At 48.8% G+C, this 68,225-nt stretch overlaps 2 protein-coding genes across 10 annotated transcripts; both read right to left on the bottom strand.

Moving 5' to 3' along the window:
• Positions 1-10,357: 10,357 nt before the first annotated feature.
• Sema7a (semaphorin 7A (JohnMiltonHagen blood group)) lies at positions 10,358-32,968 on the bottom strand. The gene is made up of 14 exons (XM_076925566.1): positions 32,750-32,968; positions 19,441-19,583; positions 18,921-18,962; positions 18,510-18,602; positions 18,216-18,303; positions 17,976-18,086; positions 17,268-17,407; positions 16,633-16,817; positions 15,849-15,957; positions 15,560-15,758; positions 12,867-12,994; positions 12,531-12,685; positions 12,326-12,387; positions 10,358-12,013 (listed from the first exon to the last, which is right to left on the bottom strand). The coding sequence occupies exons 1-14, from the start codon at positions 32,925-32,927 to the stop codon at positions 11,652-11,654; spliced, it is 1,995 nt and encodes a 664-aa protein (XP_076781681.1). The 5' UTR covers positions 32,928-32,968; the 3' UTR covers positions 10,358-11,651.
• A 9,909-nt stretch (positions 32,969-42,877) lies between these two features.
• Ubl7 (ubiquitin like 7) lies at positions 42,878-60,019 on the bottom strand. Of its 9 annotated transcripts, none has more exons than XM_076925569.1 (12): positions 59,851-59,889; positions 59,049-59,158; positions 58,013-58,225; positions 56,469-56,588; positions 52,723-52,805; positions 51,851-51,935; positions 51,422-51,479; positions 50,365-50,498; positions 50,099-50,148; positions 49,719-49,886; positions 49,088-49,210; positions 42,878-43,132 (listed from the first exon to the last, which is right to left on the bottom strand). In XM_076925569.1, exons 3-12 carry the CDS (start codon positions 58,194-58,196, stop codon positions 42,995-42,997), a joined length of 1,143 nt encoding a protein of 380 aa, XP_076781684.1. In that variant the 5' UTR covers positions 58,197-58,225; positions 59,049-59,158; positions 59,851-59,889; the 3' UTR covers positions 42,878-42,994. The 9 variants fall into 9 exon arrangements, with proteins under 9 accessions (XP_076781684.1, XP_076781685.1, XP_076781688.1 ...); XM_076925570.1 differs by lacking the exon at positions 59,851-59,889 and adding an exon at positions 59,743-59,817; XM_076925573.1 differs by lacking the exon at positions 59,851-59,889 and adding an exon at positions 59,590-59,800.
• Positions 60,020-68,225: the final 8,206 nt, after the last annotated feature.

A 68,225-nucleotide genomic window follows, 5' to 3' on the forward strand; every position in this document is an offset into this window, starting at 1 on the left:
TGATTAGTGGTAAGTATCACACAGTACTGGGAATACATGAGAACCAGAGATTGCTCACTTGAAACTGATGAGGGTTTTTTTTTTTGTAATGTGGATTTCCTCTCAATGAAGAATGTGTGAAGGGCAACAGTCTTACCAGGAACAAGCAAGCGTGAGTGGACAAAGCTGGCTGGCTGGTTTGCCTTTCTATTTGTGTCCGTCTGCAAAGCTGTTGCACTAATTAGTCTCTGCCCCGAGAAGCCCCCATACCTCACCGATGTCCCTGCGGGAAGGTGGGAAAAGCCAGCCCCAGAGAGGCTGGGGGCCATCCAGCGGAATGCTCCCTTTGTCCAAAGCTTCAAGCAAATGTCACACCAGAAAAGAGCTCCAAAGCCAGCTTCAGTCCCTGCTTTGTCCAGATCCTGTTGTGACTGCAGTTTCCCATCTGTCAGTACCTCCTAGGGTCTTTCTGAGGAAGGATGTGGCCTGACAGAGCCCCAGGATGAGTGTTCCCTCCCAACAGTGCCTTTCTGGCATGCATTGCTGGCTGTGTGTGGACTGGTCTGACCACAGTATCCCACTGGAGAAAGCCGTGGGTAGAGGTTTCCACTAAGTCAGTTCTAATTCAGTCTTATACAGCCTCAGGCCCCCGTGGGGTGTGCTCCTTCTAACTCATAGATGTTTATGTGGAGTGATGGGACAGGATGTGGGTGCCCTCTACCCTTAGAACAGCTGCTCTGTGAACCGCCACCCCACCGCCCACCCTCCTGTGCATATTGGGTAAGTACTGAGCTACACCTCAGCCCTTCCCTGGGATGGTTTTGATGGAAACCAGTAAAGGACAAAGCTGTCATCCCCACCCTGGCCCATGAGACTTCCCAGCTAAACAAAGGGGCCAGATCCAAATCCCACCCAGTCATCTCTGACCCAGAAGAAGTTAGAATGGCTAAGCAATTCACCCTTCTAAGCACCATGTGTCTTGGGACAGGTGATCCCAGCCCCTTAAAAAGGACATAAACATCTCTGAGGACAGGAAGAAGAGGAAGAGTACCTGAGGATGTAGCACGGGAGTGGGGCCTATAGCATGTAGGTTCCGTTTTTTAGTAACACACACACACAGACACACACACAGACACACACACACAGACACACACAGAGAGACACTGACACACACTGGAGTTGGGGTGGGTCAGCGCCAATCTCCAAGAGCTTATGAAAAAATCTCTAAGCTAAACCATATTTCTCTTTTAAAGTGATTTTTACATACATTACTTGACTGTGCATGCTTGAAGGGGTGCTTGCATCAGCATGCCTGTGGATGTCAGAAGAGAACCTTTGGTAGACAGTTCTTTCCTTTCACCACAAGGGTTCTGGAGGATCGAACTCAGGTCTGTCAGGTTGGCAGCAAGCACCTTTGCCCACTGAGTCCTCTTTGCCATGTCTCCAGACAGTCCTAGCTAGGCAGGTAGGTGTGTGTTACCTGATATATGTTCACCTCTATTATTTTTTTAAATATTATTTATTTATTTTTATATGAGTACACTATAGCTGTCTTCAGACACATATCAGAAGAGGGCATCAGATCCCATTACAGATGGTTGTGAGCCACCATGTGGTTGCTGGGAATTGAACTCAGGACCTCTGGAAGAGCAGTCAGTGCTCCTAACCACTGAGCCATCTCTCCAGCCCTGTTCACCTCTATTATATTTAATATTTAATTATATTTAATATATATTAATATATATTATATTTAATATATATAATTATATTTAATAGCAGTTAAGCTGAATACTTTGAAGCCAAGACTGGTTGACTGATAGTGTCCCTCTTTGGTGGGAGGTAGAGGTAAGTGACATGTTTCAGAATGTTCTCTGGGCTCTGCTGGGTCAACCCAGCCCTTGGAACAGGCCTGGAGGATTTTAATCCTGTCTGGCAGAGAGAAGTGGCCTTGCCTGGGGCCAGGCTTGGCCCTACCTGACCCTACAGGCCTCTTCCAGCACAGCCCATAAAAAACAGGTGCTCTGAGCAGGCAATGGTTTTATATTAGGGGCCATCAGGGGAGACAGGCTCTGTGTGCATCCTGAGCCCAGACATAAGGACAATACATGTCCCTGGTGTCTCTAAAGACTTCCTGTCTGTTCTCCCACCCTTACTCACCCTTACCACCCCCCACCCCCTCCACCCCACCCACACCCCACACCCCACACCCTACCCTTGTTCTGTGGAATCCCTTTGGTCCTAGGACCACAAAAAGGTGGGGCATTCCAGAAAGTTCCAGCCGGCCCAGGAAACCTGAACACCTGGTGGGGCCTCATCCGGCTCATTGTCCTGCAGGCACAGAAACAGAGCCTTAGTCATCAATCATGATTGTCCACCCCAGGGACATTTAGTCCCAAGCTGTCCATGGGTGGGGCACAAAGTCAGGCTTCCTTCCTGGAGATTGTAGTCCAGTGATGCACTGGACCCAGCCTCAGGTAGGTTACAGCGCATCTAAGCAAATCCCCGGCAAAGGTTTTCTTCTCCGCTTGTCCCCAAGGAGCCCCTGATTCTTTTTGCGGGCAGATTACCAGGGCCCAGTGTTCCCCACTAAAGCCCTGGGTGGTGTTCTCAGCCTGGGTCTTCCAGTTCCCAGTAGTGAGCACACAAAGAAAGCTTCACACACACCCTTTCCCCGGGGACCCTGGAAAGGAGGACTGAAGTGAGCATGTGCACAGATGTCTGTGTGTTTACTCGAGTGAGCAGCCCAGATGTTGGTGCCTGTGCACTTATGCGCATGTGTGTGCTGCCCCTCCCTCCTCTCGTGTGTGTGTGTGTGTGTGTGTGTGTGTGTGTGTGTGTGTGTGTGTTTCATGTGAATGAAAACAAGAAAACAGGCTCAAGAGAGAATAGGGGGTGGAGAACATACAGAGAGAATGTGCCTGAGACAGTAGCAGAAGGAGCCCCTGATCAAAGGGGGCAGAGGTCCCATTGCATTTTCTTCTTGCTTTGTCTGTGTTTAGGGGTAGGTGTCTCTAGACAATGTCAAGAGTCTACAGGTGGAGTTCAGGAAGGGCTGTCTTAGGCAACAGGCCTTACACTTCCTCATTCCCAAGCCCAGTCTGAAAACTCTCCTAGGGCTACAGTTTGTCCCAACTGAGAAATGAGTCTGGGTTCCCGTGGTGGTGGTAGGTGTTGATTGCCAACCTGACACCACCTAGAACCTTCTGAGAGATGGGCCTCTAGGCATGCCTAAGGAGAATGCAGATTAGATTAATTAATGAGGAAAGACCATTAGAACTGGGACCATGCCCTGGCCAGGGGATCCTAGGTGATAAGTGGAGAGAGATATCTGCGGGATGGTATTTGATCACTGCTCTTTGCCTCTTGAGTGTGTTACCCAATGTGACCAACTGATCCATGCTCCCACCACCCTCTGACTTCTTGATCATCATGAATGTCAACCCTTAAACTTTGAGCAGGAATAAACTTTATCTCCCTAAAATTGCTTCTGCCAGAATTTTTCTTCACCGCAACAGAAAAAGAAATGAAGACTAGATAAAGACCTAGTCAGGCAGGATGCAGGGTGAGTCAGGGCTCCTTAAGGTAGCTGAGAGACAGGAACACTCAGAGCCAGGGGCAAAGGTCCTGAAGTTGTCTGACCCAGCCTGAGAGACCATTGCACAGTGGAAAGGTCTCACATCTGCTGAGAAGCAGAGGTGACGTGGAGGTGAGAAAACCCCAAGCTTTTGAAATGTTCCCCCACACCTTCACCTCCATGGGAGCCCTCTAGATTCTGCCCACCCCTGCTTTCTTGGGGGAGGGGGCTGTGTGTAGGCCAGAACAGGCAGTCAGGAGTGCTGGCTTCTAGGCCTGGCTCTAATGGTCAGTTCATTGTGGACATGAGGCTGGTTCTCCTAGGCATCCTCTCCCTGTCTGTCTAATGGGGGACCTAGAATCTATACCATCACTCTGCCTCCAAGGGCTACTGGGAAATGACATGGCAAGACGGGGCTTTGTTGATAGAATTCTGGCATCAGCCATGGGAAGAACCACCCCAGGATCTCCGTATCTTCCTCTTGGCTTTCCCTAAAGCTGTCCCCGGGAGAGGAAGGTGATTGTGGCTTCTGCTGGCCCACTTCCTGCAGCAGGGCCCCTGCTCAGCTCTGAGCATGGGAAAGTCACAGTTCTGCTGTGTCACCTGTACACTCATTTCTGCCACAGGAAAGCTCTCTCAAGTATGAACCTCTAAGCCCTATATGTCAAATGTGATGTGCTCCTTATAGTACCCAGCATCCATGGCCAGAGCTGGAGGGCTCCAGGCTGGAAATCAGGATACGGAGCTCTGGTCCCACATCCAAAACAAAGGACTTGCCTTTACTGGGCCTACGGGAACAGGCCTCCCTCTTCCCTGCAGTGACCAGAAGGTGGAAAGTCCAAGAATTTCAAGGCAGGAAGACATAGAACTTCTTACAGATAAATGTGGAAGCCCTTAAATAGGGAGAAACTCCTAAGTACTGCATGAAATATGAATGGCTGGACAGAAGAGATGCCACTCTACCCAGGGGAGTCTGCATGTACGATGGAGCCAATTGCCATCACTGGCCCATACTCCACCTCAGTCCTGCTTAATCATCCCCACATAATCCCAGTGGCTCCTGCTCTGCCACATGCTGCAGGCTCTCTCACAAGCTCTCAGTTTGCCCCAAGATTCCATGACCTGGGGACCCGGAGTTTGCCTAAGTCCCCACAAGAACCAAGTGACTAGGTCACCATCATCTGGAAGCCCAGGAACCAGTGGGCTCAGTTTGTTTGGGTGGGCAGAACAGGAGGCAGACCTCAGCAGGCCTACGAGAGGAGTGCTGACTCAGGGTCCCCAGGGCCAGGACACAGAGGAGCCGGCCAGTGGCTTGGGCAGATTGTGCAGACAGTCTGGATTGCGGAGGAGCTGGCGGGCGCGGGGCCCGGTTTGGCGCGGGTGGCTGTGGGGGAGGCTGGAACTGCAGACTATTTTTAGGCTCCTGTTCGATTTGAGAGACAGGGATGCTCCAGGCTACAAGACTTTGTTCACTGGGGAAAGACTAAGGTGGCCCATTCCCCTGTAAGACACCATAACCCCACCAAGATCTCCTCCAGGCCTTCAGAGTTTCCTCTTTTGTCCCTAGGGACCAGCGTTGGGGCAGAAAGTGGACTGGAGGCTTCTCCATCAACCCCATATGCAAACACTGTTGTGGAGAGGTGATTTCCATACTATTTGCAAGCTGCCCGGCTTCCTGAGCAAAAGGAATCGAAAGTCCCCTCTTAGAAAACTCTCAAGGGAGCAGGGCATTCACCCAGCCATCCAAGTCCCCCTTGAGCTGCCCTTCTGAGTAGCACAAGAGCTACAAGAGCTAAAAAGCACAGCTGGGGGCGCTAACCCGGTGGTGGAAGAGCCACGTAAGCTCCAAGCAACAAACATGTTCCCCTGGGTGAACTGGTCTCTCCCTGCAGAACTCGGGCTCCCTCATTCCATCTGTGAACATCTTATTGCACACCTACTATATGTCCCACGCGGTTCTAGCTGCTGGAGATTCAGTTATAAACAAGACCAAATGGCCAGTAGAAATGTGATATTGAGCCACATAGATAATTATAAATTTTCTAGTAAGTCACAATAAGAAAAAGGTTAAAAAAAAAAAAAAAAAAAAAAAAAAAAAAAAAAGAGCCGGGCAGTGGTGGCGCACGCCTTTAATCCCAGCACTTGGGAGGCAAAGGCAGGTGGATTTCTGAGTTCAAGGCTAGCCTGGTCTACAGAGTGAGTTCCAGGACAGCCAGGGCTACACAGAGAAACCCTGTCTCGAAAAACCAAAAAAAAAAAAAAAAAAGGGTGAAATTAGCTGGATACAGAGACGAAGATCTGTAATCCCAGGAGCCTGCAGCAGCAGCAGAAGGAGCCTCTGTGAGTTCAAGGTCTATGTGGGGGCGTTTCAGACCTATCAGAGTTCCACAGTGTAACTCTGTCTCAAAAATAAACTAAAACAAATAGGTTGGAGGGGGCTGGATGTAAGAGCACTCACTGTTCGTTCATAGGACCTGGTCCTCGCCCTGTACCCGCAGCAGGCAGCTCACAACTACCTGTAACTCCAGTTCCTGGAGCGCCAACACCCTCTGGCTTCCAGAGCACCTGCACACACGGTGCACATGAAGTCACGAAAGTCTGTACATGTATACATAAACAAAAATAATAAGTGGATTGTTAAGACAGCTGGGTGTGGTGGCACATGCCTTTAATCTTGGCACTTGGGAGGCAGAGGTAAGCAATCTCTCTTTGAGGCCAGCCTGATACATGTAGTGAGTTCCAGGCCAGCGCTACACAGTCAGACACACCTCAAATAAAACAAAACAATAACAACAACAACAAACCAAACCTATCATTGCAATGTGCTGTCCACATAGCAATTTAAGATAAACGCCTGACCCGTATTTAGATTTCTTTGAAGTCTAGTGGGTCTTTTATCATTGTTAGACACCTTAAATAAGTCACATTTGGAGAGCACGGTGACCCCAGAAGGGTACAGTTGTAAAGGAAAACACTCATTTGAATCAGGAGAAAGAAATGCCACTGTTGAAAAATGACATCTGTAGCTGCAGGAGCACTAGCTAGGTCAAGGAACAGGCCTGTGTCTATCCAAGGTGATGCAGGTCCCACCTTGAGGATGTCCCCATCTCTCTGTACCTCTCTAAGTTCATTCATTCTGCTTATCCTGGGGAAGTGACTGTCTAAGTGCAGAACCCTTGTCATGGTCAAGGCCAGCAGTTCTGGCACCAAGTGCCTCCAGGATGTGGTCCTGTGTCATTCCCTTTGTGGGACTGGCTCACCGCCACTGGTGACCCTGACAATATGTTTGTTTTCTCCCCAAAGTTTCTTCCTCCCTAGCTAACCAATACCAACATAAAAGAACTTCCTGAGGCTGATTTAGCTGTTTCAGATTGCTTTCCACAAGCCCACACCCACAGACCTCCTGTCTGGCACCCTCACTGGGATCACCCACCCTAGCTGGGACGGCTCCATATCCTTCTTCAGCTAGATAATGACAGACTAAAATTAGGCTTCGGATGGAGTTCTAAACACCAAAGGAGGAGTGTGGTGTTTTGGTTGAAGCAGGTGAGGTTCAGGTATGAGAACTAACCAGACCTCAGGCTCCACCCATCTTATCATCCTCATTACCATCTCCCACCCCTGTCCTGCAATGACTCCTTAGCACCTGCAGGTTAAAGATCTGGGGCCTTAGCTCACAGGATCTGGCACTTGATGAAGTTGTCCAGTCTCACTTCCTGACATTCCTTCCTTTCATCTGATTTATTCATCAAAGTGTGTGGAGTACTCCTGGGGACTAGGCACTGGCCCAGGTGTTGGGGATACAGCTATGAACAGCACTGGCGGGGCACCCTGCCTTCATGGAATTCCCTGTATTTCAGCTAGGCCCACAAGCCCATAGACATCTGCCCCCACCTTGGCAAAATTATTTTTTCCTCTTCCATTGCCATTCTCTTCCTGGGGCAGGGGCTTATACACCCTCTGAAGCCTCTTCTGAGCATGCCAGGTACATTGGGTGACCCCCAGGCTCCCACCTCTGATCTGGGGTCATCTCATCAATGGTCACCATTTATCCCCTAGCTTTTATCCCCTACCAGCCTTTGAGGGACTTCAGGATCAGTGCCTTGGGACCTTGAGACCTGCATCTACGTAAATTCTTCCAAATGGTTCCTCTAGCCTCTGGAGCAAGCAAGCTGAGGAGTGATGAGTCCAGAGAGCCTCACTCCAGGTCATCCGGAAATCCCCATCGGTTAGCATCCTCCTTCTCATAGCCCAGAAAGACAAATCACAGGGATCAAGGCGTGGGGGTTTCAGGAACAGTAGATGAAAGACTGAAAGGTGGGGTCCCAAGGCATGAGGGTAGCTCAGGCCTCATGGGCCCGCAGACAGAGGGAGTGGCCAAAAGGGTCTTAGAGACAAACAGGTTTCTATTGCCAGACAAGGTCCCAGGAATGGCAGGGGTCAGGGGACGCAGGGATCTGCATATGAGCTCCTCAGTGGCTAGCCTTTGGTCCTTCACAGACTTTGTCCTTCCTTTGCTTCCAAATGAGAATGTATTAGGACAGAGGTAGAGGGATGAGGTGCATTCCCATCCCAGCCATCCTTGGCATCATGGATATCCGGTGGCCATCCTAGCATCAAGCCTGCTTGCCACTGGGCCAAGCTTAACAGTCCCATCTACCCATTGCCGGACTGAGGCCCCTGGTGCTGACCACCCATCAAGGCAAACAGACAAGAGCCTTGTCCCGAACTGCCCTCTGTCTGTTGGCTCATTTACGTGGAATCTACACAGGCTCATGTCATGCCTGCATACACAGGCTTCTGCCTGGCTAGGCCTTTCCTGGTGTCTTTGTAGAGACAAAGGAGAGTGCTTAATCACTCAAGTCCCTTCTACAGACTCATCAGGATGCACTGAGCATTCCCAAAGGGAAGAGGAAGGCTGTTGAGGAACAGAAAAGGCAGAGATCACCCTAGAGGTCACCCAGTGACCTGGGAAGAGTCAGGGTTAGACTCACATTCCTCACTAGTTGCTCTGCTCACTTGGGGACTGAAGCCCATCTCTCTCCTTCATCTGAAGTCTCCCCGAGGAGGCTACGAAGTTGTCATTGTCGTCATCACCATCATCACCATCATCACCATCATCATCATCATCATCATCAATCATTTGCTGCTGCTGCTGCTGCTGCCGCCACCGCCTCAACTATAAGGCAGAGAACAAATAGACTGGAACTAGACCCTGTGAAGCTCTGGAGGGAAGGAGTGTGCCTCAGACCACAATAGGCACCAGCAGCTGAGGACTCTGCTCCAGCTACAGATCTGGGTTCCTCAGATGCCTCAAGGCCCACAGTCCCAATCATTTTCACTACTTTTGTCACCCTGGGAAGATTAGGAGAAAAACGTGGCCTAATCATGAGTTCTAGGCTGGTGCAAATGAACGGGAAATGCTGTGGGTGAAGACTCCCAGTCTCAGGGACTCTTCCATAGCTCACTAGAAGTTTGGCTGATTCACGGAAACTGTCCCCAACTGGCCATGCACCCCTCTCTAGCAATTACTGCTTCAACAGAAAAGCTCCTAAGAAACTCCAAAGGCCTGGGTCTGGACCCTGCAGAGGGCCGGAGAGGAGGCATAGTAGTTGAAAGCTATGGCTGTTCTTCAAGGACCCAGGTTCAAATCCCAGCACCCACATGTTGGTTCATTGCCATCTGTAACTTCACTTCCAAAGGATCCAACACCCTCTTCTGGCTTCTGCATGTACTAAGCATGCATGTGATGCACAGACATCCATGCAGACAAAACACCCATAGACATAAAATAACATAAATTTTATAAATATGTTATATATTATATATTTATAAAATAATTTATATACTTTAAAATATAAAATAAATTACAAAATATATAATTTATTTAAATAAAAATATTATATATATACATATATAATACATTTTTTTCTTTTTCTTTTTCTTTTTTTTTTTTTTTTTGTTTGTTTGGTTTTTTTCAGTTTTTCGAGACAGGGTTTCTCTGTGTAGCCCTGGCTGTCCTGGAACTCACTCTGTAGACCAGGCTGGCTTTGAACTCAGAAATCTGCCTGCCTCTGCCTCCCAAGTGCTGGGATTAAAGGCGTGCACCACCACTGCCCGGCTAAATAATACATTTTTAATGGGGCAGAGAAGACTGGAAGGAAGGTCACTGGGGAAACACTCCTTCTGAGCTGTCAGGTATTAACCCAGTATTACCCCAGATCTATCCTGTTACCACTGCCCTTAGTCCTCACCTTCATCCATTGAGCAGCCATATTCCCTCCCATTTTTCACCAACCTCTGCCCTTTCTCTCTCAAACAGGGGATGCTCAAGATAGAGACATAACAGCAGGCAGCCTCCTCTGTCTCAATCCCATCTCTTTTCTTTCCTAGCTGCCTGGCCAAGAGCAACCAATCATCCCTTGGCCGGATGCTGGCACCACCAGCCTCCTGTACACACCCTTCTATCACCAAATCCCAGTGTTCCCCATTGTTGAGTTTTCCCCCTCAGATGGGCTACCCTTGAAGATAGGGAGTGATCTAGCCAGGCCTCCCAAGGGAAGGGAAGGGGTTGGAGCTATGGGAGGGGAAGGGCTGCAGGCTCAAGTTTTGCTGAGTGGTTGCAAGCTCATATTCCTCATCCCCGACCCTCTCTAGCCAAGGTCCTCTGAGCCTGCCTGCCAGCAGGATCACTGGAGAAAGCTAAGGCGGTGATGTTCATGTTCACACAGGCAGGAGGTATTGAGTGACAAGCAGGAGTCCCACTCAGCACCACAGGCATGGAAGACAGGGAATAGACATGAGTAAATAAATAGCTTGTTTATTAGTAATATGTTACATTATTAAAGTGCATTGAGAAGAGATAAGGGACGGAAGCTGGAAGGCCCCCGGCCCCAGGCCCTGCCCCAGACACAGCTGGAGAAGGGTCAGCTCTCTGTTGAAATCTATGGACTAGGGGCCGGGAGGCCCACTTGGAAAAGCTCGGCCTGGGCTATCTCCACGGGAATTTTCACAGTTTAGCCTAAGTTAGGACATGTCCTGAGCTGAAGGTGGGAGGTTAGGAGCGTGGAAGCACAGCCCCTGGGGAAGAGGGCTGAGGGGAAGGGAAAGACTCCCCCTGCCCCCCAACCCACAATGCCAAGGGCAGAGTCCTGGAACCTCCCCCTGTGGACCCGGCTCCTCCTTCAAAATGACCACGGCAAATCTACGTAGGGCTCAGTTTTCTTCTTCGCTCTCCCCTGTCTCCCTCACCCACCCCTCCCATAACCACCCCACACTGGAGGCTCATGCCCTCAGACTGGGCTCCCAGGGCAGAGTCAGTTCATGCCACTCTCTTCAAACCATGCCTGTCCCTGGACTCTGATCCTATCCCAGGGAGCCCCGGCCTGGGATCAGCCCCAGCCCCCCTTCCCAGACCCTCCCTCTACCCGCCCCACCCCACCCCCCCAGCATGTAGTTTTGGTATTTTCATACAGATGCAGTCAGAAGTAGCTATACATGAAATAAGCCTAACATAAAAATAGAGCTTTTCCCACCCTTCCATCCGGAAAGCCAAGATCCTTCAATAAACATGCAAGGCGCTGTCCGGTGGGACCCGGGCTGAGTGGGAGGTGCAGAGGAGCAGCCCGGGGCCTGCAGGGACACTGGCCACCCAGCATGGAGCAGGGAAGGAAGTAGTTGGGTACAGAAAGTCCCAAAGGACTCAGCCCCAAGGTCCAGAGATGGGGGTCCCAGCTCCCCTTCCCAAAGCGCACTGCCAGGCCGATCGATGGGCTCTCAGGCCAGGTGCATCACTGCATGAAGTCAAGTGTGAGGAGATTTTGAAAAATATTCTCGAGAAGATAAAGTCTTGAGTTGCTGATGGCCCAGCTTCACAGTCGGTGCCTTCGTTTCACAGTCCCTCACTGTCCCTATCCAACCTGGGCCCCAGCAGCCGCCTGCGGCTGGACATCTCCAGGCCCTCTGTCCCCCACTGGATTGTTCAGCAATCCTGGAAGAATCAGTGGACAGGGAGCTCCCGGGCCGGCCGGCTGAGTGTGTCATTTTTCTAGTTCTCCTGGGCTACAGAAGCCTGGGGTACACCCAGCTCCTAGAAGCCCTAATGAACCAGCAGACCAAGTATGAGCGTGGGCAGGACCCCCAGCCAGAAGGAGGCGGCCAGAACCCGGGCATGGCCCATTAGCTGTTCGGCCAGTGCTCTGTCCTCCGGCAGCAGCTCCCAGTGTTGAGCCTCACGGAGGTAGGAACCCTCTTGGGCCTCACAGCGGTAGTGGCCATACTGACGGGCTGTGAGATTCTCTATGAATAGGATGCAGCTAGGGCTTTGGTGGCCTGGTTCACAGCTCTGTTCCACATTCTCCTCGTGGCGCCATAAGTAGGTGGCGTGGCGGGACTCCATGGGGCAGGTCAGGTAGTATCGAGAGTTCCGAGCCAGGGAAACCTTCTGCAAGGGAGCCTCGTCTGAGAAAGGAGGAAATAGATGGAAGAGGAGTCAAGGTCACTCGGGAGCTGCACACGTGGCTTCCAGAGCAAGGCTAATGGAACATGGTGGAGACGGGGTGGGAATCCTGACTTCTGGTTTTTTTTTTTTTTTCTCGTATTCTCCCACATCCCCAGCCCTCTCAAAAGCACCCGACATCATGGGAGTTCCCTCAGCAGGATATGGTCCAGGGGCCTCAGGTCAAGGTCATGCCTTCTGTAGATCAAGGTGACTGAGGCATAGCTGTGCTTCCTTCATCAGCCTGGGGTCAAGGTTAGGGCTAGATGAGATACCTGGTTTAGGGTTGGGACACTCTCTGTGTGGCTCAGCTGGATTAATGGACTGCAGCACTGACCTAGAATTAGGAGGGGCAAGCATTAGCAGCTGAGAGGCTGCAACCAAGTCTCCCACCTCTCCTCATGTGACCCCAGAATGATCCTCCAGTAACCCTTCAATGCATCCCATTCTGAGGTCTGCCTTCCCTTGGGGCCAATGTACCGTTGGGAACTGTAGATAGACACGCAGCGGTCCTGGTCCCAGCCACAGTAGGGGTCTCGGGACATGAGGCAGCCATGGCAGCCTCCGCTGTAGACCTCACACATGTCCAGGGGTACCTGGCTCACTTCCCACTGGGAGGTCACATAGAGCTTCCGCTGGAAAAAGAGCAAGACTGGGTCAGGCCAGAGCCCTCCACTGAGTTCTCAAGCTTTGAAGAAGGGACTCTGCCACCTCTGAGGTCCTTGAAAGGGCATGCAAATTGCAAACAGAGTAGCCCTCTCCTCTGCCAGATGTCTGGGTGGTCCCAAGGGTACGGAGTAGGGTGGGATAGCTCACCCGGTCAGCATCCAATGATATGGCCTGGATGGCAGCTGCGCGGTGAAAGGGCTGGATCTCCATGATGTTGAAGACCAAGCTGTGTCCCTGGTCCCCGGATTCCACGACCTTGTGAATGGTGCCCCTGTCTGTGGGTGGTGAGCAGAGGAGAGAGTCAATAGACAGAAGCCCACCTCAGTCAACAGCCTTCGTCAAGGCTGGGCTGCCAGGAAAAGACACTGGGCGGGGAGAGTTTGGGAGTCACGGCTCAGGCGAGTGTCACAGGACTGGGGTAGGGTGGGGTGAGGACAGCTGACTGAGAAGAAATAGAGAGCCCAAGGGCAGCCTGGAAGTTTCCAAGGCTGATCCTCAAAAGACATCCCCTCAGTGAGTGCCCCCAATATGCCAAAGGCTTACTGGAGGCTGCAAAGTTCAAAAACAAGCCAGGATCATCGCCTCTCATGACCTTGGTTACCCCTTCCCTCCTCTGCCCTTTGAGGTAGGCGTTATCTCCCTTACTTTGCAGATAAGGGAGGTGCAGAAAAGCTGTGCAATTTGTTCAAGGTCACACAGATCTCAGAACAGCAGGGAACAGTTGGAGCCCAGACAGGTCAGAACCCCACATCTGGCCTTTTCTTACAAGTTGCTTACATCCTAGGTGCCTAGGGGATATATTGTCTTTAATTGTTTATTTTAGGTTTTCAGAAAAGTTGTGATAGCATGCAAGAGTCCTGGTCTAGCCTTCTCCCAGTTTCCCCAGCTGGAAACCTTACATAACCAGAGTAAATCGTCACAACTGAGCAGTTGACTCCAGTGTGTTCCTATGCACTCAGCTACAGACTTCATTTGGGTTTCTTGGGTTTTTCCACTGAGTCCTTCTTTTGTTCCCGGAGTCAATCCAGGATTCCTCATTGTACTCGGTCTTAAGGGATATTTTAATTTTTGTAAAATCTTAGATCTGAAAAGAACCTTAGATTCCATATGAGGGCTCCCAAGGTCACATAACCAGACTGCTAGAGCAGCTTTTTCTCCATTGGCACCTGTTGGGGACTAATGGGTACCCTGACTCTGGTCCTCCTAATCCCACCTCAACTGCTGTCCCAGTTTCTAGAATAGCCTTTTCCTTCTCTCCTTCCACCCCCATTTCCCAGGGCATCATCTGCCCCAAAAAAAGCAGTCAGATGATGCCTACCTGAGACCGTTCCTCCAGGCTCAGTATTTCAACCTGCAGGCTTTGGGATGTAGCCAGACTACCTAAACCTGACAAACTCCCAACATGGCCTCTGACCTTATCCAAGACAGACACAAAGACATAGATAAAACAGGCAAACAGAGCCCAGTTCCCATTGTAAGAGCTTCCATCCATTCTCTGTTGAGACCTAGAGAATTCTTTATTTTTATCTGGCCCCATTATTTCTAAATGCTGCAGGCTCTAAACTGGTCTCTATCCCATGGGCCACAGGGAAGAGAAGAGACTCCCTCCATAATCCCTGAGTGTGCATATAGCCCAGACATGTAGGAATGGAGTGATGGGCTCTTGGCCAGCCTTCCCAGTCCTGCACTGTGCGACCTCCCTTCCTCTGTCCCTAATGTCCTGTGGGAAAATCCTCTCTTTGAGATTTCCAGGATCCAAACAATGACCACAACAGGTCTCTAGCTTCAAACCAGGCCAACGTGGCCAAGGAAGCCCCAAAGTGGAACAGCAACAGGAAGCTACTCGAGGGAGTCTGAACAATGGAGGGATGGAGCCTGGACCCTGATGAATGGTCCCAGTGGTATAGGGTCCTTTCTAGTTTCCAGGAAGGTCTCTGGCTGGGGCCACAATGGCCTCTCAAACGATTTGCAGGATACCACCCCACTATGAACTGGAGCTGAGGAGGCAGACACAAACTACGCTCATGGTACACCAAGGCTTTCAAGCATCTCGAGAGCACTCACTCAGCCGCCTCCAGGGAAGCCACCCCCCACCCCCCCAGGACAGAGAGGGGAGAGGGTGTCTCAGGCCTCTGTGAGGTTTTGCCATCTGAAACTCCTTTACATGGCATCAATTTTTTTTGTCCTAGTAACTTTTCTAACTCTTCTTCACACCTGCATAACCCCAAAGACTAACGGAAAGCCTCGTGGGTCTTACTCCGAATAGCAGAGGCCCCCAGGAGGCCCAGTGCTCAAGCCCCCCCCACCCCCGGCCCCCGGCTTCCATGTCTGTTCCTATGCCTTCTCCGTAGCGTGAGAAAACTGGACCAAAGCAGCACCTGGCTTTGCTCAGCCACTGCATCTCTGCCTCGAGCTCTAACGCATGATCTTCTGTCAACTCAGGACGATTTCTCTTTTCTCTCCTCTGCCTCATGTCCTCTAGGAGGCTCTCCCACTCTGCCTGAGCTTCCACAGCTACACACACTAACACAGCTCCCCACAGCTCTGAACACTCAATTCTCCATCTACACCTAAAGGCCCAAGCAAATGTGACCTACATGGTTCTTTGTACCTTCCATGTTTTTTGTTTTGCTTTGTCTCACCATGTAGCTTTGGTTGGTCTAGAACTCACTCTGGAGACCAAGCTGACCTTGAACTCAGAGATGCCTCTGCCTCTCTGCCTCTGCCTCAAGTAGTGAGATTGAAGGCATGTACCACCACCCCCGGTTCAAATCTGTTTTTTACAGAGTTAAAAAAACAAACAAACAAACAAAAAAGGGAGTTCTGGGATAGCCCATCACCTGTGGTTAGGTAAAGCACATGGAAGGTCTCTCCATTGCTGGCTTGCATGCGGTGGACGACCACCTTCTGGTAATGGTACTTAGAGTGGAACAATGGAGTCTTCAGTGGCCCCATGGGTTCCACCCTCTGGGCCACCTCTGGGTGACTATCAGCTACCTGGAAGGTTTCCGTGGGTATGGGCTGCTTCTTTGGGAGGCACTGGGGAAGAGAAGAGGAGTAGGTCAGTGGTGACTCAGAGGTGAGACCAGGAAGGGCTGGGGTCTGGGCCGTGCTTGGTCAATGGCTCACCATGCCAGGTCGAGGGTTGGGAAGGCCCATGTGGTACCCTTTGAGCGAGGAGGTACGGAAGACTCTATCAATGTCACCAAGTGAATACACACAGACAGCTGAGTAGTTCCTGCAGGGATATACAAACCACCTCAGTAAGGTGCCCAGCATATCGAACAAGGTTTTAACAGGGGAGGAACAGAAGAAGGGAGGGAAGGAAGAAGGGAAGCTCAACTAAGTTCTCCCCCACTACAATCTAAAACCACAACCTTGGGTTCTGTTACAGCATCACTGAGTTCAAAGGCCACCTGTTCTGCCCTACCAAAAGAAAAAGGAACCTCGTCACAGCCTGAGTCCTTATCTGCCCAGTCCTTATCTGCCCCCCACCTCCGAGGTCACAGGCTGCTGGGTGCTGAAGCCTCAGGGCCCCAGACCTTCAGGTCCTGCCCAGTCTGTGGCTCCATGCACATACGAGCCAGATCAGGGTCTTTCTCCACCCCCCCAACACCTGCCTGCTTTCCTTCCAATCAATGAAAATGATTAAAAAGTGTGAATTATCAGGCAGTGTGTGAGCAGCTGTGATCACACCCAGCACCCTTTCCCGAGGCCTAGTATCAGCTGTGGGCACACATACGGGGGAACACACAGGCAGGAACGGGCACGTGACCCATGGCTACACATCACATGTACAGAGGCAAAAATACAACAGTACACACACACCACGCTGCTGCCCACCACTACCGCACACACCCGGTAACAACTCAAGCCTAGCACCTGGCTGCTAACACCAGGAACTACTCCTCACCAGGGGTTGGAGAAAACGCCATAGACCCTGGTATCTCTCCACTTGCCACTGGGGTCAGGGAGCAGGAAGACGTCTTGCAGCCGATTGAAGTTCCTGTTGGTGGCTGCGTCGCTGCAAACGAGCATGGCTTTCAGGAAAGTGTTCCACTTGGAGACAGACAATGAACTCTCACCACCTTGATCCCCCTGGAAGGACAAGAAGGCAGAAGAATCCCCTCAGCATCTGCTTGACACACCAGAGGCACTCCAAGTACCCAGAGCAGGGCAGGTTTCTAGGGGCTGAGAACTGTGGAGACCCTAGGCAAGCGTTCAGGTGGGCTCCAGCTTGCTATGCCCAGGACCCATTGGGGCCCTGCAGATGAACATTCTGGGTCCTCCATAGCAGACAGGAATAGAAACACATCTGCTACTTTCACCTTTGCACACTTGTACGCAAACACACAATACAGCAAATTCGCACAAACACAACACAGGTAAACACACGTGTACTTTTGTACTCACGTGTTTGTTCATCCAATATGCATGCAAAGCTAAACCATATTTACTCAAAGACACATGATAGCCTGTGCGCACGCACACACACACACTCCTATTGTACATATACAGACACACCCACCCCTCACAGGGCTATCTCACCCTGCACAACTGGGCCACTCGGGACACATTGAGAGGAGCCTCGGGGTTCTTGTCAGGGTTGTCTTCTCGGAAGAAGTAATAGATCTTATCGTCATAGGCTTGGTCTTGGTGCACAATGGTGGCCTTGATGAACTGTGGGTCTGCCAGGAACAAGGGTGATATGGTATAAGGCTAGAAACCTGTGTGGTAGCCACTCAGCCTTGCATACCTCTCCCAGATATGTACGAACATGAACTCAGAACAGCGCTTAAGGCCCCATGGGGCTTTCGACTCTAAAGCAATACCCCACACCTGTTATGTCCTCCTCTACAAAGATGTCATGGGCCCAGGAGCAATGACTTCATGCCTGGGGACTGCAGGAAAGTCCCTGGGGTGCCGGTGTCACTTTTGCCTAATCAACAGAGCCTTAATGAGGAAGATGGGGCCATTGCCCCATATGGGTTCATGAGAAAGATGAACTTTGGCTTTGAGGGCCTCATGCTAGGTCTCAGCTTCTTCTGTGTTTGTTCCCAGAGTTATTCAGACCCATCTGGCCTCCACAACTTTTTCTCAGCGATCCCTCCTCTCTCACAACTCAGACTCCTTAGTGTTGACTGTTCAGATTTGTGCCTCTTAGGAAGTCCTCCTGGGACACATCAGGAGACTATCTGCCACCCTGAGCATTCACACCCCTTGGTCCACCCTCAACCCAATCAGGGTCTGACTCACTCTGCATGACGGTATCACTTGTGTACAGTTCACTCTCGCCCCGAATGCGGCGAAACCGAGGGATCTTCCCGTTGTATTCCTGCTTCCGGATTGTAGAGTACACTTCATCCCCTGGGATGGTAGGAGGACATGTGGGAAAAAACATCACCATCTCTAAGTCCTTCCCCCAGGCTCCGGCCCCTGAACTCCGAACCTGATGCAGCAGCACCCTCCCGGGGCCCCTGCCCAATGCTGTTCTACCTTCAAACAGAACCAGGGAGTTCTCATCCGGGCTGAAGGGGGCATAGCCTTTCATCTCACCAAGTGGCATCACCACACTGTCATTCACCTGGAGGAGATCAGAGGTGCAGATGGTCACGTAACCACTGGCCACGGCACCCTGTGAGGGTCAGTTTCGCAGCCGGGAGCCTATTCTCCCAGAGATTCTGCTTAGGGTAATGCCAGTTTCAGCATCTCTCACCTCTGTCTAGGCATGAGGGGCTGACACCCACCCAGGAAATGGGAACTGCGCAGGCACACGGGAAGGGTTCTCACCAGGTTCCAGCAGCTGGGCTTCCGGGCATTGGTACCACAGACCAGCAGCTCATTACCCCGCCTCTCTAGAAGAGTGATGTAATTCTCGCAGTCCTGTGGGAGGGAGGAGAGAATTGGGTGGGAGTCCCTGGCAGGCCCAGAAGACACTAAGACCAAGCAAGGTCTTAGGAAAGAAGACACCCAAAAGGCCTGTGCACAGATAGCAGCCACCCAGGACAGCTGGCTCTATCGCCCGGTGAACAAGGCCTATGTCAGGAGCCTATCTCTCCCCTTCTGTCTAGGGGCCCAAGGACTGGCCATAAGTCTAGAGACCATAGGGCAAGCCATGTTCCCTCCCTTCCTAGGCTCTCAGGATCTTCTCCCTCTTCTCCAAGGGGCCCACTCTTCCCCATGGTCCCTGTCCCGACTCACCTGTTTGTCCTGACAGGACCCCTTTGTAGAGCCAATGTTCACCTGGAGGAGGGGGAGAAGCATTAATCTCCCTTCCAGGGGTGAGATGGCCCTGAAGTGCTGCCTACACAGCCTCAGGGCAAGCTCTGGGTGAGACTATTATCTTCTACATCTTCCACAGATGTAATTGAGACTTGGAGAGGGTAGGCACATTTCCCAAGGTCATATAAGCTCTTTGTCTGATAACAAGAGCAGAGCCTAGCAATCCCCAAAGGTAGGCTATAGGTTCTGGAATCCAGCTTCCTAGCCTGAATCCCCCATCAGCACTGCCTGGCCATGTGTGTTAGCTCCCAGGTTTTCTCCTCATAGACTCCCAGCTCCAATGTGGACTACCTGTAGAAGCCTCCCCCAGGACCCGTGTGTGAGGTTATGGAGGTAGAAGGCCATGTGCAGAAAGTTCCTTCTTTCTCCATACAGGCCATCACTAGAACCAAGGACAAGGAAGAGGAAGGAAGAGGGGAGGGCAGGCACCCAAGCTCACCGTGCGCACGGAGGCATTCTTGCCCTCCGGGAAGTTGAAGAGGTAGACCTTGCCACGTCCACCCACCCAGACAGAGAAGCGGCCTGGCTCATGGAAAAGCACGGTGTGTGGCTCAGGCTGGCCAAAGTCCACATGGTCCTTTCCTGCGAAAGCATGAAGGAGAAAAACACCCTGAGCAAGAAAACCCTGGAGTTCCCACAGGCATAGGAGACCCTGCCGGCTAATTAATGCTCCAGGCTCAGGGCACTGAAGGTTCAGAGACAAGGTCTGGTTTAGGTGGACCTGAGAAGGAAGGAATGCCCTGGGGGACCCCAGCAACCGCCCATCCTCACCCAAAGCCACAGTCCTCCTCCCCACAGTGTGTGTTATCTCAGAGTGAGGGGCACTTCAGGGATCTTAGGAAAACCAGTCCTCTTTCCCAAAGATACACATACTCCTGAGGGGCTGTGCAGGTATGGGAAGACCATCAGCTCTGTACTGGGAGGGAGTCTCCATTCCCCTCCGTCTCAGTCTCTCCAGAAGCAAACAGCAAGGCTTCGAAGCTCCCCAGTTAGGGTTCGGATCCTTGGGCTGCCATTTTATTTACAACTGAGAAGTTGTCTCCAACCCCTCCTGGCTTACCCTAGGCCCTTAATGGGCATCATTTCAGAACTGGAACCAATCTCAATAACATCTACTCCGTCCCATTACACAGTTGGGAAAACAGGTCAAGGAAGAGACAACCCCCAAACACAGGAAGGCAGGTGGGGAACGAGTCCTAAATCAGCCCCCTCCTGCTCTGTCTTCAAAAGTAATCTCTAGCCTGATTTCACTTGTCTAGATGCCAGCTCCTTCTGGGACTCAGCAACTCCGGGACAGGGGACCTTCAAAAAGTACAGCCTACGCCTTTCAGCAGAAGGGCTGACCAGGGCAGTTTTGCCCAAAAAAGAAACTGTCTGTAGCCATCGCCTCCAGGGAGAAACTGTCTCATCTCTAGTGACATTGTTGAGGTTGTCCTGGTTGCAGGACTAAATTACAGGGATGAGATGGTTTATGACCATGCCCTCAGCAATCAACCTAGCCACTGTCCCCTCACCTCTGATTAGCCGGGGCCTCACCCCGGAACCTGGTCTGACCACTGTTTTTTTTTTGTTTTTTTTTTTAGCTGCAGCAAACTTTGGGACAGCCAGTTTGGCAGTAACCCCCAAGCAGAACATGACCCAGTCCAGGCAAAAACAAACATGCCAGTTCTTCAAGGGCTGCCTTACATCCTTCTTGCTGCTACTTAAGCTATTCCTAATGATCCCGCCTCCATCAGAGGCAAGGAATGGCAGGAATACTCAGTGTACGACTCATCCTCTTTCCTGAACACACACTTCTCCACAGCCGGGTGATCCCAGACAGACAGTGGGAATAATTCAGATTCTGCTTCTTGCTGTGGACTGGCTCACTGTGCTGAGGAGGAAACTGAGCCCTCTGGGGGACAAGCCTGGCCCAAGGTCACATCCGCAAGCAGGGCAAAATGTTTCATCCGGACAGTATCAGTTCTCACGAATGTTCCTGGAGATGTGAGCCTCGCTGAGGTACAGACAGAAGTGCTGAGTCCGCTGCCTTCTAACTGACCTGGCTCTCCTGGGGCACACCACAAACAGCCTGATCCAGCAATGAGGGTGGGGACGGAGGGCCAGGAACCCTACCTCTCACACCCTAGACCCCACCAAAGCTGCCCCTCATTAGATTAGCCCCAGGTGTGTAGGGTGCCGGCGGAGAGCCCAGCTCTGTGCTGCTTTCTGGATAGAGTTGCTCAATGGTGGCAGAGCTGGGATAAAACTGTAAAGCCCGGCTCAGCAGGCAGCAGACGCTTGGTCCTCCTGACTCGTGGCTTTCCTTTCACCCAAAGCCTAAGCAGCATGAGCAGCCCAGAGCCCAGGTCCCAGGTAGCACAATGTCCCTCACACTTCTGTAACAACCAGACTGGGAGACAGATGGGAAAGGTCCATATCTGCACCTGGGGATGCTGGGTCACTGAGACTACAGCCCCAACGCTGAGAAAAAGAAGCACTCCCAAGCTGCGATGGCCACTTCCACCAGTCTCCTTAGCGCCCAGGCACCTGCATCAAGGTTAACAGCCTGGACCCCAAAGAAGTCCTGCCCACCCCTTCCCCATTCCTGTTCCCCATCCCCACTGCTTTTTGAAGGACTCATTTAAGGCTCTGCCTAGACAGAGACTGGGCAAACTGGAGTTTACCTCTAAAAGGTCTAGCCTAAGTGTTTACTTCCCAAAACATTTTCTCTTTGCTGCTTTGTGGATTCAGAGGATGGGGAGGCAGAGAAAAGCTAGATCAGCGAGGAATGGGCAAGAGATGGGCAAGAAGGGACAGGCAAGGGACAGGAAGGGACAGGCAGGGCTAATGTACAAGTTAACTCAAGGGGAAAATGGCACCAGAGGGGACCATGGAGGGAGCCTTTGTCTGGAGGCAGCAGGGCTGTCAAAGAGCAGTCCTGAAAGGGTGAAGGAGTGTGGAAGAAACAAGGACTAATCCTGAGGAGGGCACTTGGCTCACTTCAGAAGTGTAGACAAGAGGCACCCACACCACAGGAAGTTCACTACACAGATAGCCCTAGGAGGGAGCCCAGGCTGCTTCCAGAAGACCCTTAGAAGCTTTGAAGGGCAGGGGAGGGTGTCAGCAGCCGGGTAAGGGTAACAGATACAACCAGGGCAGCACTCTGTTGATCTGCAAGCCTGTTTGCCTCAAGCCTAGGCAAGGTCAGTGAGGGAAAGCATGAACTGCTGGCCCCATTTTGCAGAACAAACAGAAGCTTAGGACCAACCCTCCCATGACCCTCAGGTTTCTGCCCCTCCCAGATCTGTGCCTGGTGATGTGTTATGAACTAGGGGGAGGAAGGAGATGGCACCAGCTCAGCCCCAGGACAAGACCTTGGCCCATTCTCCACCCAGCCCCAGCCCAGGCTCCCGGCACTGCCCGAGGCCCTCAAAGGGCCCGATTGTGCCCAGGAAGTGTCAGAGCAGCAGCTCCGTGAATCCATGAAAGAAAGCTTTGTTCAGGGTAGCAGGATTGGGGGTGGGGGGTGGCGCTGGGGGCTCTGGGCAGGAGGGCTGCCTGGAAGTGAAGGCAGCAAGCAGCAAGCCCTTTTGGCCAAGATCACCTCAGAGAAAGTTAGGCCAGAGGAAGGGATGGATTCAAGGTCCTACCTAGACAGGGGCTGAGCAAACTGGAGTCTACCTCTAAAAGGTCTAGCCTAAGTGTTTGCTCCCCTCAATACTTTCTTTTTGCTGTCTTGTGAATCCAAAGAGATGAGAAGACAGATAAAAGCTAGACTGGCCAGAAATGGGGAAGGGATGTGCAAGCAGAGGAAACTGCATGAACATAGCCGAGTGTACGGTAACAGAGGGCTTCTACCTGACAGAATTAATGAAAGAAGAATCCAGAAGATTAGGCCTTAGTGGTGGGGCAAGGAAGACACAGATAGCCCAAGGACATATTGACCATCAGTCTCTCCTACTGCCTGCTACCAAGGAGCAGGGCCAGGAGTGGGTATGTCTCCCATATTCTGGCAGTCCCTCACCTCCCGGCTCCCGGCTCCCCCTGCTTCCTTTCCATCCTGTGTGTCTAAAAGGAGCACCGTCTGGCACGGTATCTCCCCCCTCACTCCCCGGCCTGACGCATTAGTGGCTGACTAAGTGGTAGCTAAAAGCTCCCAGAATAACCAGGGGTTCAGGCAGGGGAGGGGGCTAGGGGCACACAGAGAGGACATGGCCTCAAGGCAGGCTAGTCACAAGAACGGCCACCTCCCACCCCATGTGATTCAGAGCCATTATTGGCTCGCCTGAGCAGAGTCCCCAGGCGGTCCCATAGCTAGCTGGTCCATGGTCCCTGAGCCCCCACCTCCTCACAGGATAGGGAGAACAAGGCTTCGACCCAGTTGTAGACAGATGTGAGTGTTGGGAAGACTACAGGAAGTGGCCCCATGTGGACATGGTACTCCAGACAGGGTGCCCACAAGGCCTTGATTCGATTGCAAAAGAAAAAAAAAAGCAAGCAAGCTTGATCCCTTTTGGGAGCCATTCCCCCATCACCGTCCCAACTGTAGGAATTTGGGAGGTTTTCTTTGGGAAAACGGTGGGTTTTCTCAAAGAAGGCCTGCCTAATGAAGGATCTGTTCTCCCCTCCTTCACTCTGGATGCTGTGCCATCTGCTTCTGTCATTCCCCACAGCCTGCACGCTTGTGAAAGAGGAGGGCAGGCTGGGAAGGGTAGAGCGAGGGCTACTGCCTACAAAAGGAACGAGGAGGGCTGGCCTTGACCCACTGAACCCATCAGCTTTGAATGCTAACCTCCGAAAGCCCTTGGAAAGTGGGCAGAGAATGGCAAGAATGTGGGTGTCCCAGTAGGAAATAGCTGAGTTAAGTCACCAAGGAGCAAGAGCCTGGCCAGCCAGGGACTGGGGACCCAGCCACGTCTGGCAGGGACCTCCTCCCGCACTTGTGTCCCACTTTGCACTTACCGGCCCACTCACATCCTCACCCTTAGAGAAAAGAATGAAGAGCCGCGCTGCGCTCTTGCAGTCTCTGCTAACCTGCAGTCTCTCCACCCTGTGGAGTCTCCCATAATACACATCATGGCAGGTATCTAGACAGCCACCAAGCTGGGAGACTCAGGGGCCATGGAGGCTGTGGCATTGGCCCAAAGGCAAACACACACCCAAGGGAGGCTCACAGACTTGGGAACTCATTTGCCACTGCATCTCTCTGAAGCCTCCCTCACTCAGGACGACTTCTTTGAGGGACTGTGGTGAGAACTGCTCAAACTCCCATTTCTCCCACTACCCTCCCCTTAACCCCTTATTCACCAGGCACGGAGTCACTAACTTGATGAAGGAAGGGAATCACCCATCCACCTCCAAGGTAGGGCCCTATCTCTCAAAGGCCTTTAGTAACTAACCCAAAGGCATGACTAATGGAAGGCAGGGTGGTGAGGAGAACCCCTCCCAGTGGTGGCAGACACACAGGGACAGATGTTTCCTTGGCTCTGCCTCTGATATGGCCATTTCCAGATGGCACTGGCCTGGTGCTAAGAGCCGATTACGGCCACTGTCAGGGTACTGGTAACACCTGTACAGGGCTGGGTTCTGCCAGCTGCCAGACAAGTGCCGGGCCAGCATGGGTGGCAAGGCCCTAATGTGGTAGCGTCCCTCCTGGAGTAATGAGTCTACCCTCATTATCAGCAAGCCTACACCCACTGCCAAGGTCAGCCACGGGTAGGAGGAGAAGATATCTCAGGTGTTGGTTCAGCCCTGGCTCTGAGAAACCACCCACTCTCTTTGGCATCCAGGCATCTGGTTGTTTGTGAGCTGTGGCAGGGCCTCTTTGAGTTCAGTTTCCCCTTCTGCGGCTGGCGGAGATGGGGGTTACTAGTACTGCCTGGGTTTTATGACCCATCAAGATTCCAAGAACGAATACAAAGCAGTCACGATTTTAAGTTCACAGGTCGTTAGGGGAAAACATGAGTGTGCACGCTGAAGATGTGAGCACAGCTTTCGGAAAGCAGAGAGAGACTGTAAAAGCGTCACCTCATCTACCTCCACTGGCTAGCCCAACAAATCCCCACCACGCTGCACAGAAGGCAAGCAAGACATCTCTGCCTTCTCTTCTGCATCCCCGTTTTACAGAGAGGAAAACTAAGGCCCTTCCAAAGCACCCAAGAGCTGAGACCACTTGCATACATCACCATGACCAGAGGGTTTGGGCTGCTAGACAAAGAGGCTGAGACAAAGTTCTGATGAGAAGTACATTTGGGGAGAGCTGAATTGAGCAGGACTCATGGGCTCTCTGGTGGAGATGGAAGGTAGTCAAGGAGCCCAGTTAGAGTCGGGAGGAGGTTCTGAGCTCAATCCCAGGAAAGGCAGGGTGCCTAGAGCCGATGCCACACCTTATCTAACTCCTAGCTGGTTTTTGGCCAAGCAGATTCCCAAAGCCCTAAGGGTCAGCTAATGGCTGCTTCAAAGCAGCAATGGGCAAAAGTACAGAATCTGCTCTTGGGCTCAGAGCCAGGGCAGGGGTGGCAAGAAGGTAGAGGATGCCTACCTCAGCCCAGTAGGGAGAAAGACAGGTGGACGACCATGGTGAGACAGAAGGTTCCCAGCCTCAGCTTTAGCCTGGACCAGCAGGGGACAGTGTGAGGGCAGCCAGCCAGCATAGCGTTAAGGCTGGGTCTGGGGTGCCAGAACTGCAGAACTGCATTCCAAGAGAAACCAGAGATGCTGCAGGAGAAGGGGGAGGGGGGAGTAAAGTGAGTAAAGTGGAGAGACGGATGGGGATGGCAACGGTGAAGCTGGCCCTCACTGGAATCTGCCAGGTGCTGTCTCAAGTGGTTTTTTTAGAGCTATTAACTCAGCAAATCACTACGCTCATATGATGTCTGGTCTCTTATTAGCTCTGCTTCACAGAGAAGCACAGAGAAGCTAAGCAACTTACCCAGAATCACACAGCTCGGTATAAGCAGAGCCTGATACAGACCAACTCTGGAACCTGAACATATGTATGTATCCCACCGTACTCCAGGGATGGGCTCTCAGGGACTTCCAGGGCGGCCCCTTCTATAGCTCTGAGGTGGCTGAAGCCAAGGGAGGCTAGAGTCCAGACAAAGGCTACTTGCCATCAAATGCCTGCCCTCTACTTGTGACACCTTGACAAGTGTGTCTGAGTGAACATGAGTGTGCCTGCAGGTGGGGCAGGAATCTGAGGTGGGGTATGTCACCTTCACCCTAAATGCTAGCCAGTATGACAAACCCGGAAGATAAATCCGGGATCTCCGTCCTTAATAGGAAGCGGTTGGGTTGAGTGTGCCCAGCAGTCCTTTTCTACTATACACGGCGCACCACAGCTCCCAGGCTGTCCATCCCAGCAGGGACCAGTCCCCAAAAGCGGGGCAGCCGAGGCTCGCCTTGACTCTGAGAATCCCTGCTATGCCTAATTCCCATGTGCACACGGGCAGTGCTCACTGCCCCGTCCTTCCTCTGCTGCAGGTGGATCTCACTTGTCCTTGAATATCTAACCCAAATCCCCTGGCTCCAGGAAGTGCTCCAGGAAGTGCTCCAGGAAGTGCTCCAGCCTTCACTACTCTGCCCTGCACTCTCTGGTTGTGTTCCCTTCTCTCAGATCACACTGGGTCTGGTGGGATTTCACCAGATACGTGACGTGCTGTGAAGGAGGGCCCACCGTCCCTTGCCAGGGCTGGGCAAGACAGGAAGGGCCAGCCATTAGGAGGAGGGTAGCCTCCTACCACTCTTCAGAGGAGCAGACATTTTAGAAGAGGTTCTTGAGCCACCTATGGGGCACAGTGCTTGTCATGGTGACCTCACTTGGTATGCTGAGGCACAGCAGCAGCTATACCTTGTGTCCCCATCTTTCCTTCTTCTTCCCCTGACTGCATCACCCATGTCAACCTTCTGTCATAGTCTTGGCTGTGCACTTCTGACTTCCCAGGGGACCCTTTTCCATCACTAACAGCTCCCTTGGGGGCAAGCACAGGACTTCTCCTGCTTTTCCTCTCCCAGGAGCTGAATGAAGGTGCAGGCAGGGGTCAAGGGCTGGCTGCCCTCTACAATGAGGGTCCCCAGAATGCTGGCCCAAAGCCCGGGGTCTTGATTAGAAGCAGGGGTACAGGAGGCCCTGAAGGATCAACCTAATCCCCAGGCTGCTGTTGTGGTTAAATCCAGATTAGCCTGAGGCATGACACAGAGCAAACTGCCCCCTGAGACCCAAGCTCTGTTCAGTGAAGATCAGACACGAGCTATACGAAGCGGGTCTAAATCTGAGGGTCTTGGTGGGTGTGGCTAGAAAGTCTCTGGGTTCAGTTTAAACAGACCAAGGAGGTAAGAGGCTTTAGAAGCCTTAGACCCAGAAAATCATGACAGTAGCCGGGACATTGGGAAGGGGCAGAGAGCTGGGCCACCAGTAAGCTCAGGGCAGAAAAACACAGCCTTGACACTAGTTCTGCCTAATTTCCCAGTGACCTTGAGTCTGTTCTGCCATCTCTGGGCCTTAGTTTCCCCATCTGGGGCCAGTGTGGTTGACCCAGCTTCTCTCTGACATTTTTCTCACACCCTGAGCTCTGTGCCATCAGGGTGGGTAAAGTGTGGTCATCTCAGAAGGTTCCTCAATGGAACTGAGAAAGAATTGATAGGCAGGAGGAGGGGATTGAGGAGGAGGGTTGGTAGGGTACAGGGAGGATGCCCCGGGGAGCAGTGAGTGCTGGGAAGGATGGAGAGAAGGACCAGAGGGTAACCATCAGGCTCTGAGGAAGCAGAGCTCTGCATGGCTGTGTGTTCAGGGGAGAATACACAGCAGAGTATCCCAGAGGAACGGAGGGGTGTTGAGGATGTCAGAGTGCAATCTACATACGAGACAGTGCAGCCAGGATGAAGGCCTGATGCAGGAAAAGGCTTGAAGAACCTTCTCCTGTGGTGGGGCAGCAACTTGGGACCTGGGCTAAGGAAGGTAGAAGCCTCTGGACTCTATGGCTCCAGGGCTGTGGTCCTTTACTCTCTCCTTTTTCTCTAGTCTGCCTGGCTCACTGACAGCCAGATGCTCATACATCTGGCAGCCGGTCCTTCTTGCATGGCCAGGGTAGATCAAGAGCCCCCCCTGTCTCTCCTATTCCTGAAGGGCAGCAAGGTTTCTGGGGTGACCGAAAAAGAAAACTAAGAAGCGGAAGCCTTTTGGTTCAGAGCTGTTAGTAAGAGGCAGGGAAGTGTGGTGAGTCTCTCAAGACACAGTCATCCTGAATTGGGGTCCAATGAGGGGCACAGAAACCGGTGGAGACCAGGCTGTCAGCTGCAATTCTAGCAGGCAACTCTAGAGTCATTGTTCTCATGACTGCCCCCTGCAGGCTGAGCCTCACAGACCACCTGGCCTAGCACTCCTCAAAGACAAGTGAACAATTTACTTCTCCCAAATGCAGAAAACATCATATTCAGCCTAGAAAATTATCTGTTCTCAAAAGGGACCAAGGTTCCTGGGAGGAGAAATTGGTCAGATGAATCGTGCCTACCCTGTCTGCAATACAGGGTTTGGATACAAGGGAGTTTCTTCTGCTTTACATACAGAGAAAGGGCATGGCAGGCCTCCTACGTGAAGAATCCTCCCCTAGTCAGGAGCTGATGGGGAGGTCCTAGTGGGCCTGGACCCCATCACAACTTCCCTCAGGGACTTTGGACAGCCTTGCCTGCCACTGTCTTTCTCTAGAAGGCTGTCCATGCAGTGCCAAGAGGCCCGGCTCACATATCTCCAAGAAACTTGCTGAAGTCAGGTATGGTGATGCACAGGCCTTTAGTCCCAGCACTAGGGAGGCAGAGACAGGTAGATTTATATGAGTTCAAGGCCACACTAGACTACATAGCAAGTTCCAGGGCATTGGGGCTAAACAGTTGGGGGGTTGAGGGGACACCTCGCTGGATCCCTGGCCAAAGCTGACTCACCCCTGTCAGACAGGTGCTTCCCTTGTCCCTTCCTCACCCAGCCAGTTCCCACCTCTGTCATCTCAGCTTTGCTATGGCATCCACTGGCCAGGCAGACTTCCTTAACCCCACGACTGCCCTCTGTTGAGATCCTGTCAGTGTATGTACAGGTTTATCTGCCCAGGCTTCCTAGCTACAAGGACACTAACTCATTTTGTTTCTCCGCTGGACCCTTGAGGCCAATCTAGAACCAGCACAAAGCTGAACTCAGAAAGCGCCTGTTAAATGTGTGTCCACCCTCGAGGTCACAGCCAACAGGCCATTCCCTGCAAAGGATCCTTGACTTTCAGCCTATGATAGGAAAGAGAAGAAGGGAACAAGACGCAAGGGTTTCCCCTGACTGCCTGGCTTTCAGTTACTTAACACCAAGATCTAAACTGGCCACCACAGCCTCTGCTTTGCCCTCCTCATCCTAAAGAAAAAGGAATCTGAAGGAATTGTGGCCCACCAGTGAATGAGAGTCTCCCCCTCCCCTCTCCGACATCTGAGCTGAGGCTCAGAAAAAGGCAAAGACTCATTCAGAGTCACAGAGTAAATGAAGCCAGAACACTTAGGCCAGAACTAGGTTCCTGACTGACTTCTCACCTATTTCTCCCTGAGGTGCCAGAGTCAACTGAGTTGACTTGGATCTGCAGCTCCACCCCGATACCTACTCTCAGAATCTTCCATGTTCAGCACAGAGCCATCACAGAACTTGGTAGGGAGCTTCTGGGGACGGCACCAAGCATTTCTTGCAGCTTAGGAAACCCCCTTTCCTCTTGGGGATTGCCCCCCCTCAGTTCTGCAGGGGGTTCACCTTGAAGGTGATGAATTCATCTCAGTCCCCCAAGGGGGCAGGGATTTCCACTGGAAATGCTGATGCTTGGGGAGCCCCAGCTGTGACCTCATCCCCTAGAGGAGGTGACAACAACCCCCCTACCCTGGGGAGTGGCACCTTAATGGCTACCCAGCAGCTCCTAAGTCAACAATAACATCCTGTTGTTTAATTGGGCCAGAGGGGGAAGAACCAGCTGGGCAGTGAGGGACTGGAGACTGGACTGTCTTCCTTCTGCGGACAGGCTGGATCACTCTGACTTGGGGGTCAGGACCTCCGTGGGCTTCTCCTTCTCCAACTCCTGGGAAGAAGTACACAGGCTAACAAGTACACCAACTTCTTGCCACACTATGCCCTCACCTGCCACCTGCCGTCTCCCGCCCTTGTTTGAAGGAAGATCAGAGTCACACACGCTTACATTGCTGACTGACTCACAAGTTAGGGATGGCCCGTGGGGACTACCTCCAGAGCTCTTCCTGCTCGGGCAACCTCTGGGAGTCAAAGACAGGTGCAGAGCTCAGGATACCCAGCAGGCTATGACGGAACACCCTTCTCCCTGGCCCAAGCTGTCCTGCGCCAGGCTTTCATCTGGTTGCAAACAATTGCAGTCTGGGACCCTCCGGGAGCCCTTCCTTTAATCTTTCCCTAAGGCTTAGAATGAGGGTGGGAAACAAGCAAAGAAAATAAAGACATTTTCATAACTGTCCCAGTCCCTATTCTGTCCTGATTCAAAACTAAACTCTAAACCTATGTCTTGTAGAGAAATATGTATGTGGGGTTACCACCATCCATAGTCTAGTCAACCCTGAAGGTTGCTATGTCCCATCCACTGGCAGACCGGGCCCTAGGCTTATTGCAAACTTCAGAGGATCTTTCTCTCTCTCACTCACTCTGTGCCTGGGTTGGCCCTATCCAAACTCCCTACTATCCGACTGCCATGTGTTACCCCATAGGAGACAGGAGGCAGCTGTCAGCCGGGCACACCATCACCAGCTGGTGGCCCTGGGGGCTTGGGGGCAGGTGAATGGCAGGGCCTGTCTGGCCAGTGGGGCACTTGGCACTTGTGAAGGAGACTGCAGACTGTCCTTGGACAAGATTGGTGAGTGTCTGGTGGATCCCAGCCAGAGGGGGTCAATAGTGCATTACCAGTGTGGTCACACAGTGAAGTGCAAGCAAGGGAAGCGCAGAGATGGGCTGGGAGCTTCAGAAGTGGGTAAGAGGGCTGAAAGCAGCTTTAAATAGTCTCAGGGTAAGAGAGGACTAAGTGCCAGGGACAGAGAGGCAGGCATTAAGTGCTAACAAGTGGTTAAGCATTGAGTATGTGGCGGGAGGTCAAGGAAGGATTTGAGGGGGTCAGGGGTGGGGGGAACAAGCACGATCAAATGAAAGGAGTTTGATCCAGAGGGAGATTCCAGAACACTCAGACATAACCATTTGTCTCCTCTGACATACTCATGCGCTGGGCTGTCCAGGACACAAGGGGAAGGAGGAAGTTAAAGTGCTGGCAGGGACAGAAGAAGAGAGGCTGAAGTGGTGCGACTGTGGCAGGTGCAGGTGTCCACCATGAACGAGAGGTCCAGAGTCCAGATAAGATGCTCCTCTTTCACCAGGCGCACCTCTGGCTGGATGGCAGAGTTAGAGACTAGAGTACCTAGTTTATGGTTGGAGAACCATCTAAATCCTCCTTCTTTCCCTAACTCTGGCCCAGGACAGATCCAGGGTCAGATCAGAGCCCCCTCCTGCACAGTGAGTGCCCACACTGCCCAGTGACCTTGGACAAGTCACATTCTCTGAGCTGCTGCGGCAGTTCAGGCCACTCATTTTATGTGGGTTTCCCCCCCTCTGCTAAGAATACCTGCCCCAGATAAGGCTCAGACTTCCGCAATCCCTGCAAACTGCCAAGCCATCAAAGGGACAGTAGGGACAGACAAGACCAGTACCCCCAGCCCCCGGTGTGAATCCCCCATCACCACTAGGGGAGGGGCTGCAGAGATGCCAAATTTGGGTACAGAGCTGAGTTTGCCTGGGGGCGGGGAGGCATTTGTGTGCAATGCAGGGAGGGGAGCTCAGTCCCTAGTGGCAGAAAGCCTCCAACCCCAACCTAGCCAGCTTTCTGTCCCACCGTCCGTGGGTCTAAACTGAGATGCCCGAAGAAAAGACTCCAGTCCCTCAGGTTCTCATCTTCACTACAGTCCTAAGGCTGCACACTCCTCCCCAGACACGCCGCTTGGAGGGTCCCAGTGGCCTCGCCCCACCCAATGGGCACTGTCCCCTTTCCCCGTGCTAGTGCTGATTTCTGGTGACAACTGCCACGTGCGGGCAATGGGGGAGCGGCTGGTCCTAGCATTTCGGAGACAGCGCCCAGGTGCTCGGAGCCCCTGCACCCCACCTTGTCCCGGATCGCCGCAGGGTGCCCACCTTCTTGCCCGGCCCGCGCTCCGGGCCGGGGCGGGGGCGGGGGCAGGCGGCGGGGTCTTTGTTCCCGCAGCCCGAGCGCAGCGGCGGCGGCAATGGGTCCGCGCCCCCTTCACCAGCCTGAGCCTGAGCCCCGCGTGCCAGCAGAGCCCGCAGCTCGCAAGGAGGAGGTCGGGGTGAGGAAGCTGGGCAGGGGAAAGAAGGGTCCTGTATAGTCGACACCGTGGCGGAAAGCCAAAGAGCCTCGGTGAGGCAGGGGCCCGCAGCCTCCCCCCGCGCTCGGGCGCTGCGGCTCGGGCTCAGAGCTGCCGTTGGACTTGGAGCGCCACTTAGCTGGGCCCGGGCCCCAGCCACTCGCTCGCACGCTGCAGCGCTCCAGCCCGCTCCGGCGTGACAGTACGCACACTCACATACACTCACCCGGACCCACACGCTCCCTTCGGGGCCAGCCTGAGACCCGCAGAGCTGCGCACACGCACTCTCTCCGGGTGCCGCACACTCTGCACCCGCCCCGCACAGCGTCCGATCCCGCGCCCCGCCGGTCGCGCGCGGCGCCGCCTACCTTTCCAGACGGCGGAGATGCGGGGTCCGCTCCTCGAGTGGCCTTGGGCGGAGGCGGAGGCCACCCAGAACACCAGCAGCAGCCGCAGCCGCAGCGGGAGCCCGAACCGAGCCGGCAGGCTGAGGACGCGGGCGCGCGGTGCGCTGGGGGCGGCACGTCCGGGAGGAGGAGGCGTCATCCCGCAGCCCCGGAGCGACAGCGGCAAGCAGCCGAGACTGAGCCAGCGCCCGGCCGCAGGCAGAACCTAGCGCCAGGAGGCGGAGTCAAGCGCCTGACCCCACCCCGCCCCTCCCCCCCCGCCCCTCGCAGCCTTTTCTAGCTTTGCCGGTGGACCCTAGCTTGTGCGGTGACCGCTGCCAGGAGAACCTTCGCTACCCGCAAGCAGGCAACTCCACCGGGAGAACCCAGCTGCAAAGATGACAGACTTGTGATCTGTCGTGAGGGGAAGATCCCATCCCTCCTCTGGGCTTCGGTTCCACTTCCCTCGACCCAGTGGAAAGAAAGGCCTAGGAAATCCGTAAGGATCTCTCAGCGCATGGATGAGTCCAACACCGGACAACCCCCCTCGCTGCCAGCTAAGTGGTTTGTAGTCAGAGAACCATTCTCAGAGAATGGGCTTGCCAGAGTGGGACTCAGCTCTCTGCTGGTCCTATCAGCTGGAGCAAGATGCTTTCCTCTGTGGAGGAGAGAGGGGAGGTCTATGATGTGTGGGGTGCCCACAACGCCCCACTATTGCTCTGCCTGAGAGAACACTGAGAATGTTTCATCTTGGCCTGGCTCCCTCCTCTCCCTCTCCTTTCTCCTCCCTTCCCCAGCCAGCAGCCTTCTGGGCTGCCTCCCCCCAGCCAGCTGGTGTATGCTCAGAAAATCCAAACTCATTTCCATGTGCGCTGAGGGGGATATAATTAGGAAGGCCCCTTCCTCAAGAAGAAAGTGAGGGGCAGAAGACTCAGTCGGAGAGGGAAGGTCAGACCAGTTGAAGGGATCTCTTTCTCTGCCTAAGGCTCAGCTACCTATACCAAGGGCTACCTGGTAACCCGGTGGCAGCTCCATCAAAGGGTCGAGGCCCCAGCCCCTCTGCAGTCACCTGAACAACCCAGGGAACTTTGTCATTGGCTTATGGTCTCAGAGCCACTTTGTCTGCTCTTTTTAAAAGGGTCTTCTATGTCCCTTAGGCCAGAGACGGTACAGACTCCCTACCTCTGCTTGTACCCCCGGGAGCCCTAACTGAGAAATCCCTCAGGTCTGCATCTCCTTATCTACCGCTTACTGTATATGTAGTCTAAGGTGTACTGCACCAAGAAGAGACAAGATGAGGAAGAGGGAGCAGAAGTAAACAAAGACTCGACCTTCAAAACCCACAGACCTAGACATATTGAGCATGCTGCAGACACAGGCAAAGACACTGGGCAGGATGCCCTGACCTCAGAGCCAGGCCGCCTCACTGCTCTGTGGGCAGCAAAGTTTTGATACCGTGAATCTTAGCTCTGCCAACTGCACATTCTGTTTCTAGCTGTTTTCTCCATTCCCGAAAGCCCCAAAGTACCCTCTCCACTAAGGTGAATTCCTCCAGATCTCCAGGAGGGGTCTAGAGATACTGCAGGGCTATATACGGAGTCACTAGCTTCATGCTGCCTAGGATCGAAACCCCAGAGAGAAAGGCTACAGACAGCCCAAGAACTCCTTCCCAGACCTGCACTGGATCTTGTGGCCCTAGAGCTGGTACACTGACCAGGCCAAAGTAACTTCTAAGAATGATACTTGCTTTCTAGCCCAGTGATTCATTTTCTGGGCAGTTATGCCCTCCAGTGTCCTCATTTCTATAAATGATTGAGGCAAGTTAAGAAATCACCCATCCCTGCCTTTAAGAACCAAGAATTCAAGTGCATCTGAAATGAAAACATTACCCATGTGCACAGTAACTCATAAAACGCAACCCACTTCCGCCTACATCATTCCTGCTGGACCTACATTCTTTTCCTCTGAGTAAGGAAGCCTAACTCTGTCTTAGGGAAGAAACTGAGGCATCCAGGACAACAGGGGTCTGTCTGAGATCAATCGGAAATTAGTGAATGGAGCCAGAAAGCCAAGTTTTCTGACTCTAATAACAATTGCCAATAGTGTGATTACTATTACATGTTGCATACATTTCACTGCCTCATTTTAACACAGACTTCGTGATTCTAGGAGCTGGGTGCTATATAGTTCATATCTCTCTGTAAGCAGGTGAATTCGGCATAGAAAGGTGATACAATATACCTAAGCTTGCACAGGTGGACAGAGACAGAGCTGCAACTTTAACTCAGGTGATCTCTCTAGGGCCAACACCTTAGCTTCCATCAGTGTAGTTCCAGGCAGTGCCTTTGCATGCTGCCTCTGGTACTTGGCTGCAGTCTGGGTCTAAACAATCCTCAGAAGGACCCAGACAGGGCTAGGTGACCACGTGCTGAGCAGAAGGGCAGGCCAGGGGCCAGACTCAGCCTCCTAAGCAATAGGGAACAGATGGAAACTAGGGGTAGAAGCCAAAGCATTTTTTCAAGGCTGCATGCTAGAGTGAGAAGTGGTACTGAAGGCTGTCTTTTCTCTGAGACAGACCCTGGGACAAAGGGCGAGGCCAGATGGCAGCCTGCTCCTTGGTCCTATAGAAGAAAAAAGCAACAGAAGGGAACAGGTATCAGCACTGGCTTGGGGGTTCCTGACTCAAGTAACACAGGAAAATCAAAACATTTAGGTGGTGGCAGGCTTGCCTGCCTCATTAGAATCCAAAGCTGGATCTTGAGCCTGAACCAAGCCATACCCCACACTCATGACCAGTGATGGAGAAGGACCAGAAGAAGCAGCAACAGATGTAGATGCTGACAAGTCTGCAGGGGAGACACACCTCTGCTTCCCCTCACATGACTCCCGAAGTAGAGGAGTGGGAGACAAGACTACTGGAAAGGATGCAGGCCTGCACCCTGTGGGCAGAGAAGATGCAGCCAAATCCAACATGTGTCCTTGAGAAATCAAAGGATCTGGACACGTACAGATCGGAGCTTCATGACCTAGAACCAGCGGAGGTCCTGGGGTCCACCACAGTATTCCAACAGAGCCTCTTACCCTCTAGGAGTAAACTCAGTCTGCTTCTCCATTCCCAAGCCTCCCTCCTCGGTCTTGATTCCATGGCATGACCTTGAAGGCATGACCTACCCCAACAAGAGGCCCATGGATTCAGTGAGGAGATACAACATATACACATGCTGACCATCATACCGATGTCCACAGATACAATAGTCTAAGAATCTAAACACTCAGGATTATCGGTAGTTCCAGTCCTTTGAGTGCCTTCCTCATGTAGGATTCCATGCCTGCCACTAAGTCTCCACCCAGGCCTGCCTCTAACAACAGGAACTGTTTACTCATCGTCATGACCCCCAGTTGTCAGAGGCACGCAGACCAGGCAGGTCATGGGTAGAATGCTGTTTACAGGGCAGCTGCTACTCAGCTCCAGACCATGGGGCCGCAGAAAAGTTAGCAGATAGACTGGCTTTTCAAGTGAAGTTGAAACTTAAGTCTTTGCTCAAACCCTCTGGCTTAAAGAGATCATCAAATAAAAGCGTCACCAAGTGATCCAGAAAAAGTTAACAGAGATGTTAGGATGTCTTAGGAGCTAGGGAGATCGCTTGATGCTTAAGAGCACTGGCTGCTCTTTCAGAGTACTGCTCTTTCCAGTACCCACATGGTAGCTTACAAGTGACAAGAACTTCAGTTCCAGGGGCTGATGGCACTGCATGCATATGGTACACAGACATGTGAACAGGCAAAACACCCATATACACAGATAGATAAATAAATAAACGTAAAGTTTTAAGAAACAAAACAGTTTTTAGGCCACATCTGGACCATTCTGCACATCATGCCTGTCCATCTCACAAGCACGGCACAATAGCTTTAGTCATCATTGTTTATGGCCACATGCCTAGGTGTGTCTGGGTGCAGAGCGAGTGCAGAGGCCTTTAGCCTCTCCAGATCCAGGACCATATCTCACTGCTACACACATATCTAAACCCTCACCATCTTGTTCTCAAGTTCCTGCTTTCTCTCCCTAAGCCAGATCAGAGTCTACCAGCTACCAGCTCTAAAAGGCTTCAAAATCAACATACACTACTTAGCCCCTCTGGTCTGCACTGCCCAGGGCCAGCCTATACCTGTATCTGTCATCATACACACATTTTTTATTTGATCTTTACCCTAAATTGTTAAAAACTCAATGAGATCACAATGTGAAAATCCACAGAGGAATATTTAGTGAGGACAGGCAGAGAAGAGCTAGACTTTTTCCACCTTCCGTTAAGGCAGTCAGCTTAAGTATGACTGGGTGAGACAGCTCAGCATCCTTAGGTGGCACTGGGCTTGTGGTGGGAGCGCCACCTGGTGTCTACTGTAGAGCAGACAAGTCTTAGTGACAAGACAGAAATCCCCAAATCTTTCCAGAGAAAGCTCCTCCCTCCAGCCCATTCCCAGGCCACAGACCCATCTCTGAGCTTCCTTTCTTGGTCTCCAGGCTCTGGAACAGATACAATCACATGAAGTCACATGGGACCCATCAGTTCTAACAAAATCTCCTGACTAAATGGATCTGGAAGGTTCCTATCTCAGCTTGGCAGCTAAGTTATTTGGCAATGCCCTGTCCCATGCCAACTCTGATTCCTTTCTTTCTTTCTTTCTTTCTTTCTTTCTTTCTTTCTTTCTTTCTTTCTTTCCTTCCTTCCTTCCTTCCTTTTCCTCCTTCCTTCTCCTCCCTTTTCTCCTTCTCTTTTTACTTATCTTTCTCCTCCTTCTTCCTTCTTTTCCTTATCGTCTTCCACTTCTTCCTCCCCTTCTTCCTCTTCCTCCTCTTCTTTTTCTTCTTGACAGGGTCTTACTCTCTTGTAGTCCAGGTTGGTCTCAAACTTACAGCAGTCCTCCTGCTTCAGCCTCTCGAGTGTCGGGATGGCAGCTGTAAGCCACCATGGTTTCTTTGTTTACAAAATGAAAAAGAGGAGCTAACGCAGGTGTTTACCTAACCCAGCTCCTTTCTGGACTGGAATAAAGTATTCTCATTCCACCTTCTGCATTTCCTTCTTGCTTGGACACTGGGTTACATATACTTTTACTATGTTTTACATAGAATAGGGTTCCAGGACCCTACCATCTCTTATGATCCTTGGGCTTGCTAGAACCCTATCAATAAGAAGATCACATGTATGTAGACCAGTGCTCCTCCAAACCACTCACCTTTTCTCATGAATATAAGAACTCACAAATCGCACTTCTTGGGACTAAATGCAATACTCAAAAGGCATGCATGCAGTCCAACTAGGGAGCCTCTTACCACAGCCCTTGTGGCCTCAGACAGCCTCTAAGAGCATGCCTCTGATGACAGTGTACTCCATCATGGAGGACCCCAGCCCATCTTCTTGAGCTCTGCACAAAGGTTTCTTTCTCTGGAAGACTGCCAAATAGTGGTCCGAAATTTACACTCGAAACCTACACAGTCCTGTCTATTCACTCTTTCTAGAATATAGCCCCTTCACAAATTTTGGTCACATTCTTTGAATTTTTTTAAAGTGTGTGTGTGTGTGTGTGTGTGTGTGTGTGTGTGTGTGTGTGTGTGTACAGATGCCCTCAGAGGCCAAAGTGTCAGATTCCCCAGAGCTACAGTTACAGGCAGTTGTGAATTGAATACTCAATAAGTAACCACTGAGCCATCTCTTCAACCCCAAATTTGTGGGGTTTTGGTGTTTTTAGATGTCCTCTTTTTTGAAGCCAGGACACATTGTGTTTGTTTTGTTTGTTTGTTTGTTTGTTTACTTATTTATTTAATGAATGTGAGTGCACTGTCACTGTCTTCAGACACATCAGAAGAGGGCATCGGATCCCATTACAGATGGCTGTGAGCCACCATGTGGTTGCTGGGAATTGAACTCAGGTCCTCTGAAAAGCAGTGCTCCGAACCACTGAGCCATCTCTCTAGCCTCTTCACAACTGGATTTTTGGTCCTCAATGAAAGGCTTATTCTAGTCCTCTACCTTAAGGCTCCCTTTGTGCTACCTTAGGTGGTAAGATTCCAAATCCTTGAATAGTCCCCAGTCCAGCTCTGGAGTGCCTTGTGTCTCTGATGCACACACTGTCACTATCTACAAGCATAGAATAAAATGTCAAACAGGATACAACTGAGGTTCCCAGAATACAAGCCATGTATGGAAGTGATCTAACTTTTGATTGGTCTGACTTAGAAGTGTGTTCCCTCTCACGCCTAAACTGCTACTCTCAGGGTGAAGGTTTAATACACTTCAGCCCAGGTAGCTTCCAGATTGTGGGATGGGGACAAAGCCTAGGTGACGGTAAGTATGGGATTATGTTGGATACACTTTCTCACCCAAGCCCTAGAGAGGCTGGTTTCCCAACGCACATTCACATCTCCTAATGGGTAGCACTCGTGGGCACAGGATAATAAAAAACCTGCTTGTCAAGGTTGTTATGAGGATGCACGGAGATGGCACCGTGGGTCCCGACTCAATCCCAGCACGGAATGCCCGACAAATGAGCATTACCTCATGGTGCTGCTGGGACCTCGCTTTCCTGAGGCAGAAGCCTGGGTCGTTGTGAAAAGACATTTCTGGCCTGGAGAAGGCTGAATTCTGTTACCAGCAACTGCAGAATAAATATATGGGACCAAGACATGGCCAAGCCCACAGGAACGAGTGTAACTAAGCTGACATGAATATGGCCCAGAGCCAGAGAAGGCTGAAACGTGGGAGTCAGGGGAGGCAAACAGAGAGGCATGTCAATAAATTCCCCCAACATCCTCACCGAACAGTCGCTGCCAAGGCCTGTGGCAGAGGAAACAAGAAGCCACCTCAGGGTAGGGCTCTAAGAGCTTGGTCTGGGGCCCAGGCCAGATGGGGCTGAGGCGAGGAGCAGAACCCAGGCCCATGTGCCCAGCAAGCTGTGCCAGCCCAGTCCATGTCAGCCCAGCCAAATTCGAGTTATATCAGGAGAAAGATCTGCTCAGAAAGCTCACCCATCTCTGCATATTTGCATATTCTATTTTGGGGTCTCTCTTCCTTTTTTTCCCCTTAGCTTCCTAGAAAAGTTCTCGTCATCAATTCCAACTTCACCTCTGTTGAACTGCAAATGCTCACTCGACCCCGCCTCCTCTCCTTCACTAGGATCACTGACCTCCTGGCCTCCACTGCCCACTCCTTATTCAGGGCCAGTTCTTGAGACCCAGCTCCAGTGTAACATCTCCCCAAGGTCACCAAGGTAAGGTAGGCATTCTGTGACCAGGCTGACACCACTGACCATGCCCTGTCCACTTCCTTCCACCCCACTTTGGTGACCCCTTCTCCTTCCCAGAAGTAGGTCTCCTTCCCACATCTCCCAGTCACCATTTCCCATAAAGCCCAACTCCCTTATAGCTATCTATTTTCTTCCACGTTTTCTTGGAGAGATGATTTCCTCATATGATGCCAACACAACCTTGAACTTTAAATTTCCTGATTTCTATCTCAGCCCAAGCACCGATGCCTGGCTGTCTTGGAACCTCACACTCACAATGTCCAAACTGGTCTTGTATTATTCCAAATGTAACCCCGGTTCCTTATCCTTGGCAGCATCAACATCTACCTACTCACATCCTGCTTCTCTCCCCTTTTCCCCACCCCCAGATCTGGTCTGCCCTTCACACCTCACATCCCTCCTCTCCTCTGAGCTCCCCTGCTGCAGCTTTAGTTGCAGGTCCTAGTGTCCCATCTGGAGATAACGAACCTTCTCACTGGTTACCCATCCTCAGTCTCACTTCCCACAAATCCAGCCTCCACACAGCTGTCGGATTATCTCACATACAAATCTGGTACCCCGCCCCCACCCCGCCCCACTGTCCTGCATAGACACTCCACAAGGCAGGACTCCAGGCAGATTGCTGAGGCACAACAGGCTTGGCACCCAGAAGCCCAGAGAGTTCTGAGTCTTTGTTGCCAGGGCAAATACTCCTCTGAACATCAACTCAAGACTGGAAATGTGGAAACTTAAATTTTTTTTTTTTTTTTTTTGCAGAGTAGGTAAAGAACGATAGGTTGCTGGGGCATCTTTGAAAGAGTGTGTTCTTCTGAGACCCCTCAGGAGAAAGAGCTCCTTAGCCTTAGCCTGCTGACCCTCACCACCTACCCCTCCCATCTCAGAGGCCACAGGTACAGAAAAACCAACTGCGCCAGAGTCAGTTTCTAGTTGTCCACTTCCTAACCATGAAATCGTAGACAGGGTTTCTCCTCAGAACCTTGTTGTTTCCATCTGTTAACATGGATGTCATGGCAGTGCTGGTAGTACACTCTCCCGAAGACCAAAGTCTGTTTTAATCATGGCAACTATCCCCCAAGCTCTCCTTTACTGCTAGGCCAGACCTCTGCCAATCAAAGCGGCCCACTACCTCAACCTTTCCACTCTTCTCCCTTGTCTGTCACCAATCTGTTCACCAACCAGAAGCCAGAATGACCTAAGATGCAAAGCTACTTCCCCAGTTAAAATCCTGACTTCCTGTGGTCCCTGACTTCCTTTCCACACTATCAGGTACACATTGGCATCCCCTCTCCATGGCTAGCCACACAGCACATACATTTCCTTCTTTAACCCTCCAACCTAGCTCCAATACCACTTTCTCCAGGCAGCTTCTCTTAGCACAGGTACTCCATGAGTTGTCCACTCAGCCTTGGCCTTACCTGGCCCAGCTTTCATCAGGGTTTAGTGGGCAAGGTCTGCCTGTCTTACCAATAGCATAGCTCTTTAGGAGCAAGGAGGCCACCATGTTTACACGACACAGAGGCTCACTGTTTGTTGAAAGAGTGAAAAGCACAATGGCTAGGAAGGAGCCCTCAGCCCATGGAAAGCCCCGGGCTCAGTGGGGACACTTATCAGGCCCAACATGGACTGTTTAAATATGACCACAGGAAGCAAAGCCAATGTGCCAAGCTCATGGAGGAAAGACCTGACAAACAAGGGAAACTGTTCAGCTCAATTCTGGGAAGCTGTGTAACAGGTACCAAGAGTTGTTCCAGAAAGAGCCAAGACACCCAAATGTTCGGCAGCAGAAGGGGATGAATGCTCTCCTAAGCCTCAAGCAGAGCACCAGAGAGGAGGCAAGCTTTAGAGAGTGCACAGGACGGGCAGCATCAGCACCATCCGACCACCACTGGCCCTTGGCCTTTGTTTCTACCGTAACACTTCTCAGCATCAACTCAGGATCATGAAGTAAATGCAGAAACTGTAACAATGTTGTAGAGAAGGTAGAATGGGCTGCTGAGGGTCTGTCTGGAATAATGTCTGCTTCTCAGTAGCTCCCTTTAAGATTATTACTAACATAAAGGTCATACAGACCAAGATGCGCTGGGGACCAAGACCAGGAGGATGGGTCAACGGGACATAGAGAACCACCAAGTAATAAAACTACAGGTGGAGAAATAGCGCAGACCAGTTCCATGTGGCTCCTTGAAGGGAAAAGAATTTTCTGTCCCAAGAGGAGACAAGCAAGGGCCACATGGCCATCACTGGAGATGGTGTGAATGGAATGTCTGCCAAAACCAAAGCTGGGACAGACTTCTGAGCTCCTTGCCTACCACATCAGCTCCAACTGAGTCCAAGAACTACTGAAGGGATAGACTTTTTTCCCTAACAGACTTGAAGCACATGAAACTCACTTTGTCAATTTGGACTTATCTATGACACTGCAGGAAATACCTCAGAACCAGGGCATAGACAGATAAGCAGCAGCCGGGTTCTCCTTCAGTATTAAAGTTCAGCTCTGTTTGTACTGCTGGTGCTAGTATTATTTTTAACTGCTCTTGTCTTTATGCCTTTAGGACACAGGAAAGGGACACATTTCCTGGCACAGTTTGATTCCTGAATTACAGAGCATACATCAAAGGATGTTTAGTGAGACACAGTCAGTGTAGGGACATGGAATCATTTGACAAATATTCTCTCCTGCCACATCCAGAATTCACTGGGTCACTCCCTAGACTTTCTTCAGAAGTCAGAGTCTCTTCTGGCCTTCTCTGTAACTCAGCAACTACCCTTGAATCAATAGGAAGGCCAAGCACTGGACACAGCAGACAACGGGAGCATCAGATATATTGGGGCAGGGTTGGGTGGGGTATCTAGAAGCAATTTCACAAGTGCCTCCTGCAGGAACAGCCTCTGCAATTTGTTAGGTGTTCAGGTACAAGAAGTTCATGGGGCTCCTCCAGCAAAGATGAGTTCCAGGGCTGCTTGGATGTCACCTCCAGTGGCCTGAAGGGCCCGGAGGCTCAGCTCGTCATCCTGGATGCCCATGTCACGCAGCTGCTGCAGTTGAGGCTGCCACTGGCTCTGTGGAAAAACAGGGCAGGCAGAGGTATTAGCAAGGCTCCTGATGAACAGTCACAGACTTAAAGGTTGTGTTTTCAGGATAGAAAGGAAAAAGAGGAGACGCAGAGCAAAGCTACTGATGTTTGGGGCCATGGCATAGGGGCTTCCCAAAGACTGAAGATAAACTTCAATGTAAAGAGAACAAATCAAGTTTTTGTTGTTGTTGTTTTTATGTATATGAGTATATGATCACTGTCTTCAGACATACCAGAAGAGGGCATCAGATCCCATTACAGATGGTTGTGAGCCACCATGTAGCTGCTGGGAATTGAACTTAAGACCCCTGGAAGAATAGCCAGTGCTCTTAACTATTGAGCCATCTCTCTCTAGCCCATGAGGTTTTATAGTAAATTATTCGATGTCTAAATTCCAGAAAACTTGTTAACACACACACACACACACACACACACACACGTACGTACGTGCGCACAAAAGGAATACATTTTGAAATTAGCTTTGAGATAAGTGTGATGGTTCTTTCCCAGGGAGGTCAAGACCGGGCATTTCTAATTCAAGCCCAGTGCGTCTTTTTGAAAGAAGAGAGAGTAACTGCAGGCATCGGGGAAACTCTAAAGAGGCCATTGGGAGGAAGCTGTCTTAAGAGAGGAATAAGGTAGAACGTAGGTACTATGAAAGCAGAGATGTGGAACACTGGAATGGAAAGGTTTAAGCAAGGAAGAGGTAGGTGTTGAGACAGAAGAAACAAGGAGGGGTAGCTACCCTAACATAGGAAAAGTCACATGGAAACCTCTTAAGGAATCTTTCATGGTTGGGAAAAGCAGCTCCTAGAAGCTATAGATTATTAAACAAAACAGCAGTGCCAAGGATGGGATGCTAAGGAGTTACTGGTCACGGGAATTCCAGCGCTCCCCAAAACAACACAGGTTCTTTCCATTCCTCTTGGTTACCTACCAGAACTAGACAATAAAACCTTATCACTGAGGACAACACATTTTGGTAGCATGATACAGAGAAATAACCCTGGAACTGAGCTGGAAGATTCCCCCTGCTGGATTGATAGTTTTCATAATTCCAAAAGCTTCTCTTAGGCTACTGAAGGAGAAAGGGTCTTACTCATCTGTGAACCCTATAAATTATGAGACCTCTTACCAGGTAAGAAGCCCCACTCACAACAATGGCACAGCTGTTACAGCTGTAAACAACTGTTCTGTGATTGGCTCTGAGGCCTGCTCTACAGGAGGACTCTATGTCTAATATGACAAATCTGACCAAAAGCCCTACGGAAAAGGGGACTGAATGATGTTGTCTAGAAAAACAGGTACTGCACTGAACTGCCTTCTAAATATTTGTTTATACACACAGACGCATGTTCTTCTCAGCTTCAATTAGAGAAGCTTCTCTTTCCAGTGACTGGTGGTGAGTGAAGACTCATGACTATATATGGTGCTTTAGTGTTCAGTCCTAAAACAAGACACTCACTCTATTCCTTCTAAAGTTCAGAGAACATTTCGGAAGAGGAAGTGGAAGTGAAAGCTCTGGAAGAAGAACTACAAAATGCCACTCTCTGGGCAAGACACAACCACTGCAATAATGAATTCACAGTGGCAGTGGATGCATGTACGCACTGCCTGAGTCTTCCCAGAATGGCCCATGGGGACTAGTAAGATGGCTCGGTGGGTAAAAGTGTCTGTCTTGTGAATCACATGATGAGTCTGGAATCCACATAATGGTGCATGATACCCACACACAATAACAAGTTAAATGATGTTAAAACAAAAACAACACATCTGGTCTGCTGATAGGCAGGCATAGGTGGAGGGGGCTGGGGGCATCCCTCCTGCTGAACAATTTACGACTGTTAGAGTCAAGGAGAGGAAGAGTCATTGCCTTCCGTTTCGGGCCCACTGGTGACTCCCCCACTGGTGACCCCACCAGGCTCCAGTGATAGCTCCAATCTAATGCTTATATAGAAAGCCTAGTCAAACTAAAGGGACACAAAACAAACCCAAGAGTCATCAGTCTGGGAAAGAGACCAGCGGTGTTAAGAAGGATTTGATAAGGACGAGGGGATGTTAAGAGGGTGAGAGGAGGGTAATCGAAATCAATTACATATAAACCATGTACGAAACTGTCAAAGAGCAAAACCAATAAAATAATTAAATAATAAGTTAAAGTTGTGTTTTAGTTTTGGTTTTACTCTTTCTTTTGTTTCTGAATGTTGGCTAGAGGATCTCATGCAGCCTAGTCTGGCCTTAAACTTACTATTATATAGTCGGAGATGGTCTCGAATTCCCAACTCCACCTTCTGAGTGCCAAGATTATAGATACACGCCATCACACCTAGCTTAAGTTTTGTTTACCATGAGATGTAGTGGAAAGTGATCTTTCTATGTTAGTACACTGTGTAAGTCAGGGTTTCGCCACTGTAATAAAATACCATGATCAAAAGTAACTTGGGAAGGAAAAGGTTTATTTTACCTTATAGCTTTTAAGTTCTAGTGGGCACTATGCAAAGAGAGCTACAGTAGGCAAGTGAGCCTCCTAGAGTGACAACGATGTGCACTCTGGGAAGGCATGGCCCCAGAGACTTCTCCCAGGATTCCTTGCTACTGATGTGCCTTCTCATGTTTGTCACTGCCATGCCCCTCATTCATCTGGCTTGGTGTGAGTGTACCCTGGGTGACCCTCACTGCTCATAGCCTGGTGTGATTACTTCCTGGGTGACAGTCTACTCTGTTGGACAAGTCTCCTGCAAATCAGCATGAAAGCCAAAGTTCTTGAGATAATGCTGTTTAGATGAATTAATGATTTTATGGAATTCCTGATTTTAGTAGTTTTAGGAAGTTAGCTTGATGTAAATAATTTTGGGATGTCAGGATAGTTGATAGAAAGTTTAAAGTTAGAATCAAGACTAGAATGTGCCCCTTCCTCATAGACTGGCAGGAGCTGCATGAGTTAGAAAAAGGAGCAACGTGAGCACTCATGCATCGCAAGCACGCAGTTGCAGCAGCAAGAAAGCCGGGCCTGGACACTGGGCCTGTGTTCCTGGGCCTTGTGATCTAGGGCTGTGGTGACAGGTTTCGGTGTGCAGCATGAAGTAGAAAGATTATGAATAAAGAATAAACAATTCTGAGTCTAAGGACAGAGAACAGATGATCAGCCAGTCTCGCTGATCAAGACTTCAAAAATAAGACATGAGATAGATGTCCTGTTCCTTAGTAACTACAGATTGTTGTCAATCAAGCACCAGGAGAAACCTGCTACTACAGACTTGGCCTGCCTAAACTTTGTTAGTCTATGACAAAAGAATTAATGCTTTAGGGTTACAATAAACTTGTGCAAAGAAAGACGAGTTGGAGAGATGGCTCAGTGGTTAGGAGCACAGACTGCTCTTCCAGAGGTCCTGAGTTCAATTCCCAGCAACCACATGGTGGCTCACAACCATCTGTAATGGGATCTAATGCACTCTTCTGGTGTGCCTGAAGACAGCTACGGTGTACTCACATACATAAAGTAAATAAATATTAAAAAAAAAAAAAAAAAAAAAAAAGATGAAAATTATTTAGTTAGATAAAAGATTCAAAAAAGGAATACATAACCAATAACCCTGTCAGAACTTTTTCTTGTGTCATGATTTTAATCTGCTTTTGAAGAATATGTTTTCGTAGTGATTATTTTTAGAGAATGTGTAACTTGTGACTATGAGGTAATTTTCTTCCATAGAAAAATTCTGTCTTAAGGGGTATAAAAAGGGCTAACAGAAAAAATGCTGGCATATACCTTTGCTTCAATCAGTGTGTGTGTGTGTGTGTGTGTGTGTGTGTGTGTGCATGATTTTCCCCTTTCCTTTTCTCTGATTGATGGCTGCCATAGGCAGCAGTCCCCGTCAGTTGCTATCACAACTGTCCCCCATCAGCTGCTTTCATCACTGATCCCAATTGCTGCCACCACACCTCATTGCCTGACTCAGTTTACCCTGTGGTGTTCAAAGCTGGCCTCTGACAAAGTTCATCACTGAAGAGAACCAGGGCAAGAACTCAAGCAAGGCAGGAGCCTGGAGGCGGGAGCTGATGCAGAGGCCATGGAGGAGTGCTGCTTACTGGTTTGTTCTTATGACTTGCTCGGCCTGCTTTCTTAGAGAACCTAGGACCACCAGCCCAGGCGTAAAACAGCCGACATGGGCTAGGTTCTCCCACTTCAATCACTAAGAAAATGCCATACAGACTTGCCCACAGCCTCATCGTATGGGAGGAATTTCTCAGCTGAGACTCCCTCCTTTCAGATGACTACCTTGTGTCAACTTGACATAAACATAAAAATGCCTAATTTTTAAAAAAGAGTTGTGATACATATATCACAGGTTAGCCCCCAACTCATAATATTCCTACGTCAACCTGGTAAGTGCTGAGATCACAGAGTACCACTATTCCCTACTATAAAAAAACCTTTAAGCAAGCATATAATACAATATTCTAGCTCTTGGTTGACTGTTTACAATCTTCTGCCATTAAAACAATGCTGCTGTCTCTTTTGGTGCCATACACTGTCATTCTCTATGTACACACACACTTCTGGAACAGTTTCCGAGAAGCGAGACTCCTAGGAGTCCTGCACGTGTAAGAGCCTGCTCTGAGAACCGTCTATTCATAGCCTTTCCTGCTTTCCTAGGAAGTGGTGGGCTTACATCTCTCTTCTTCAGGAAGACATGCCACTTGTCTGACAGGGTTACAACTGTTAGCCTTAAGACTCCGCTTAGGCTTTGTGCTGATTTTTTTTTTTTTTTTTTTTTTTTTGCCCCTTCATAGAGAGAAAATGTACAGCTATGGAAGACTTTATATGTGAGGAAAAGGCAGACAGGGAGGCAGGGGTGAGGGAGGCAGGGGTGAGGCTACAGAAGGCAGAGACATGGACACGGTCATCTCAACTTTGCTTCACAGCAGGCAGAACCAGTGAAGGCTTAGAGCCTTGGAGCCTAGTGACCAGGCATCTGTCTGGAGATGAACCCAGGCTGCCCACCTCAGCAATGAGTACCACACACAGTACTGAAAACCACAAAGGTTTGTGCACCACCCCCCATGAAGGTGTTGTTGTTTTTAACATTTTTTATGAAGGCTTTTACTGCTTCATAGCTGTGGGACAATTCAGAATGACGTGTCCCCTGCAGAGTCACTGTAAATAGACCATCAGGCATAAAGCAAACAGCTCATACTTGAAGATATGACATACAACGCCAAGACTCTGACTCTCCATGTAGCTGACCCCTTTCTCCCTAAAGCTTCTCAAGAACTCCTAATAACTACCAGATCAAGTCCAACCTCCTTGGACTGGCATTCAAGGCCCCTTCCACCTAGGCTTCTGCCTGCTTTCTCTGCTCCCATCTCAGGATGCCCTTCGCCATGACACTGCGGCGTTCTAACCACAGAGTTTTGAGTGTATCACATACACCCTACCTATATACATCTGGTCCATCAGGCAGTTGTCTCTTCCCCATCACGAAACCCTTCCACTGCCTGGCTTCCCAAACTGACCTCTACAAATCAGCTTAAACCTCTCTCAGTTCTGCTTGGCTTAGGCTCTTGCCCTAAGCAGCTAAGCTTCTAACCAAGCTGCTTCCCAAATGTGTGCCCACATCGTGGCCCTCCATGGCAGGGGCAAAGGACTGCTCACTGAGGTCTAGCAGCTCAGCCCAGCGCTGTGTGTGTGCTCACTGCTCAGCCAATGCTCACTGAATGAACGATTAACTAAAACTTCCTTATGATCACACGCGTCAGGCTACAGTTACTCAGGCAAGAACGGGAAGCCATGAGAACAATTTGCCCTCTCTGGGAAGGCTCCCCTGTCAAACTGCCGTAAGTTTGCCCTTGTTGTTCCTGGAGGGAAGGAAAGCCTCCAGTGTGCAGAAAAAGGCTCAACGTGCCAAACTCAGCATGAAAACCTGGAGGTGGGGAGACTCACCTGAAGGCTGGGCTGCCCAGAGGCCTGCAGGGCATGCTGGAGGGCTTGGCTAAAAAGATCATTGGTGATGGGTGTCCCTGACTGGACACCAGAGGACATTGGCGAGGTGCCTGAAGAATGGCCCTAGAGTCAACAAGACAGTCAGTGTTACCCCAGAGTCGTCTCGGCCTCACAGCAGATGGTCACGTGGCCCCTAACTCCTGCTTTCCAACAGGGCCGTTAGATAACTACACTGCACGATGGAGTACCTAAATGTAATTTATGTGGGCAGAAGAGGTCCCATTCTCTTTTACTCCAGAGAAAAGGACCCTGAGACTGCAGACACAATCCAGGACCCCAGTACTGAGAGAGGTAGCTTTGGAGATGGAGCAAGAACCTCACTCTAGTGATATCTAGTCCCTGTTGGAGGGAAGAAGAAATACTCAGGCCTGTGCTGAGAGTGGACTTCTGAGCCCTAAAGGCAAGTAAGTAAAAAGGGGAGTCACCTGAACCACAGGTGAGAAATTCTTTCCAGGGTCCCACAGTTCAGTGCAAAGAGATCTACCAACCGGGTGCTAGGTAATCATATCTACTACAGGGGAGTTCCACTTTTGGCAGCCTGGCTTCAGTGTTCCCAACCCTCTCTCCATACCTGGGTGCCAGGAGTTGGTGTATGAGAACTGCTCTCTGGAGTACTGGCCAGGGCCAGAGCCGTGGCCAGCTCGCTCTGGGTGATGGGTCGGGGGCCTGCAGCTCCACTGTATCCCAGGGAGGCAGGGCGGGAGCTGGGTGTGCTGCTAGAGGGCGTGGACCGAGTGCTCTGGAACAAAGAGGTTTCCAGAATTAGATGCTACAAAAGAACCACATCCCACACCCCGGTGCCCAGGAACATTTCCTAAGGCCCCACCTTTCTAAAGAAACACTATGACATGGCCTTGGCCCCCAAAGGTCCAGCCTTGGGGACAGAGGTACTAAGGAGAAGCTAGCTCCCAGGACCATCTCCCCCAAGGGGCAGACTGCCATGCCACTCACTGGGTGAAAGTCGTCCTCGTCATCTGAGAGCCCGTCAAACAGGAAACCACCTGGAGGAGAGTGAACAGATTCCAGGAGGAAGAACAGAAAAGCACCGGCGCAGCTCCAGATCTCAGCTCTCGTTATGCTCCAAATTCATATTTCATTTCTCCCCTCGGAAAATTACAGGACAGATGCACTTCCTGACTCATGCCCTATGCCAACACTATACATAGCTGCTGAGTAAAGCCAATCCCTGAGCCACGACCAGTTCCTGAGGGCCTCACCTGGCATATCTCGGTAAGAGCTGGAGGGCATGCTTCGGGAAGAGGAGTCAGCTCCTGGCATTGGGGTGCTGCCTGCTACAGAGTGCAGGACCAGGATGATGGCATTGACTAGGGCTGGGTGAGCAGGCACCAATCTAGAAGAGGGGTCAAAAAGAAAGACTAAGGAAAAGGTGCCCTTGTCCGTGACAGTGTGGGTGGCCATTTAAGTACAGCTCCCCAGCCCTGCCTTATGCCCTTAGTTTTCAGCGTGCGTTCATTCTGTTTTCCTTTGGGTTTGGCTTTGAGACAGGGCCTTGCTGTACACCTCTGGCTGTACACCTCTGGCTGTATACCTCTGGCTGGCTCTTACCCCAGAGAACTTGCTCTCTAGGCCAAGCTAGCCTCAGATTTACTGTGATTGCCTCTGCCACCTGAGTTCTGGGTTACAAGGGTATGCCCCACATTTAGGCCACTCTTCGGCGTCTTTGGCCAGGAAGTTCTGTCATCTTGATGATCTGCCCTTAGAAGAGTTAGAAAGGTCTTTAAGATCCATACAGACAAAAAAGCAAAACTACAGGGAAGACATGATGGAGTACGGGAACATACAGTCTGGTAGGCTCAAGAGTCAGAACTGGGTCCAGACACCACCTCTTAAACAACAGGCAGCCTCTGAAGACTTCTTTCTCTTCCTAAAGCAGAGTTAACTCTTCACTTGTAAAATAAGGGGACAGAGCCACTGCTGTCCTTCCAGCTCTAACATTTTTATGCCCTACATACCTATGTCTACTTCCCCGAGCTGAAAATTCCTGACATTTACTAAATGAAATCAACCTGGCACACAAAACGCTCGCTCACTCTCTCCACACTGCTTCATCGTGACACACTTCACGTGTTCCCACCCCTGGGCTTTTCTATTCCTTAAGCAGCCCTTACTGCTTCTTACATCTTGACACATTGAGAAAGCAGACCTGGTGGTGACAGAATGAACTGGCCTCCAAAAAAGATCCCAGGCCAACAACCAAGTTTCTAGCCTGACCACATGAGAAGTGGTACTCCATAAAACGATGGCTATACTTACGTATCTAGCATGTTGGGATCAGCAAAGACAGAGAAGAGGTCCTTATCCTGGAGAACCCCTGGAAGAGACCAAGATTTCTCTTAGACAGTGGAACTTTGGCAAGATCCAGGAAGAAGCAGCGGCATTAAATCTCAAAGCAAGCAACTCAACTGGATCCCAAACCAGCCCTCCTGAGGAGAGGAGAAAAGAGTCATGGGTATCTTGTTCCAGTGCGAATGTCGCCTCCTCCCCACGTCTTCCTGCATTTAGACCACACAGAGTCACCACAGAGGAAGACTGAGAGCCCTTAGGGGGAAGTTTATGGAACTTATTACGCTCCCTCATCCCTCAACAGCAGTGCCTCTTCAAAGCATGGCCGCAGCTCTTTTTTGCTCCTGGCTTCTCCTTTTCCAAAACTTCACATTTCTTCAAAACTTTTCCTATACTTACCTAGAGCAATGGGGTCACTGCTGAGGCCGGGGGTGGCCACAATGATCTGATCCAGAGACTCCTTATTGCCGAGCATCTTAAAGACCTGCAGGAGAACAAGGATGGCTCGGCACACCAGCTACCATACACTCATCACACGCTTCTCCACTTCCTCCATTGGAGCACGTCTATGAGAGGGCTCTGTGCAGACCACCACAGTGGAGCAGTCTCTGTGGGTCACTCCCACCATCTCTATTTGTAATACTTCTAAAACAAATGCCCAAGAATAATTTCTGCAGCTTCTGCAAGCCCCTTCCAATCTCCATACAATGACTGCTTCACACTTGTATAAGTTAGGAAGTAAAGTCACAGCTAGTTCTCCATTTTTCCACTGGGGAAATTCGTGCTTAAGAGGTGATAGGCAGCCGGGCAGTGGTGGCACACGCCTTTAATCCCAGCACTTGGGAGGCAGAGACAGGCGGATTTCTGAGTTCGAGGCCAGCCTGGTCTACAGAGTGAGTTCCAGGACAGCCAGGGCTACACAGAGAAACCCTGTCTCGAAAAACCAAAAAAAAAAAAAGAGGTGATAGGCAGTTCACCAAAAACTCAAAGATCTAGTCCCATTAGAAAAGATGTACAGATTCTGTAACTGCAACCATAGTCGGTCCATCAGGCCAGTCTGAGGAGAGGTTGTAGAATTATCATCACAGGGAATCTACAACCAATGCCTGACTGATAGGCTCTCTGGGGGAAAGACAGGAGTCTACTGAGGCCCACAGACATGGCAAAAACTCCCAGAGGAACTTTTAGTTGCCATAGCAACATGCTGTCAGTTCCTATGCTAAACAACAACCAGTGTTCACATCACTCCTGCAGTCTTAGCTCAAACTCACCGCCTCTCTATAGGAGGAGCTGCTGTGCAGGGCAGTGTGCAGGACCCGGAACTCTCTCAGGGCAGCCACTTTGTCCACAGGTTCTAGAGGACAAGACACTTAGTTATTCTATAGCCCAGGCTCCGTCATTACCACAAATGTGGACAAAATCATTTCAGCATTTGTCCAGGTACAGCGTGGTCTATAGAGTCCCTTCCCGAGTCACCCTCTAAGAATGTGAGCACCACCTCAAAAAAAAAAAAAAAAAAAAAAAAAAAAAAAAAAAAAAAGTGTCACAAATTGGAAATTTACACACTCAATGAATGTTCTTCAGTACATAAAACAAAGTTCCAATAGAGGGGGATCTTGTCACATGAAAGAAGCTTCTTCTGATCAACGACCCATTGCAGAAATTTTAAATTTCTTATCTTTAAAAAGAATGTATAATCAATTCAGTGGCTTCTTACGTAGAAACTTAAAGTAAGTGTATGCCAAGCCATCTTAACGATATAACACTATGCCGACACAATATGTTAAGAGAAAGAAATAGAACACAAAGTTGGATGTGCATTCTCTGGTAAAACTATGCAAAATATGTCAGTCTGCATGTGGCCCAAGGCTGGAAGGAGCAAGGTAAGGAGTGACACTTCCTTAGAGGGCAGGCCCACGGGTGACTCTCTTCTTTGTTACTTTCTTTTGAATTTCTATACTATTTTTAGACTCCTGTACTTTTTTTATCTTTTAATTATTATTTTACACGTATGAGTGTTCTACCTGCATGCCTGTGTGCCACAGGAGTGCTGACTACCAGATTTCCTAGAACTGGAGGAACAGTTAGCTGTGAGCTACGTGTGGGTGCTGGGAATTGAACCAGGGTGCTGTGGAAGAGCAGGTGTTACAGGCCTCTCCAGCTCCTGTAACATTATTTTGATTCATAACATGACAGACAGATTGGGCTAGGGGAAGCCTGTGTCTAACAACCTGGTAAGCCCTGTGTTTGAGCCTAAGCACCACTAACAGACAAACAAACAAATAACAAACCACAATGAAAAAGAATTCCAGTAAAGACTAAGGACGTGCCAGGCACTTGAAACCTCTGAATAATCTTTTACCATAGGCCAAATAGCAACTTCTCTTTGGATTTTTGGACACTGTATTCTACAGACAGAGGAGTCTAGCAGTGTTCCAAGCTGCACTTGGTTAACTGACTAAGCATCAATTTGAGTAAGGCTAGGACCCAAGTTAGGACTCCTAGGAGACCATCAAGAGGGGAAGTTAAGGCAGAGGAAATGGTTACTGGAAGAAGGTCTGCAAAGCCTATGTGAAAATACATAGAGAGGCATGAGAGAATCAGGGGGGAGATGCTTTGAAAGAACATCAAATTGCTTTCTGTGGCTGGAGACCAGGGTAATATCTTGGCTCAAATTGAAAACTAAAGTAAGATTCTTGGCTAAGAGTATGGCTCAGTGGTAGAATGCTTGATCTTAGCACTGCTAATAAATAAATAAACACACACATACATAAAGTTAAGCAGAGTACGGTAGCATATACTTCTAATCCTGGTTTCTGGAAGGAAAGGAAAGAGTACAAGTTCTAAGCTAGAAAAGCAAGGCCCTGGCTAATTTTATTTATTTACACACACACACACACACACACACACACACACCCTGCAGTGGAAACCCCCACAGTGAGCCAGGCAGAAGAGATGCTAGTAGATTCTCCTCCTACAGAATGCATCAACTCTAGTCTAGGGTGGGTGCTACTGTTTGCTTCATCCCTGTTGTTTAGGGTTTAGGACCGAATCTTACTATTTAAACCAGGCTGGCTTTCAGTGAGCAACCTCCTCCCTTGTCTGTTATTCTAGGACTACAGAAGTGTATCATCAAATCCACTTCCTTTTTGGAAGAGGAATACTACAGGAGAAAATATCTAAAGTACTATCTTTTAAAAACTTTCTTTTCGGAACTAAATTTACCTTCACTTCCCAATAAAAATTCCATTTGTTTCAAAAATAAACCTGCAGATGACACAGAAAGGAAAAGGCTCTAAATGTCCCAAGGCACAAGCTGCTAAGAGTATTGGGTGTCTCTGTAACACCCTCTGGGAAAGAAAGGCAGGCAGGCTAAAAGAAAACACAAACCCAGAATAATCTGGGTTTATATCTTAGTTCTAACATTCATTCTAATTAGGTGACCTTGGATAGACATCCTTCCAATCTTATTTTTATCTATAAAGTGCTAGAGTGTTATTTTTCTACCATGTCTTCATTATGTAACATAAGGAAGGGAAAAAATAAAACAAAACAAAACTAGCTTGCAGAATCCAGAACTGTTCATTTTCTTCAGTCAACGTCCTCTAGTTGAAGAGCAGAGAGACAGACCTGTCCTGAAAAAACTGGGTTCAATGCTCATCATGTAGAGAACGTATATCACAAGAACTGCGGAACAGCTCAATCAGAGGATATTAGAAAAGCCAGTGGATCTGGGCTTGGATGGATGGTTCTGTGGAAAATACAGTTTTGCTCTGGCATCAATTTTATTCTTAGGCTTTTAATAGCCTTCTTCAAGAAAAAAAGGCAAACCCGAGTGAGGTAAAAGCTCAAAGTGGAAGAAGAACAGTCATGCTCATCAGCCAGGGAAAGGGTGTGCGATCTCTTATGCATTTGGACAATGTTTGGGCTTTGTCTCTGTTCAGAAATGGCAAGAATCTTATTTTCCACTTGGTCCATGATGGTCTTAGAATGTCTTTGTCTGATCATGGTGAACCCTGTAACAGTGGGGATCCAAAGTCTGGCTGTGAGCATCATTCTAATCCTGGGATTCCAGGCTGCTTCCCTCTCTCACTTCCCATATGGATACAAAAAAATGTTTTTGTTCTGTTTAGAATTGAAAAGATAAGTTTCAAATTGATAACTACTCATTAACAGACAGACAAAATAAAAATATGTCAAGCCGGGGCAGTGGTGGCCCACGCCTTTAATCCCAGCACTTGGGAGGCAGAGGCAGGCGGATTTCTGAGTTCGAGGCCAGCCTGGTCTACAGAGTGAGTTCCAGGACAGCCAGGGCTACACAGAGAAACCCTGTCTTGAAAACCAAAAAAAAAAAAAAAAAAAAAGTCAAACTTTAAAAAAGTTTGTTAAAGTTTAACAAAGCTAACCTCTTTTACATAGCTTAGCTTTATACACGGAAACAATTTTAAAACACAAACACAAAATCTAAATTGTAAATTCCAAGCAGCAACTTCCATTAAGAAACGAAAAGGGCTTTAGGTTTTGTACAGTTTCAAGAGCTACTTGAATGCTAGTGGAGTATTTCTGGAAATATGTTATGAGCTCAGCAGGAGTCATTAGCTTACTGAACGAATCACTACCTGAGTGGATTTGTGGGAAGGTTTGCTTAACTAAGAACAAGCTGTAGCATTACAGAAACAAAGTAAGTTCCTGGCTTTTGTCTGATGAACAGAGCAACAATAATAAAGGGTGTAAAGTTTACTGGAAAATCAACTGTTAATCTGAAGAGGTTAAATAGAAAAAAATGTTAATAAGCTTATTAAGAAAAAAAAAAAAAAAAAAAGACATCTATTATTAGTGGTATTGACCATAACAATGTCACACCTTAACTTATCAGTGGGGGTCTAATCCAATAGAGACAAAGATAACACCTATCACCATCTCCGTAAATAACCCAGGACTTTATCTCAGGAAAGCTCCTCCCTTTGGAGATATTAGGAAGTTCTGCCCATCTAACTGAGGGCAAACCCTCCCTTACCAGGTTTCTGATCAGGCTCAGGCCAAGACTTTCGGAGAACATGGACTGTGGACCCAGGCTGAATACCATAGAAGTCAAGGGTCTGGTCATCTTTTAGCTTCCGACCACAGTAGATCAAATCTACAAAGAAAACAAACAAACAAACAAACACTCCCCACTTCTATTTTGTTTCTCAAAGCAATTTGCTTTCTATCCCCTGAGAATCTTATTTTAATTAGACAGCTCTCAGGAGATAGGGAAGCGCTCGGCGGGTAAAGAACACTTACTCATTAGGACCTAAGTTCAAGTCCCCAGCTCCTACATAAAAGGCAGGCATGGCTGCACATCCCTGTAATACCAGTGGCTAAAGGCAGAGAGCAAGCTGACACCAAGAACTTGCAGGTCATCCAGTCTAACCCAAACTGGAAGGAGTTTCAGGTTCAGTGCAAGATAGTGTCTCGAGGAAATAAAGTAGATGAGAGAGGGGAACACCTGATAGCCTGTTCTGGTCTCTTCATACGCATGCATGAGTGCACACTCCTGCACACTCCCATGCATGCACCACATACATACAAAAGACACTCTTTTAGGTGCAGCAGCACATATCTATAATCCCAGATATTTGAGAGGCTGAAGCAAATTTGAGGTCAGTCTGAGCAATTTATTAAGTTTTTTTTTTTTGATCTTGCTTTAAAATAAAATTGTCATATAAACAGGCTTTGGGTACAGCTCAGTGGCAGACTAGTTCCCTAGCATATACAAGATACAAGGCGCTGGATTCAATAGTCAGCACCTATATGTATTGGGGGGATTTTAAGAAATACATTTTGACCAAGTGTGCTGGCACATACCTTTTATTCCAGCATTCAAGAAGCAGAGATAAGTGGTGAGTTTGGGCCAGCCTAGTCTAAATACTAAGTTCCAGGCCAGCCATTGCTACAAAGTGAGAGCCTGTCTCAAAAAATAAACAAAATGCCAACATTTTAAACAACTTTATTAAGTACAAATGCTTATTTAAGAAATATAGCCACAGAACTCCTCTAGAGTTCATCATTGTAGAAAGTCCAAATAAATGGGAAAAAAATATAACAACAAAAAAGGAACGTACTGGTCCACCTGTGACAGGAATGCCTTCACCAGGGAGAACCCTTGGCTATAGTAAATTCCGTTCCTAGTCTAATCTGACTGTACTCTACTGAAGTCCTTCCTCCACGAGGAATACCTTGCCAACCTCATTTCCTATTTTGCTGCCTTCCCTTTAATGAGCCATCAAGGCAAACAAAAAATCCTTCTAATTATCCCTTAAGTCTTATGTGATAGAGGAGTCTCGTCTCGTCAGCAACTCTTTGTTAATTTTGTTCTCTCAGAGAAAGACCTCAATGACATCACAGTAAAGAGTCTTAAATAGTAACGTCGTTCAGTATAACACGAGACTAAAGTGGCAAGACAATAGTTTTGTCATGTGTTTGTGAGTGAGGCAACAAACCACAAGCCCTTAATTTATTCTTTTACCTACTCTCCCAGAGGTAAGAGCAGCAACCCAGCTCCAGTCAACAAAGACTCACCTATCAGCTCCGGGTCTGGAACAGACTCCTGGAGCTTGCCAGCAATAAGCTGCTTTAGAAATGAAATGCTATAGCCCCCTAGGGAATATTCTCCCAGTTCCGTCTCTGGCAACTGAAGAATAGATTTGGGAGCAAGTGGCTGGTCGGCCAGCTTCACGGCCAGATGCCAGTCTGAGAGAGACATCCTCTCTCTTTCGCGCTGTCTCTTTCTCCCTGTAAAACAATAAGGTATTAATGGTTAAAAGACAAACCACCACCCTACTCATCTCTCCCAGCAATGAGAATAAAGGAAAGATAATTTGAGTGCAATATCGCTATAGAAACATAGGTGTAACATTAAGAGGCTAGAACTAGAACCTAGTGTCCTCCCTTTATTCTTTCTCTGGTGGACAACAAGGGATTTCTCTATGCTTCAGTTTCTTCACCTTTAAAGTGGACATAAAAGACCCATCAGTTGGATAGGAATGTTGTGAGGTTCAAGCAAGATCACCAAACCCTTTCCCTTTTACACACTGATTTCTGGTTATCTTCAACTTTTGGTTTAGTTATTACACCGCTTTAAGGAGCCCTTGCCTCTCTTGCCAGCCCTTATCAGAGATCTATAGCGCCACCCAACGTCTTACTGTTAAAACACAAATCTAACAGATTTAACTGCTTAAAATGCCTTCATTGGTCCCAAAACGCCTCTATGAACAGACAGGTGTTAACTCCACAGCCTGATTACAAACCCATTCATTCTGACTCCTACCAGCTTTTTTGTTTTTGTTTTTGTTTTGTTTTGTTTGTTTGTTTTTGTTTTGTTTTTCAAGACAGGGTTTCTCTGTGTAGCCCTGGCTGTCCTGGAACTCACTCTGTAGACCAGGCTAGCCTCAAACTCAGAAATCCGCCTGCCTCTGCCTCCCAAGTGCTGGGATTAAAGGCGTGGGCCACCACCGCCCGGCTCCTACCAGCTTTCAACAGACCCAGCCCTGCCCCTTTATAACACAGGTAAGTACACTTCATAACAAAGTTGTCTTTTATATATAACTCTGCTCACCTCCTGTCTTTGCATATAAGTTCTCTTCCCTTTTTGGCCTTTTAGCAAACTCCTACCAAAGACCCACACAAACACATGGTTTCCATGCTCTCTTCTTGGTCATACATTCCCTGTTCCCTCAAGGCAAAAGAGCAATACACATCAATAGATTTAAGAACAAGTCAGCGAGCTTCATTACCACATGCGGGCCTAAAAAAAAATAGCTATCTTCTCTTTCCTGCTTTTTTTCCTTGTAAAACTTATTCACTTCTCAATTTCTCACCACTTCCCTCATACTTGTGACCCGCCCCTCCCCCGCTCCCATTCTTGAAAGCCTTGGAAGCCAAGACTAGAGCTTTTCTAATTCATTGTCCCCAAGCCTGACATACATGAATGCCCACAAAATAAATCTAAAAAAAAAAAAAAAAAAAAAAAAAAAATCAAAGGGTGCAAGACAAGTCCTTGTTATAGACACTGTGTCTTCCAAGGAGGTCTCCTGTAGTAGAGACAAGTCTAAGAAAAAGCTGCGAAGCGACCCTGCCTACTTCAAGGTACTATCCACCTTCAGGTCTAAAGCGAGGAAGGAGTTGGACTTTTTGTATACCGATCTCGATCCCCACAACTGTCTCCTGAAACTGGCATCATTGTCCTTATTTTACAGATCAGGAATCAAGACTCAGAAAGCTGAAGTCACTTGGCCCAAGGTCACAGATACCTAGTCGTGAGTAGGGACAATGTTGACAACCCCACCTTTCTCGTGGGACCAGTTAGCTACTCCGGACCCACGAGAGCCCCGCGCGCCCAGGGGGCCCAGCGCCCTCACCCGTCCCGCGGAAGGAACCCGGCCGCAGCGAGCCGCCGGTGTAAACACTCACTCTGGTCCTCTTGCCGGAAACCGGAAGCTCCGCGTTGCATTCTGGGGACTATAGTTTTCACTGAGGCTCCGCCCCTTGTGAATGGCCGTCCAGTAGCTAGTGGCAATGCTTCCGGTTCCTAGGAGGCGTGAGCAGTTTGAGATCCTAGGAGCGTTCTGTCAGACAAAATTGTACCACCTGAGGTAGGGAGACTCGGTGTGGGGTTTTCAAAAGCAGTCGGTAGCCCGATGATTCCCGCGCTCTCCTGGGATACTTTTGAAGCCTGTTGATTGTCCCGGGTTTGGATGGGCCCTAGGCCAGAGGGCGAACCTTCTTCCAGGGGCCCGGGTTCCTAAGACAGGCGCCCCGCAGCCCTTTAGATGAAGACGCAGTTGTCCTACGTAGTCAGCCTCCTTCCTGTGCTTCTTGCTCCTTTCTCCCAGGAAACCTACCTTGTGGCAGCGCACCAGGGCTCCAAAAGTGGAGTCCGTAAGGGGAGTGATTAAGTTGGGTTTCTGGCCCACCGTGAACATGCAACAATGGGGTTTATAACACAGTCATTCATAGAATCAGTTTTGGGGAGGGGAATTTCCACTGAACTTTCGTAGAGACACTGCCTGTTTTTGGATGACTGAGAAACTTCTGCACGATCAAATTGAATTGTGTTTACACGGAAGTTAGAATTAGCTAAACTCAAGAGAGTACTGATTGATCGCAGAAAATTAATTCTAAAACTAAGGAAAACAAAAAAAACAAAAACCTACTTTAAAACTGTGAAGTTGAGGGACCGGTGAGGTGAGATGGCTCAGCAGGTTAAGGCACTTGCATCCAAACCTGAGAACCTCAGTAGGATCCCCCGGGAACCAATGGTGGATTAAACTGACTCCCCCAAATTGACCACACAACCACACTGGCATGTGTACACACACATACACGCACACTAAATATATAAATGCAATTTAAAAAAATAAATAAAGTTCAGGCTAGAGAGATGCCTCAGCAGTTAAGAGCACTGAGTGCTCTTCCAGAGGTCTTGAGTTCAATTTCCAGCAACCAAGTGGTGACTCACAGCCATCTGTAATGGGATCTGGTGCCCTCTTCTGGTGTGTCTGAAGACAATGACAGTGTACAAAATACATTAATCCTTTTTTAAAAAAAAGTTCACAGTATCTAAATACTGATTCTGTGTACACAGTGTAAAAGCTGTATTCTTGTACAGTCCACTATAAGACAGAACTCGGGTAGTCACTGAATAAGATAGCTTCAGAGAAAAAGCAAACTACACATACATAATTACCCCCTCCCCGTCTTATAAAATGTGCATGATGGTAGTCAGTTTCACAGTTCCCAAAGTCCTTCTTCCCTATTCCGTCCACTTTTAAACACAGCCCATCTTTCAAGAATTGGTTTTTTTTGGGTTTCTCTGTGTAGCCCTGGCTGTCCTGGACTCACTCTGTAGACCAGGTTGGCCTCAAACTCAGAAATCCACCTGCCTCTGCCTCCCAAGTGTTGGGATTAAAGGCGTGCGCCACCACTAGAATTCTTAAGTGGCCATCCGCTTAGCCAATTTTCTATCTACTAAAGTACTGACACTTAAACTCCATACTTGATTTCATTAATTTTGTTTGGTACTGTGCCTTAACTGTTTGCCAGGGATGTCAGGAGTCCTATCTCTTTTTGTGTTTTCAAAATGGAGAATCTTTTGTTTGTTGTCATCATAATCTTCATGGAAAAATGGCCCCTGACTGTCTTATCTGTCTTCCATAGTTTATCTTTCCCTGAAACATAGCAGGTTAGCAATAAATGTCTTGAATGAATAATCCAGGCCAAAGCTATTTATCAAATATGACTGCCTTATTGTATGTATAGCCTTTTGTTCTCAAGAGAGGAGAGAGGAGATCTCAACGTGGTAAGGTTGCAAATGGGCAAATTAATGAAAGAATTAGCTAGGATCAACCAAACAGGTTCTGTGTAAACCCAGTTAGTAAGTAAGTGCTGTGCTCCCAGGCAAAGGTGGGGTCCTAGGAAAAGAAGGAGAAGCCTAGACACAAGACAAAGATAGACATTTGGCAAGAAGAGTCCCAAACCAGGTCCTTCAGCCTGGAAATATTCATATTTGGAAATATTGATATTCTTGTCAGCTCTAAGAAAGTGCAAGATGATTGTTCATTAAATGTTCAAGAGATTATTTGGCCTAATCAAGAATTCTATTGAGCAACAAATTGTAAGAATTGACATTTAAATTATTATTAGTATTATTCTGGGGGACTGCATGAATGCTCGTGGCAATGTGTGTAGGTGGGTGTGTGCCATGATAAAAGTGTAGTCAAGTGACAGCCTCCAGGTGTTGACCCTCACCTTTTCCTCTTGTTTGAAACAAGTTCTTTTCAATGCTCTGTAAAGCAGGCTAGATGGCCCAGGAGCTTCTGCACAGTCTCCAGTTTCCACTTCCCATCCCCTGGGTGTTCTGGGATTATACTACTGCCTCTCTGTCTTTCCTGTGGGTTCTGGAAATCTAAAATTCAGGTAGTCACACTTTTGTAGAAAGCAAGTACCTCTACCCACTAAGCCATCTCCCCAGCTCAACACTTTTATTTTTGAAATGATGTTTAACAAGCTTTATACAAATATGACGATTTGTGAGTCTCACAGAAAGAGAATGAAACTCGTCTATAACAGCTCCTGCTGCAAACCCAAATGGTGGAGCTGGAGAAACAGTCAGTGGTTAAGAGCAGTGGTTTATGTCTTACTTTTAAAGCCTTAGTGTCTTCGCACTTTTGTTTTCATTCAGACTGACTTATTTTACAGTTTTTACTGTTGACTATTATCTTCCTGGTGACTTTTTTTTTCTTTTTTCAGGAGACGCATTTTTCTGCTCTTTTAAACATTTTATTTATTATATGTATGTAAGTACACTGTCACTTTCTTCAGACACACCAGAAGAGAACATCAGATCGTATTACAGATGATTGTGAGCCACTCTGTGATTGCTGGGAATTGAACTCAGGAACTTAAAAAGAACAGTCAGTGCTCTTAACCACTGAGCCATCTCTCCAGCCCTGCTCTTTTTTTTTTTTTTTTTAACAGTCCATTATTTCTATGAATATTTTTGTTTGTGACACTTCTTTCAATGGTATGGGTGTTGCTGGTGCTGACCCAGTGAATTAGGACTGGGTTTGTCAAGATCCTCGGGACAAATTGTGGCTATCCCCGGATGGTATTCGGAAGTTTGACCTCAAACTTACTCAGAGCGCAAGATTGAGGCCTCACATTCTAAGGGAAGGGCCCTTGCCACACACAGGCCCTTTCCAGATCTCTCTCCTCAAAGCCAAGCAGAGAGAACATTCCTTCTTTTCTTATAGACATAATTATTGTTTTAGAAATCTGGCCTTCCGCATTACTAAATATTAGCAAATATTTTAAGGGTTTCCACTTCATGCTGAGATGATCAGTTTCAACCTCTGAAAGTCCCCAGGCCCCCAAACCAAAAACTCCCCAGCAAGATGTCCAGAAGCACAGATATTCACGGGGAGGTACATTCTCATCACCTCACCGAGCTTTTCAGTTCCTCTTTCCTCGTTGGCCTCTAAGGATTTCCTGCTGTGTGACTTCTAATAAAAGTATTTTATATAATATCGTGGGTTTTTTAATCTTTTGCTATGTGTATTGGTGTTCTGTCTGCATGCATGTCTCTGTACCACATGCTTGCCTGGTGCCTTGGAGGACTGAGGAAGACAACAGCTCTCTTGGGATTGGAGTTACACAGGGTTGCAAGTTACCATATGGATGCTGGAATTAAACCTGGGTCTTCTGGAAGACCAGACAGTGTTCTTAACTGCTGAGCCATCTCTCCAACCCAAATATCTATTTTTCTTTTTAAGAATAATTTTTAAAAAAATTTATGCATACGGATGTTTTTGTCTGTATGTATGTCTGTAAACCATATGCATGTCGTGCTGGAGAAAGCCAGTAAAGGACACCTGATCCTCTAGGACTAAAGTTACAGACGATTGTTAGCTGCTGTATTGGTGCTGGGAGTTGAACCTGAGTCCCAGAAAGAGCTCTTAACCACTGAGCCATCTCTCCAACCCCTAGTCCACTTACCTTTAAAGTAGGCCTTGATATCTGGCAACACAAATTCTTTCCAACTTTCTTTTGTTCTAAGTTGGGCATGGATATTTCTTACCAACAGATGACAATTGTTACTTTTTTAAAAGCTCCTAAAATATATATGAACTCTATTTTTGAACTAAGCATGCATGAGCCATATATCTAACTAAATATATGCAGTCAACAAAATTTAAACTGCACATTTGTTTAGTAATCTACATATTTCACTTAGCTTGAATATTTTCACACATGCTGAAATTGTCTTTCGAAAAAGTGATGCTTTTACTATTTCCAAGTTATTTCAAGTTGATAGTAAAGTTACAGAAATTATACAAAATGGGGGCTGTAGAGGTGGCTCAACGGTTAAGAGCGTTTGCTGTTCTCGAAGAGGACTAGAGTTCCTAGCAACCATGTGATGACCTATAACAATCCAAACTCCGCCGCCAGAGGATCTGACACCCTCTTCTGACATCTGCAGGTACAAGTCCCACATGATACATAGCACACAAACAAACATCCATACACATAAAAATAAAGTCTTTTAAAAATTATACAAAATAACTCGTTCCTGCCCTTCACCCAAAGTCCCAAATGTTAACATTTTACATTTTCCTTATTTTCCTTTTTTTTTTTTTTTTTTTTGGTTTTTCGAGACAGGGTTTCTCTGTGTAGTCCTGGCTGTCCTGGAACTCACTCTGTAGACCAGGCTGGCCTCGAACTCAGAAATCCGCCTGCCTCTGCCTCCCAAGTGCTGGGACTAAAGGGGTGCGCCACTACCGCCCGGCTCTTTTTTTTTTTTTTTTTTTTTTTTTTTTTTTTTTAAAGATTTATTTATTTACTTACTTACTTATTTAATGTATATGAGTACACTGTAACTGTCTTCAGACACACCAGAAGAGGGCATCAGATCCCATTACAGATGGTTGTGAGCCACCATGTGGTTGCTGGGAATTGAACTCAGGATCCCTGGAAGAGCAGCCAGTGCTCTTAACCTCTGAGCCATCTCTCCAGACCCTCATCCTTTCTTTATATATATTAGGCAAGTACTCTAGCACTAAACCATATCTCTGACCTCCCCCTCCTCATATATATAAATATATTCATTCTGAGCACAAGTTGTAAATAGGATGTCTCATAATTACTCAAATATTTCTGTTGCTTTCTGGAAATGAGGACATAATGTAGTGTACATCTACAGTATGAATCCTCAGAATCACATTAGAAGTGAGGGATAGGTGACAGCTACATATCATTGTAATATGTTAATGCCGCTGAATTACTATTCAGTGAAAAATTATTTAAATGATCTGTTTTATGTTATGCATATGTACCATGTTTTTAAAAGAAACAAAATGAACATAAAATACTTCGGAGTTTGGTGATGGCACTTATCAGCCATGGGCTCGATCTGCTGGTTCTTCTTTTGGTTGCTGTGTAGCCTGGAAGTAAACACGAGATTTCAGAGATGTTTACAAAATGCAAAGATAGGCCTTGCCGAGTATGTGGATCTCTTTCTTCTGGAGCTGGAAATAAAATAGGCAAAGACATAATGACTGCCTTTTGGCTGGAATTTTATTACCAAAAAAGTCCAAGTGCCTGTCTGTCCTGGACAAGGCATTGTGCCAGGAACTAAAAAGAAAGAAAGAAAGAAAGAAAGAAAGAAAGAAAGAAAGAAAGAAAGAAAGAAAGAAAGAAAGAAAGAAAGAGGGAAGGAAAAGGGGGCAGGGAAGAAATGTGGAAATGAAGCACAAAACTAGAAGTGTTATGGCCCTGGAAGAGATACACCCACACACGTTTATGAATGAATAATTTTAATATGAGATGAAATGATGGAGCCCATTCCCAGAACTACAAACTATGGAGCATGCCCTATTCTGTGCCCCTCAAGTGCTCTCTGCTAATTATTGGGTGGTTTTGTTGTATTGTCTTAATTATTCCCTTTCCTTCTGCATCGTGGTAGATTGTGTTGATGGCTAAATTATCACCCTCTTTATATCCGTTCCCTGTACCATATGATGTAGCATGAGGGCTCCCATCATCAGTGGAGTACTCTGCCCCACACCTTAATTCCTGCTCCCACCATGTGGCTTGCTTTGGCCAATGCTTTGCTGACAGATATGATAGAAGCAGAGTATTGAAATGGACTTCACATTGGGAGGTGTCCACTTACGTCTCAGCTATCACCATCAGAACAAGAAAGACATGTGTTGCAAAGATAAATCCCCTGATTTGCCCCAGCTAAAGGCCCCTGAGGTTAGGTGTTTGCCAGACCTCATCAAGCTATATGTGGAGCCCCAGCCAAAAAAAAAAAAAAAAAAAAAAAGTGCACAGATTATAATTATCCAATTTTAGTAGTCTTCACAAAATGAACACATTCATATAATCACTGCTGAGATAAAAACAGGACTTTAATACCCGAGAAGCACTTCTCATGCTGCCTCATCATTTCTCACACCCCCAACAAAGGCAAACATGATCCATGATTTAAAAAAAAAAAATCTTTTCATTGATCCTTTGTGAATTTCACACCATGCACCCCAATTCCACTCATGTTCCCATCCCTTCATATCTGCCCTCCACCCTTGCAAACCCCCACCCCGCAGAAGAAAAAAGAAGTCTCACTGTGAAACCTGTAGTATGTATGTCACAGTGTGTCCCACAGCACACTCTTTTGTTCATACTTTTCTGTTTGCAAATGTTCGTTGCAATGAGCCAGTGGTCCGCTTGGAGGCCTCTGGCTTCTGCTATACTATCAATACTGGATCCTTACCAGAACTCCTCTCAGATATCCTGTGTCATGGAGATCCTGCAGCTTTGGATCTGAAGGACCAGCCCCTTCACTCTCTCCAGCAGTTCATAGATGGGGTAGATGTTGGGGTGGGCCAACTCAAAGCCCTGGATCTGGGCCTGGGTGATAGCTGAGCTGGTCAGCCAGCCAGGTCTCCTGTACCCACACCACTAGAGTGAGTTCTCCAGCTAGCTCACCCAATGCTGGAGGCAGCAAGGAACAAAGCCAGCTCACATATTCTCATGCCCTTGGGGCCAACTCACCCTCATCCACACCAGCAGGGCCAGATTTATTTTGCTGCCTGGTGAGAGAAAGGGCTAGCTCTCCCATTCTCATGACCCAAGGGCCAGCTGTGCCACTTGCCACAGGTGGTAAGAGATAGTGGGGGGAGGACAATGATCATGACTTTTTAAAAATTTATTTATATGAGTACACTGTAGCTGTCTTCAGGCACACCAGAAGAGTGCATTAGATCCCATTACAGATGGCTGTGAGCCACCATGTGGTTGCTGGGAATTGAACTCAGGACCTCTGGAAGAGCAGTCAGTGCTCTTAACCACTGAGCCATCTCTCCAAGCCCCGATCATGACTTTTAACACTGTAATTTATTGTTTTTTATTATTGAACATGTTCTAACTGGAACAATACCATATACATGTAGACTTTTGTGTCTGGCTTTCATTCAACAGTATTTTTTTAATTGTAGCCCTAGAGATCAAATGCAGGGTCTTGCACGCGCTAGCAAGCACTCTGTCACTGCACTGCCCTTAGTCAACACATTGTCAATGAGATGGTGCTTCCAGGTTGGTGTGACTATAACACTTTCTTTTTCATGCTTTATATAATGTGCAGTTTAGTATACTTTCGTATACAAATATAATAAAATGTATTACTTCTCATGTTGGTATACATTTGGATTATTTCCTACCTAAAGTTATTATGAATGATGAAAATTCTCATGTGTTTCGGTGAGCTTATCAGTGCATTACTGCTGCACGCTACAGTGCAGAGGTGCTGCTTTGTTTGGTTACACTAACACAAGCTAGAGTCATTTGAAGGATCTTCAGTTGAGAAAATGCCCCCACCAGATTGGCCTGTAGGCAAGTCTGTGGGACTTTGTCTCGATTTAATGTTTAATGTGGGAGGGCCAGGCCCATTGTACTACCCCTGAGTAGGTGGTCCTGGTTTGCATAAAGAAAGATAGCTAAGCAAGCAATGAGGGGTGAGCGAAGCAAACCAGTAACCAGTGTTCCTCCGCAGCCTGGGTTTCAGTTCTGACTTATTTGTGATGGACTGTGGCAGAAACACGTAAGCCAAATGAAACCTTCCTTCCCAAATCGCTTTTGGTCACGGTCTTTATCAAAGCGGTAGAAACAAAAGTAAGTACTTAGGAAATTAATTACTGGGTCATTGAATAAGGGTATTGGTCAAGCTTAGTAATTACTG

The sequence above is a fragment of the Arvicanthis niloticus genome, chromosome 26, assembly GCF_011762505.2.
Source record: "Arvicanthis niloticus isolate mArvNil1 chromosome 26, mArvNil1.pat.X, whole genome shotgun sequence".
NCBI classification, from domain to species: Eukaryota; Metazoa; Chordata; class Mammalia; order Rodentia; family Muridae; genus Arvicanthis; species Arvicanthis niloticus.

What these genes read in the sequence shown, in the direction of transcription:
- Ubl7 (XM_076925567.1), bottom strand. Translation starts at nt 59,942, where the DNA reads ATGCAACGCGGAGCTTCCGGTTTCCGGCAAGAGGACCAGA. An exon ending in TTTCCGGCAAGAGGACCAGA is followed by an intron (nt 58,226 to 59,902) that starts GTGAGTGTTTAC and finishes ATTGTTTTACAG; the next exon opens with GGAGAAAGAGACAGCGCGAA. An exon ending in TGAGCCTGATCAGAAACCTG is followed by an intron (nt 52,806 to 56,468) that starts GTAAGGGAGGGT and finishes CTTGTCCTCTAG; the next exon opens with AACCTGTGGACAAAGTGGCT.
- Sema7a (XM_076925566.1), bottom strand. Translation starts at nt 32,927, where the DNA reads ATGACGCCTCCTCCTCCCGGACGTGCCGCCCCCAGCGCACCGCGCGCC. An exon ending in AGCCCAGCTGCTGGAACCTG is followed by an intron (nt 18,304 to 18,509) that starts GTGAGAACCCTT and finishes GATCTCCTCCAG; the next exon opens with GTGAATGACAGTGTGGTGAT. An exon ending in TCTATCTACAGTTCCCAACG is followed by an intron (nt 12,388 to 12,530) that starts GTACATTGGCCC and finishes TCCTAATTCTAG; the next exon opens with GTCAGTGCTGCAGTCCATTA.